At 33.7% G+C, this 70,131-nt stretch overlaps 4 protein-coding genes and 1 long non-coding RNA gene across 13 annotated transcripts in view; 1 reads left to right on the top strand and 4 right to left on the bottom strand.

Annotated features, from left to right (window-relative positions):
- Positions 1-11,654: 11,654 nt before the first annotated feature.
- LOC148193484 (uncharacterized) lies at positions 11,655-14,460 on the bottom strand. Its single transcript, XR_015782321.1, has 2 exons — positions 13,976-14,460; positions 11,655-11,898 (listed from the first exon to the last, which is right to left on the bottom strand). It is a non-coding gene; the product is annotated as an uncharacterized LOC148193484 (long non-coding RNA).
- A 3,301-nt stretch (positions 14,461-17,761) lies between these two features.
- On the bottom strand, positions 17,762-31,197 carry LOC124846041 (uncharacterized). Of its 2 annotated transcripts, XM_088098071.1 has the most exons (6): positions 30,893-31,175; positions 29,822-30,012; positions 29,681-29,726; positions 28,164-28,252; positions 27,957-28,073; positions 17,762-18,019 (listed from the first exon to the last, which is right to left on the bottom strand). In XM_088098071.1, the coding sequence occupies exons 1-6, from the start codon at positions 31,071-31,073 to the stop codon at positions 17,948-17,950; spliced, it is 696 nt and encodes a 231-aa protein (XP_087954197.1). In that variant the 5' UTR covers positions 31,074-31,175; the 3' UTR covers positions 17,762-17,947. The 2 variants fall into 2 exon arrangements, with proteins under 2 accessions (XP_087954197.1, XP_087954196.1); XM_088098070.1 differs by lacking the exon at positions 27,957-28,073 and having other exon boundaries at positions 30,893-31,197.
- Positions 31,198-31,769: 572 nt separating this feature from the next.
- LOC124845915 (pentatricopeptide repeat-containing protein At2g44880-like) lies at positions 31,770-34,942 on the bottom strand. Of its 2 annotated transcripts, none has more exons than XR_015782114.1 (2): positions 33,028-34,942; positions 31,770-32,951 (listed from the first exon to the last, which is right to left on the bottom strand). XR_015782114.1 is itself a non-coding variant. In XM_088098525.1 (2 exons), the coding sequence occupies exon 1, from the start codon at positions 34,902-34,904 to the stop codon at positions 33,096-33,098; it is 1,809 nt and encodes a 602-aa protein (XP_087954651.1). In that variant the 5' UTR covers positions 34,905-34,942; the 3' UTR covers positions 31,770-32,951; positions 33,066-33,095. The 2 variants fall into 2 exon arrangements, 1 of the variants encoding a protein (XP_087954651.1); XM_088098525.1 differs by having other exon boundaries at positions 33,066-34,942.
- Positions 34,943-39,043: 4,101 nt separating this feature from the next.
- LOC124845909 (protein NUCLEAR FUSION DEFECTIVE 4-like) lies at positions 39,044-41,242 on the bottom strand. Its single transcript, XM_047323103.2, has one exon. It carries the CDS (start codon positions 40,961-40,963, stop codon positions 39,212-39,214), a length of 1,752 nt encoding a protein of 583 aa, XP_047179059.1. The 5' UTR covers positions 40,964-41,242; the 3' UTR covers positions 39,044-39,211.
- Positions 41,243-63,533: 22,291 nt separating this feature from the next.
- Positions 63,534-70,131, top strand: part of LOC148193483 (transcriptional corepressor LEUNIG_HOMOLOG-like) — an 8,948-nt gene continuing 2,350 nt past the window's right edge. The window contains exons 1-9 of one of the 7 annotated variants that reach the window (XM_088097987.1): positions 63,534-63,896; positions 64,063-64,123; positions 64,259-64,356; positions 64,573-64,682; positions 64,808-65,088; positions 65,173-65,248; positions 65,337-65,448; positions 66,352-66,401; positions 66,491-66,763. In XM_088097987.1, coding sequence (XP_087954113.1) covers positions 63,881-63,896; positions 64,063-64,123; positions 64,259-64,356; positions 64,573-64,682; positions 64,808-65,088; positions 65,173-65,248; positions 65,337-65,448; positions 66,352-66,401; positions 66,491-66,763 — 1,077 coding nt within the window. In that variant the 5' untranslated portion in view covers positions 63,534-63,880. Of the gene's footprint in view, positions 63,939-64,062; positions 64,124-64,258; positions 64,357-64,572; positions 64,683-64,807; positions 65,089-65,172; positions 65,249-65,333; positions 65,449-66,351; positions 66,402-66,490; positions 66,764-70,131 lie in introns of all 7 variants that reach the window. The other 6 variants (XM_088097985.1, XM_088097991.1, XM_088097986.1 and 3 more) reach the window with 6 other exon arrangements.

Raw genomic sequence — 70,131 nt, 5'->3', positions numbered from 1 at the left:
TACAAAGACTTGAAAGAATCTTTCTGGTGGAGTGGGATGAAAAAGGATGTGGCAAATTTTGTATCTTCTTGTTTGGTATGTCAGAAGGCTAAGATAGAACATCAAAGGCCAGGTGGAATGTTACAACATTTGGATATTCCCCAATGGAAATGGGACAGCATCTCGATGGACTTTGTAACTCACTTACCAAGATCATTGAAGGGTCATGATTCCATTTGGGTGATAGTTGATCGATTGACGAAAAGTGCTCACTTTTTGCCAATCAACCTAAGAATGTCAATGCAGAAATTGGCAGAGTTGTATATTCAGGAAATAGTGAGATTGCATGGTGTACCAAATAGCATTGTCTCAGATCGGGATCCAAGGTTTACGTCAAGGTTCTTGCAGCAATTGCAAGAGGCTTTGGGTTCAAAGTTAAGAATGAGTTCAGCATATCATCCTCAAACAGATGGACAAACTGAAAGGACTATTCAGTCATTGGAAGATCTGCTGAGAACGTGTGTATTGGATCACTTGGGAGGTTGGAGTGAGGTATTGCCTTTGGTGGAATTCACATACAACAACAGCTTTCATGCAAGCATTGGAATGGCACCGTATGAAGCATTGTATGGGAGAAGGTGCAGGACACCTTTGTGCTGGTTTCAGGATGGAGAAACAATTTCAGTAGGTCCCGAGTTATTACAGCAAACGACAGAAAAAGTCAAGTTGATACAAGACCGGATGCGTGCAACACAAAGTCGACAAAAATCTTATGCAGACAAGAGAAGAAGACCTCTTGAATTCAGCGAAGGAGATCATGTGTTTCTACGTGTGACACCGATTACCGGCATAGGTAGGGCTATTAAATCAAGGAAGTTGTCACCAAAGTTTCTTGGTCCTTACGATATTCTTAGGAGGATTGGACCAGTAGCATATGAGGTAGCATTACCACCACAGTTGGCGAACTTGCATAATGTGTTCCACGTGTCGCAGCTGAGGAAGTATGTCTCTGATCCGACTCATGTTTTGGAAACAGATGACATTCAAGTGCGTGAAGATCTTACTATCGAAGTGATGCCAGTAAGAGTGTTAGAAGTTCAAACAAAGAAGTTACGGGGAAAGGAAATTCGTACAGTGAAGGTGCTTTGGAACGAGGAAACCCAGGAGATGACATGGGAGCTAGAGGATTATATGATAAAAGAATACCCTCATTTGTTTGGGTAACATCTTAATTTTCGAGGACGAAAATTTTTGGAGTTGGGGTGAATGTAAGACCCATAGAAAAATCAAAATAATTTTATGAATGTTGTGGTTTTGAATAATTAATTATGGTGTGCATTCATATGTAAGATAAATACTATTATTTGTATTTTGTCCACCATTTTGTTTAGCTTGATTGTCTTGTATTAGTTATTTAAATTTAATGCAAATTGTGTGGTCCATGTTTGATCAAAGGAGGGTCATAAATAAAATAAAATAATAATGTGAAAAGAAGAAGAAGACAAAACTTGAATTATGGAAATTGGCTTTCCGTGAAACATGAGTGCAAGGCTTTCAATCATGGGTGTAAAAATTTCTTACATGGGACCCTTCATTTTCCATTATTTTCTTATGGAATGATTGCTAAGCCAGCTGCCAAAGAGAATTTATTTCTCCTTATATAGCACCTATACGGCCAGAAGAGAGGGCAAGAGAAATAAGATTTAAGTTACAAAATACTTTTACATTTGAGAAGGAGAGCAAGCAAGGGTGGTGGTCTAGGTGTATCAAGAGTGAAGAATTTCTTGCAAGGAGAAGAGGTAGGGGAGCTAATCCTTTCTTGATTATGATCATGAATATGAGTATGAATGTGTTAAAATTTGGTAATGGTAGTTATATATTGACTTGTGTAAAATTTGGTTTTCAAGATTATAATTTCTTATTTTCGAGTTACTGTGGTGAAAAAATTCTATTAATTGTTTTCACCGTTGGATTTAGCTAAAATTTTAGTATGTGAATCCTAAGACCTATGACTAAACTATGACCGTTCGGATTTGAAAATAGAAGTCTGTAATTGGAGAAATAAATCTGCAAGTTTGAGTAAATTAGTTACCCCTGTAGTTCTGTTACTAAGTTGTCTCGGTAAAAATATAGATTTTGACCTATTGACCGTTAGATCAACCTCAAAATTTGATATATGATTCGTAGGACATATTAATACAATTTGACCGATCGGATTTGTAATTGAAGGTCTATGTTTAGAGAAAGAAATTACGAAAGTGTGAAACAATCGGATGAACACTGTATTGCTGTTCTTAAGCTATCATGGTAAATATTTCATATATATTTCATCTACCGTTAGATTGAGCCCAAAATTTAGTAGGTAGTTCATAAGACATATTAGGTGATTTTGACCGTTCAGATTTGGAATTGGATATCTGTGCTTAGAGGAATTAATTCCGCATTTTGAGTTAAACCGAGAACCACTTAAATTTCTGTCGCTGAGTTACCTCGGTAAAACCTCCATATCTACTTATTTAGCCGTTGGATTATCCTGAATTTTTAGTATGTTGTTCCTAAGAGATAGTGGCATACTTCGACCGTTCGAATTTTAGATCGGAGTTACAGATTTAGAGATATTAATTTCGTACCTTCTCAGGGATCTCAATACTGTTTAATTTATGTTTTTGGATCATTTATACAAAATTGATGATTTCCGCCTCATTAACCATTGGATTGGACTGAAAAGCTTACCATATGATCTAAACATGTTGTTGATTAGTTTGATTGGTTCAGATCGTCGATAAATAATATATTGAAAAAGGTAATTTGGTTAATTTGTGCTACTTTGTTAAGTAGGCAGAATTGAAACTGAGATATGTTGATTGGTTATTATGTGCTTGTTGAGCATGATTGGTTTGGGATTAGTGGTTGAGATGGCATGTGATTGGTTATGAATAATATGTTAGGAAAATGTAATTTGGTTAATTTGTACTACATTGGTAAGTATACATAAGGGAATTGAGAAAAGTTCACCGGTTTTCTTATGCTTGTTGAGTATGATTAGTTTTGGATGGGTTGTGGTTGATTATGAATAATTTGTTGAAATAATGTAAATGATGTTGGTTTGCGCTACTTTGGTAAGTAGGCGAGTAGATGTTGGGTCTGCGTTACTTTGGTAAGTAAGCAGGGTGATTTGCACTACTTTGATAAGTAGGCAGGATGAGATGATGAATGAAGAGATAAAAAGAATGATATAAATCGGGCTACTTTGATAAGTAGGCAGATTAACTATACTGTGCTACTTTGGTAAGTAGACAGTATTGTCTTGTTGCGCTACTTTGGTAAGTAGGCAGAAGAATTTGGTTTGTGCTACTTTGGTAAGTAGGCAGAAGATCTTGTTTTGTGCTACTTTGGTAAGTAGGCAGAAGACCTTGTTTTGTGCTACTTTGGTAAGTAGACGATATCACCTTATTGTGCTACTTTGGTAAGTAGACAATATCACCTTGTTGTACTACTTTGGTAAGTAAATAATAAAAATCACCTTGTTAGATTACTTTGGTAAGTAATCAGTATATCATGGTTATACTACTTTGGTAAGTAGACAGAAGGATGGTTGACTGCTGTGCTTTAGTAAGTAGGCAGATTAATAATATGTTGTATTAACTCGAGTAAATCGACTGATGATTTTGACTGGAGAAATATTATAAAGTATCAGTGTAATAGTTGGTTTTTGAGTATGTTTGAGATGCATGTATTTGACTGATTGCCACACTTGTGAGGTTAGTAAGATTGTGGATGATGTATATTTCTTGAATCGGTTAGCTCACCCTACTGTTTGTGTTTGTGCATGTGAATGCGATGATCGTATAATGTGTGATATTATACGAGAGCAGAAACTATATCAGATGAATTAGCAGATGGTTCTGGACTTGCTTAGAAGATGAGAGATCTGTGGGGAAAAGGAGACATGGGGAATTTCTAAAATAAATCTGTGTTTGAATTTCCGAACTGTGAGAAATTTTAAATTTCAGAAGTTTATGAACTGTGTGGACTTTTATTTTCAGAAGACTTGTGCTGTAATAAAGAACTTAATATTTTATGGGTGTTGAACTGTGTGGACTTTTTAGTAGATAATAATATAACTTCTACATGTTGTTTATTAAAAAATAATAATTTACTTGACTTTTATAAAACACAAAAATAGAATACTGTATAATTTTTCACAAAATTTATATTCCACAAAATACATATATAATTTTTCTTTAACAAATTTCAACACCCATAAAATATTAAGTTCTTTATTACAGCACATGTCTTCTGAAAATAAAAGTCCACACAGTTCATAAACTTCTGAAATTTAAAATTTCTCACAGTTCGGAAATTCAAACACAGATTTATTTTAGAAATTCCCCATGTCTCCTTTTCCCCACAGATCTCTCATCTTCTAAGCAAGTCCAGAACCATCTGCTAATTCATCTGATATAGTTTCTGCTCCCGTATAATATCACACATTATACGATCATCGCATTCACATGCACAAACACAAACAGTAGGGTGAGCTAACCGATTCAAGAAATATACATCATCCACAATCTTACTAACATCACAAGTGTGGCAATCAGTCAAATACATGCATCTCAAACATACTCAAAAACCAACTATTACACTGATACTTTATAATATTTCTCCAGTCAAAATCATCAGTCGATTTACTCGAGTTAATACAACATATTATTAATCTGCCTACTTACTAAAGCACAGCAGTCAACCATCCTTCTGTCTACTTACCAAAGTAGTATAACCATCATATACTGATTACTTACCAAAGTAATCTAACAAGGTGATTTTTATTATTTACTTACCAAAGTAGTACAACAAGGTGATATTGTCTACTTACCAAAGTAGCACAATAAGGTGATATCGTCTACTTACCAAAGTAGCACAAAACAAGGTCTTCTGCCTACTTACCAAAGTAGCACAAAACAAGATCTTCTGCCTACTTACCAAAGTAGCACAAACCAAATTCTTCTGCCTACTTACCAAAGTAGCGCAGCAAGACAATACTGTCTACTTACCAAAGTAGCACAGTATAGTTAATCTGCCTACTTATCAAAGTAGCCCGATTTATATCATTCTTTTTATCTCTTCATTCATCATCTCATCCTGCCTACTTATCAAAGTAGCGCAAATCACCCTGCTTACTTACCAAAGTAACGCAAACCCAACATCTACTCGCCTACTTACCAAAGTAGCGCAAACCAACATCATTTACATTATTTCAACAAATTATTCATAATCAACCACAACCCATCCAAAACTAATCATACTCAACAAGCATAAGAAAACCGGTGAACTTTTCTCAATTCCCTTCTGTCTACTTACCAATGTAGTACAAATTAACCAAATTACATTTTCCTAACATATTATTCATAACCAATCACATGCCATCTCAACCACTAATCCCAAACCAATCATGCTTAACAAGTACATAATAACCAATCAACATATCTCAGTTTCAATTCTGCCTACTTAACAAAGTAGCACAAATTAACCAAATTACCTTTTTCAATATATTATTTATCGACGATCTGAACCAATCAAACTAATCAACAACATGTTTAGATCATACGGTAAGCTTTTCAGTCCAATCCAATGGTTAATGAGGCGGAAATCATCAATTTTGTATAAATGATCCAAAAACATAAATTAAACAGTATTGAGATCCCTGAGAAGGTACGAAATTAATATCTCTAAATCTGTAACTCCGATCTAAAATTCGAACGGTCGAAGTATGCCACTATCTCTTAGGAACAACATACTAAAAATTCAGGATAATCCAACGGCTAAATAAGTAGATATGGAGGTTTTACCGAGGTAACTTAGCGACAGAAATTTAAGTGGTTCTCGGTTTAACTCAAAATGCGGAATTAATTCCTCTAAGCACAGATATCCAATTCCAAATCTGAACGGTCAAAATCACCTAATATGTCTTATGAACTACCTACTAAATTTTGGGCTCAATCTAACGGTAGATGAAATATATATGAAATATTTACCATGATAGCTTAAGAACAGCAATACAGTGTTCATCCGATTGTTTCACACTTTCGAAATTTCTTTCTCTAAACATAGACCTTCAATTACAAATCCGATCGGTCAAATTGTATTAATATGTCCTAAGAATCATATATCAAATTTTGAGGTTGATCTAACGGTCCAATAGGTCAGAATCAATATTATACCGAGACAACTCAGTAACAGAACTACAGGGGTAACTAATTTACTCAATCTTGCAGGATTTATTTCTCCAATTACAGACTTCTATTTTCAAATCCGAACGGTCAAAGTTTAGTAATAGATCTTAGGATTCACATACTAAAAGTTTAGCTAAATCCAACGGTGAAAACAATTAATAGAAATTTTTCACCACAGTAACTCGAAAATGAGAAATTATAATCTTGAAAACCAAATTTTACACAAGTCAATATATAACTACCATTACCAAATTTTAACACATTCATACTCATATTCATGATCATAATCAAGAAAGGATTAGCTCCCCTACCTCTTCTCCTTGCAAGAAATTCTTCACTCTTGATACACCTAGACCACCACCCTTGCTTGCTCTCCTTCTCAAATGTAAAAGTATTTTGTAACTTAAATCTTATTTCTCTTGCCCTCTCTTCTGGCCGTATAGGTGCTATATAAGGAGAAATAAATTCTCTTTGGCAGCTGGCTTAGCAATCATTCCATAAGAAAATAATGGAAAATGAAGGGTCCCATGTAAGAAATTTTTACACCCATGATTGAAAGCCTTGAACTCATGTTTCACGGAAAGCCAATTTCCATAATTCAAGTTTTGTCTTCTTCTTCTTTTCACATTATTATTTTATTTTATTTATGACCCTCCTTTGATCAAACATGGACCACACAATTTGCATTAAATTTAAATAACTAATACAAGACAATCAAGCTAAACAAAATGGTGGACAAAATACAAATAATAGTATTTATCTTACATATGAATGCACACCATAATTAATTATTCAAAACCACAACATTCATAAAATTATTTTGATTTTTCTATGGGTCTTACATTCACCCCAACTCCAAAAATTTTCGTTCTCGAAAATTAAGATGTTACCCAAACAAATGAGGGTATTCTTTTACCATATAATCCTCTAGCTCCCATGTCATCTCCTGGGTTTCCTCGTTCTAAAGCACCTTCACTGTACGAATTTCCTTTCCCCGTAACTTCTTTGTTTGAACTTCTAACACTCTTACTGGCATCACTTCGATAGTAAGATCTTCACGCACTTGAATGTCATCTGTTTCCAAAACATGAGTCGGATCAGAGACATACTTCCTCAGCTGCGACACGTGGAACACATTATGCAAGTTCGCCAACTGTGGTGGTAATGCTACCTCATATGCTACTGGTCCAATCCTCCTAAGAATATCGTAAGGACCAAGAAACTTTGGTGACAACTTCCTTGATTTAATAGCCCTACCTATGCCGGTAATCGGTGTCACACGTAGAAACACATGATCTCCTTCGCTGAATTCAAGAGGTCTTCTTCTCTTGTCTGCATAAGATTTTTGTCGACTTTGTGTTGCACGCATCCGGTCTTGTATCAACTTGACTTTTTCTGTCGTTTGCTGTAATAACTCGGGACCTACTGAAATTGTTTCTCTATCCTGAAACCAGCACAAAGGTGTCCTGCACCTTCTCCCATACAATGCTTCATACGGTGCCATTCCAATGCTTGCATGAAAGCTGTTGTTGTATGTGAATTCCACCAAAGGCAATACCTCACTCCAACCTCCCAAGTGATCCAATACACACGTTCTCAGCAGATCTTCCAATGACTGAATAGTCCTTTCAGTTTGTCCATCTGTTTGAGGATGATATGCTGAACTCATTCTTAACTTTGAACCCAAAGCCTCTTGCAATTGCTGCCAGAACCTTGACGTAAACCTTGGATCCCGATCTGAGACAACGCTATTTGGTACACCATGCAATCTCACTATTTCCTGAATATACAACTCTGCCAATTTCTGCATTGACATTCTTAGGTTGATTGGCAAAAAGTGAGCACTTTTCGTCAATCGATCAACTATCACCCAAATGGAATCATGACCCTTCAATGATCTTGGTAAGTGAGTTACAAAGTCCATCGAGATGCTGTCCCATTTCCATTGGGGAATATCCAAATGTTGTAACATTCCACCTGGCCTTTGATGTTCTATCTTAGCCTTCTGACATACCAAACAAGAAGATACAAAATTTGCCACATCCTTTTTCATCCCACTCCACCAGAAAGATTCTTTCAAGTCTTTGTACATCTTAGTCATACCGGGATGTATGCTAAGACGACTCTTGTGTCCTTCTTCTAGAATCATCTTCTTCAACTCATCCTTTGCTGGAATGCAGACTCTATTTTTAAAACGAATAATACCATCTAATCCCAAATTGAAGTCTTTAGCTTGATTCGTTCCCAACAACTCCATTGTATCTTGCAGACATGTGTCTTCCTTTTGTCCCACTTTGATCTTTTCTAAGAAATCATTTGTGATCTTTAAATGATAACACCAAAGGTGTTCTTGGCTCAACTTCAATCCCAAGTTCATATCTCTGAACTTCTCTATTAACTCAAACTCCTTCACCATCAAAGCTGACATATGCATTCGCTTCCTACTCAAAGCATCGGCTACAACATTTGCCTTCCCTGGATGGTAATGTAACTCTAAATTAAAGTCCTTCAAATACTCCATCCATCTTCTCTGCCTCATGTTCAACTCCTTTTGATCGAAGAGATACTTCAAACTCTTGTGATCACTAAAGATTTGAAAATGTGATCCGTACAAATAATGCCTCCAAGTCTTCAAAGCAAAAACCACAGCCGCTAACTCGATGTCGTGCGTCGGATAGTTCCTTTCATGTACCTTCAACTGTCTCGATGCATAAGCTACTGGTCGCTTCTCCTGCATCAATACACAACCGAGCCCATGGTATGAGGCATCACAAAACACTTCAAAATCTTTAGAAGTATCAGGAACTGCTAATACTGGAGCACTTGTCAACCGTTTCTTCATCTCTTCAAAACTTGTTTCACACTTGTCGGTCCATAAGAAAGGTTGTTTTTTACGAGTCAACTGTGTCAAAGGACCCACTATCTTGGAGAAACCTTCGACAAACTTCCTGTAATACCCAGCTAGGCCCACAAAACTTCTTACTTCTGTTACCGTCTTTGGACGTTCCCATTTTAGCACTGCCTCCACCTTCGTTGGATCTACAGAAATTCCTTTGGCAGAAATCACGTGGCCAAGGAATTGTATTTCCTCCAACCAAAATTCACATTTAGATAATTTCCCAAACAATTGATGCTCTCTAAGAGTCTCCAACACAATCCTCAAATGTTCAGCATGTTCTTCACGATCCCTTGAATATATAAGAATATCGTCTATGAACACAACAACGAATTTATCTAGCCACGGTCGAAATATTCGATTCATGTAATCCATGAATATAGCAGGAGCATTGGTCACTCCAAACGGCATCACCACATACTCGTAGTGACCATAACGTGACCTGAAAGCCGTCTTCTGACTATCCTCTGGCTTGACCAAGATCTGATGGTAACCAGACCTCAGGTCAATCTTTGAAAACACACCAGCTCCTCGCAACTGATCCAACAAGTCATCAATTCTTGGCAGTGGGTACTTGTTCTTAATCGTCAACTTGTTCAATTGTCGATAGTCAATACACAACCTTGAACTACCATCTTTCTTCTTTACTAACAAGACTGGAGCTCCCCATGGTGACACACTCGGCCTGATAAACCTCTTCTCCAGTAGTTCCTCAATTTGTCTCTTCAGCTCTGCTAGCTCTGTCGGAGCCATCCTGTACGGAGCCATAGACACTGGTCCAGCTCCTGGTACCAAGTCTATAGAGAACTCCACTTCCCTGCTTGGTGGCAACCCTGGTACTTCATCTGGAAAGACATCCTCGAACTCTTCCACTACTGGGATACCCGTCGTCTGGACCTCAAAACTCTTCTTCTCTTGAGCTACCAGCACAAAACACATGGCCCCATCACTAACATCCTTTAGAACTTCTTTGGTTGAGATCAGTTCTAAACCATCCGAGTCTGGAAAAATCAATCGTTGTTGTCCACAGTCAAGAAGAACGTGATTGGCGGTCAACCAATCCATTCCCAGAATTACATCTAAGCCTTCGAGAGGTAAGGAGATCAAGTTCACTTTGAACTTGCGTCCGTAGACTACAATCGGGCATCCAACACAGATTGAACTGGTTGAAATCTGACCCGATGTTGGTGTCGAAACCACCAATTCATACCTTAGATTACTCACCGGTATACTGAAGTCTTTCAAACAAGTAGAAGAAACAAAGGAGTGCGTAGCTCCGGAATCAAACAATACATGCACACATTTACCAAACAAAAGGCATGTGTCAAGGATGAGATTACCTGACTTTGCAGCCTCTTCACCGGTCAAAGCGAAAACCCTTCCAGCTATCTTGGGCTTCACGCCTGAAGAACTTGGTTGCTGTTGTACAATGGTTATCTTCTTATCAGGACAAACATGAGCGAAATGTCCTGGCTTGTTACACACAAAGCACCTCTTCTCTTCAACCTTCACTCCAGAGAGCTTAGGACAATCCTTCTTGTAGTGTGCACCACCGCATTCAAAACATTTCACAGCTGTTCGCATAAGCGGTTGGGGTCGCTGATATGGCTTCTTCCATGGCTTGTTCTAATAAACTTGTCCTTCTGAGTCTTGTCAACTCGGTTTCGGTTATTTCTAGTAACTCCACCTTTTTTGTCTTCTCGACTAAGGCTGGAAACTTCTTGATTTCAAGAGGTACAATCATTCTCCTCAGGTCATACCTCAGACCCTGCTCAAATCTTTGACACTTCCACCCTTCCGTCATGTGCTGACTATAAAAACGGATAAGATACTCAAACCTGTCGATGTACTCTTGCACTGACATCCCACTTTGACGCAAGGCCAAGAACTCTTGCTCCCTTTCGATCTTGGCGCTAGTCGGGAAGTACTTTTCCAAACCTTGTCCTTGAAACTGTTCCAAGTAATAGCCTCTTCATCAGATTCCATCAGTCGCTTCATACCATCCCACCAGTACTCTGCTTCCTCTTTGAGTATGAAGGTTGCGTAATCTAGTTTTTCCTCATCTGTGCATTTGATCACATGAAAGATCTTCTCAATGTCCTTGATCCAAGCATCCGCTTTATCTGGCGTAGTCCTTCCATTGAACCTTGTTGGGTCGTGCCTCAAAAAGTCATTCAGCCTCGAATGAGTCCTCAGTTCCTGAGTGGTATGTTGCCTTTCCATTGCGTTGATCATCCGATCAACAGCCCGATTAAAATCATCAATTGGGGTGTTTGACCAACATTGTTAGATCGACGTGCCATGTTCTACCATATACGTCAAAAGAAATTAATTTAAACACAAGTTAAAACAATGCATATCTCTACCTTTCAAACCAACGCTCTCCAAAAGAGCTACAAAATCATCATAAAAAATCACAGAGTCACACAACAGAAGTTAACGAGCTCACTTCCCAAAAGCCCCAAAAGATTTTCGAAAACCATTGCTCTGATACCAAACAGTGTAACACCCCGATTTAGGCGTTACAATTTATTTCCACAAAATACATATATAATTTTTCTTTAACAAATTTCAACACCCATAAAATATTAAGTTCTTTATTACAGCACAAGTCTTCTGAAAATAAAAGTCCACACAGTTCATAAACTTCTGAAATTTAAAATTTCTCACAGTTCGGAAATTCAAACACAGATTTATTTTAGAAATTCCCCATGTCTCCTTTTCCCCACAGATCTCTCATCTTCTAAGCAAGTCCAGAACCATCTGCTAATTCATCTGATATAGTTTCTGCTCCCGTATAATATCACACATTATACGATCATCGCATTCACATGCACAAACACAAACAGTAGGGTGAGCTAACCGATTCAAGAAATATACATCATCCACAATCTTACTAACCTCACAAGTGTGGCAATCAGTCAAATACATGCATCTCAAACATACTCAAAAACCAACTATTACACTGATACTTTATAATATTTCTCCAGTCAAAATCATCAGTCGATTTACTCGAGTTAATACAACATATTATTAATCTGCCTACTTACTAAAGCACAGCAGTCAACCATCCTTCTGTCTACTTACCAAAGTAGTATAACCATGATATACTGATTACTTACCAAAGTAATCTAACAAGGTGATTTTTATTATTTACTTACCAAAGTAGTACAACAAGGTGATATTGTCTACTTACCAAAGTAGTACAATAAGGTGATATCGTCTACTTACCAAAGTAGCACAAAACAAGGTCTTCTGCCTACTTACCAAAGTAGCACAAAACAAGATCTTCTGCCTACTTACCAAAGTAGCACAAACCAAATTCTTCTGCCTACTTACCAAAGTAGCGCAACAAGACAATACTGTCTACTTACCAAAGTAGCACAGTATAGTTAATCTGCCTACTTATCAAAGTAGCCCGATTTATATCATTCTTTTTATCTCTTCATTCATCATCTCATCCTGCCTACTTATCAAAGTAGCGCAAATCACCCTGCTTACTTACCAAAGTAACGCAAACCCAACATCTACTCGCCTACTTACCAAAGTAGCGCAAACCAACATCATTTACATTATTTCAACAAATTATTCATAATCAACCACAACCCATCCAAAACTAATCATACTCAACAAGCATAAGAAAACCGGTGAACTTTTCTCAATTCCCTTCTGTCTACTTACCAATGTAGTACAAATTAACCAAATTACATTTTCCTAACATATTATTCATAACCAATCACATGCCATCTCAACCACTAATCCCAAACCAATCATGCTTAACAAGTACATAATAACCAATCAACATATCTCAGTTTCAATTCTGCCTACTTAACAAAGTAGCACAAATTAACCAAATTACCTTTTTCAATATATTATTTATCGACGATCTGAACCAATCAAACTAATCAACAACATGTTTAGATCATACGGTAAGCTTTTCAGTCCAATCCAATGGTTAATGAGGCGGAAATCATCAATTTTGTATAAATGATCCAAAAACATAAATTAAACAGTATTGAGATCCCTGAGAAGGTACGAAATTAATATCTCTAAATCTGTAACTCCGATCTAAAATTCGAACGGTCGAAGTATGCCACTATCTCTTAGGAACAACATACTAAAAATTCAGGATAATCCAACGGCTAAATAAGTAGATATGGAGGTTTTACCGAGGTAACTCAGCGACAGAAATTTAAGTGGTTCTCGGTTTAACTCAAAATGCGGAATTAATTCCTCTAAGCACAGATATCCAATTCCAAATCTGAACGGTCAAAATCACCTAATATGTCTTATGAACTACCTACTAAATTTTGGGCTCAATCTAACGGTAGATGAAATATATATGAAATATTTACCATGATAGCTTAAGAACAGCAATACAGTGTTCATCCGATTGTTTCACACTTTCGAAATTTCTTTCTCTAAACATAGACCTTCAATTACAAATCCGATCGGTCAAATTGTATTAATATGTCCTAAGAATCATATATCAAATTTTGAGGTTGATCTAACGGTCCAATAGGTCAGAATCAATATTATACCGAGACAACTCAGTAACAGAACTACAGGGGTAACTAATTTACTCAATCTTGCAGGATTTATTTCTCCAATTACAGACTTCTATTTTCAAATCCGAACGGTCAAAGTTTAGTAATAGATCTTAGGATTCACATACTAAAAGTTTAGCTAAATCCAACGGTGAAAACAATTAATAGAAATTTTTCACCACAGTAACTCGAAAATGAGAAATTATAATCTTGAAAACCAAATTTTACACAAGTCAATATATAACTACCATTACCAAATTTTAACACATTCATACTCATATTCATGATCATAATCAAGAAAGGATTAGCTCCCCTACCTCTTCTCCTTGCAAGAAATTCTTCACTCTTGATACACCTAGACCACCACCCTTGCTTGCTCTCCTTCTCAAATGTAAAAGTATTTTGTAACTTAAATCTTATTTCTCTTGCCCTCTCTTCTGGCCGTATAGGTGCTATATAAGGAGAAATAAATTCTCTTTGGCAGCTGGCTTAGCAATCATTCCATAAGAAAATAATGGAAAATGAAGGGTCCCATGTAAGAAATTTTTACACCCATGATTGAAAGCCTTGCACTCATGTTTCACGGAAAGCCAATTTCCATAATTCAAGTTTTGTCTTCTTCTTCTTTTCACATTATTATTTTATTTTATTTATGACCCTCCTTTGATCAAACATGGACCACACAATTTGCATTAAATTTAAATAACTAATACAAGACAATCAAGCTAAACAAAATGGTGGACAAAATACAAATAATAGTATTTATCTTACATATGAATGCACACCATAATTAATTATTCAAAACCACAACATTCATAAAATTATTTTTATTTTTCTATGGGTCTTACAGTGGGAGTACATGTTGGCTCCAAAGTCACATTACAGGATAATCACAAATCCATAATGTGTTTATTTTTAAGATAGATTTAAGGGTATGTAATTTGAGGGAGACTAAATAAATAAATTTGAATATATTTGACAATAAATATATCTTGTTATTTTTTTTAAGAATTTAGAGGTGATAGAAAATAAATGTAAAGTTTCTGAAAAATTTGGCTTGACAGATTAGAAAACATGTTTTAATAGATAAAAAATAAAAAAAAAATATTAAGTTGTCATTATAAGTAATATAAAATGGTATTTTTGAATTATATATGTTTTGAAAAAGTTATTTAAAATACTGAAATTAAAAAAAATACTATAAATTTTTACATAAACTTGACACAGACCTAAACTCATAAATTGTAAATTGAAAAACTAAATTAATTATCTTTATTTAACTTATACATTTATTTTAAAATTATTTTTTTGTTTATGACTAGTCGTTTGCAATATATTTGATTCAATCTTATTAGATGCATTAAAACCAAATCATGAATACCAAAATTCTAATACTCAAATAATGTCCATAAGATAAGTTTATACAATCATAATGCCTTTATCGAGCTCAACGACGTCTGAGTTTATCGACGTTTTTGTCGAACTCAATAAATATTGATTGAGTTCGAACAATTGCATTTTTTCATAACGTGTCCATAAGGAGTTTCCGCAACCATTGACACCACCATACCAAGTCGCCGTAACCACATCTAATCAAGATTCATAACGTCTTTGCTGAGCTCAACGACATCTGACCTAGCCTATCAATGTCTTTGTTGAGCTCAATAAACGCTGACCGAACTCAACAAAATAGTTCGAAAACATAATGGTTGACTTCTCATTGTTTCTTTTTTCTTCCTTTCCCTTAAATTGACACTTGAACTTTAATATAGCATTGTTACAATCTACAACACACAAACACAATATCATAATCGGTTATACATGTAGCTCATCCAATTCCAAGCATGTTGGAATCAATTCAAACTCTTTCTTCATATCTATGTCTCAATAAAATTGATTCCAACTCCTTTGCATTCAGTGTGGAATCGGTTCTAGCTTGTACGAAATCGATTTCCTTTTCTAGAATGTTCTTCTAACTTTGATCTTCAACCAAAATTGAAAATCATAACTTCATGACAAAAGATTAAAAAATATATTTTCATGCACGTGTGAACAAACAAAGTTAAAGATAAAAATATAATTTCATACATAATATTCTTAAATCAACGTGGTCGGAAGAGATTCTACCATCATTCTATCCCACAAATGTTCGTCTTCTCTCATTTTAAAATACGAACAAAATTTTACTCTCAAATCCATCTTTGTCATCCCTCATTTCAAAATACGAACAAAATTTTACTCTCAAATTCATCTTTGTCAATATTTACAGAGTTGCTAATCCAAATAAACACATCATAAAATTGATATTATTTATAATTATAAATAATAATAATAGATAATATAATAATAATGTTTTATTTTTATGTATTATTTTCTTAATTATTAAATTTATCACATTATTTATTAAGTTTTTATAAACATTCATCATAAATTTCTTAATTCAAACAATTCATTAATACATTTTTTCTTCTTAAATTCATTCATTTTTCGTTTTTTAAATCTATCATCCAAACCAAACAGTAAGATTTTGTTTGGAAGAGAAAAATGTGTGGCTATTATTAGGTGAAAGAGAGTGAAGAATTATTGTGACAGTGAAAAGAGGTTATTGAAAGATGACAGAAAGGGTAACCCCATGTGAGTCCAATGTTTCAATTCCAAGAACATTATTATGGTCGCAGGTTATGTCTTGTAGCTATTATGACTTTTCTCATACCAATGTGCATGTAAGACAATTTCTCAAATAGTTTATTTTTTTATGATTCATTTGATCTGATTTCAAATATCACTTAAAAATTTTGTAAGAGATTGCTTGGCTCCATTTGATTCCTTTTCTAATGCACACATTTTAAAATAGGATAATGATAATTTGATAATATTTTTTATAATATTTTAATATCACGTGTCATTCTATGATTAGTCTATGTCAGTGTTTATGATTATTATCATTGATTGTGGAGTAATTTTGGACCAATCACAAAATGACACGTAGACAATGTTGTCAAAAAAATGTTGTTAAAGTATCATTATCCTTTAAAATACTAAATATATAACTTTTAAAATTTTAGTCATATCATTAAATTTAAATTGTATGTGTAATAGTTTAATACATAAATAAGTATAAATTAATATATATATATATATATATATATATATATATATATATATTATTGTGTTTGATTATAAATAGAAGAGTATGTTTGATTTTATTTTTAAAAGATTGAATCTATGTTTACAAGGATACTTTAAAATATATATTTACTTTCAAATTTGTTTTTAAATTAAATAATATATCTTAGATTATATAATTAAAAATGTATTTTAAAATTTTGTAATATAGAAATCTGAAAGAACAACATTTTAAACTTTTGTGCAAAACGCAATTTCCTAACAAAGAAAAAGAACGGGGAACGATAAGACATAGTTGTTTAAAATTCATTGGCCAAGCAGTGTCAAATCAAAAGGGCAATCGGAAACAAATAACACAAGCTGGTAGCTTTTCAGTGTATGCCACTCGGAACAAGCTTTTAGAAGCCTTTTAAAAGGTTGCTATTGAGGACATTTAGGATGGTTTTAATTTTTGTGTAAAAAAATATAATGATATTCAGAATCAACAATATAAAATTGTTAAAGTTAATTTCCAATGATACGTTTTAGATGATGCCCAAAAATTTTAAAATTATATTGAGTATTATGTAATTTGAAAGTTTAAATTGTTATTTTATACATGATTCAATGTTGATTGATTTTTACATAAATGAGTTTTAAAATTTAGAATAAAATATTAAATGAAGTTGATATAATGTTTTACACGATGGAATGTTTTATATTATGAGATTTGAGAAAACAAAATATTTATTAGTTAAAAGGACATTGAAGTGAGTAAAATGATATTAATTTATGTAAAACTTGTGATATTTATTAGAAATCTCACCTTGATTAAATATAAGATAATTTTGAAATATATAAAAAAAAAGTACAAATTTCATCTTTCAAGTTTACATTGTAAAATTGAAAAATATTTAAAATTTATTTTTTAATATAATATTAGAGTCATCTTAAATCTATTTTAATCACACACACAATTGAAGTACCCACATCTAAAATTCACGAATCTTTCAAATTCCATTTAATCATATAGATTACGTTACAACCAATACCATCTCCAAACAAACAAAAAAATGTTCACCCAGCTACTAACCAAGAATGCAATAATGCACATGCTACAAGCGATATTTCTAGAACCTATTGACTATACAGCAATTTAAGGGCGCCAGTGGCAACGCATTATTTCAGATTTCACCTGTTCCCAGAGGTTGCCTTGAGGTATCACCAGTGGCCCAAGCTTGATAATCTTTCACAAGCTGCTTAAGAAAAATATATAACAAACTTATCAAATTCATAAATTGTTCAGTATATAAAATATGAACAAGATTATATGTACCATGCAGTTCATTATTGAACCATAAACTATAGCTACTACTACTACTACTTCAGTCAACAAACCAATCTCATTTTATTTGAACCTACATTTATAAAGAACCAACAAACTAGGTTTCTTTAAATCTTAAAAACACAATTTGATTACATAACACTAACACCGTATATAATTAGGATATGCTAATGTATACCAGCTTGCTTTTTAGAACTATTTTATAAGTTATAACTTCAATTTTCTTGAAATATACCCGAGACGTAACTAGCTAAAATATTCTTTTTAAAAAATAAAGACGCTGTATATTCACAAATCCATATAGGATTTACAAACATACACCCAGTCTTTAGGAAAATTTATCAAGTTATAAGACTATATGTTGGAGCCGCCTTAATTTCAGTCACTCCTGGCTCATCTTAGTTGTGGCCTCTTTGAAAGTTGTCTTAATTGTAGCCTCAAAAATGGTAGTTTATCCACCAGTTGAATTATGACATGTCTAAATAGAATACTTAATAAGTTGTAGATCTTGCTAAACAAGTTAATTATGTAAGATTGAGAAAGTTCCAACCTCAAATTCTAAGACTGTTATTTTTAAAATACATTTAAGATATATTGTTAAAATGTTCTTTCTAAAAATCAAATAGGTGTATGATAGTAATCCTTAATTACTTGCCTTGATTTTATATAATTCCTTTGATATTGAAAACAATAAGTCAGTAATTAGAAGGGAAAGTCAAATACAATCAAGAACAAAAGAAAGATGTATCAAATAACCCAGGGAAACTAAAAATTGCAGTAATAGCAAAGTAAAATCTGAAAAATATGAAAATCTGGTCAAAATCTTTCAACTTCAAATGCATGTAGAAACAAATAGCAAGAAGAAAGATAGAAAAAAGTTTGAAAAAGAGGTATGAAATTCCATGCTTTTTGTCATCAACATTAGGTCTTGTTTCAGTACAGCAGGAGTGCACTTGGGAAAGAAAAATAAGAATGTACGATATGATAGTTTGCTAATAGTACCACTTAGAAGACAATTTGTAAAATATTAATTTAGTTTTGTGAGAGTAATATCGATGATAGACAATATATTTCTTCTGCATTTTTAAAATAAACAACCAGATTTTTTATGTTGTTATAACTGGGTGCACAACAGAGAACAGAGAAATAAATGGACAGAGTTAAGCACGGTTCCACCATCAATCCGTGACTTAGGTGATGTGCAGACTATTTGGCAAGACACAGATAGGCCCAAGGTGTGGAAGGTTTACACTAGGAGAAAGGAGAGTAAGGCAAACGAAGAGTCTGTTAGACGTGTAGGATGAGCTCTCAGTTGGTTATATCGATTATTAGTGTTGAATATAGTTAGATTTTGTTAGTTCGAATATCTTATGATAGTTATAGTATTATATATTGGGCTAAGCCCAATTTTCTGTATTATTTTTCATTATAAATGTATTATCCTATGTATATTTTTTACACAAAGGAAATTAATTTTATATCTAATTTTTCACTATTTTCACATGATATTAGAGTCATATATTAGAGCCTATTTTAGTGAAGATGATTGTTTATTGAGTTTATTGTTCCAACCGCTATCAGACCACCTATTAATATCTAGTTTCACACTTGAGATGTACATGTCTCAACATAAGGAGAGTGTTGAAAGTCTCACATAGAATAGAAATAAGACCAATTTACATTACATAAATGGATGCAAACCTCATCTGCCAATTTTGTAGGGTTGAGTTAGACATAAAATTCACTTCTTAAATTGGTATCAGAACATGATTCCAATGCAAAGACTTGTGGGTTATGCTCTTCAAAACCGTGGAACTTGGGACCGTCTAGGAATCCACTGGTTGTTGTAGTGGGTCTTTGCTATCAAAATTGTTCGTGGTAGTACTATTGATCGTCTCAAAGCTAGCCTTATGGCCAAAGATTTCACACAATTTTTTTATTGATTTGGATTATGATGGTACTTTTTCTCTAGTGGCAAAGATGGTTTCTATTTGCTTGTTCGCTTATTTATGTTATGACTACTCTTCAACACCAACTGAATGTCAAAAATGTTTTTTTTAATAGTGATTTGCAAAAGGAAATTTATATAGAACAACCTCTAGGTTTTGTTGCTCAGGATGAGTCTTCCAAATTAGCATGTCATCTTCACAAATCTTTATATGGCCTAAAACAATCTCCTAAGATTCTAGTTTGGTTACATCACAAACATTTTGGGTTGGTCACATGTTGGGTCATCCCAAACTTACAATAGAAGTCTTAAAAAGTATTTAATCCTAACTCAATCTCATAAAATTGGTTTATAAAGTGAGGTTTGCACTTATTATATGTTATAACTTGACCATATCACCTAATAAACCTAACTAGGATTTTAGAACATATTTTTTCTTATATACTATGGAAATATTGAGATTATTTTATCCTAATAATTTTCTATTTACAATGAAGTCACTTTTAAATGTGCTTCATACTAATAATTCAATGCCTTATAAGTTATATCAATGCTTGTTATAAATCCGGAAGTACATTGCAATTTCCTACAAAATTCTGCCAAGTGCAAACTGATAGTCTCATCCATGAAAAGCACATACAAGAAAGACAAAGCAATCTATGTTTTATGAAACATTAGAAACCATGAAAAACAATGAAACAATCAAGAGTGAGCAAAAGGACCTTTTATGGATTGCATCGCGCCAATCTATCCAACTGCCTAAACATCAATGAAAATCACCCTTTTGTGCACACCCTTAAGCCCGACTTGTGACTCACTGTTATAGGAAATTCTAGACCTTGTATGGACGGGTTAACCTTTTTGTAACAATGGTATTAGAGCCTTGCAACGAACCCGATGTTTCGAGTTCGAACCTTGGGGGAACCTACTCAAACCATTGGGGGAGTCCCGAATTTTCCAAGCCGCCAGGTGCCGGCTTCTTAAGGAGGGGCGTTTGTTATAGGAAATTCTAGACCTTGTATGGACGGGTTAACCTTTTTTGTAACACTTACTCTCTTTAGGTTATCTTATTTGGTTTAATACATCATTTGGTCCCTACTTTTAGGGGTTTGGTTCAAAGTGATTGTTAGAATTATTGGTTATTGTGTTTAAGTTGTGTTTAAGTGTATGTAAGCTGTGAGTGTGTATGTGCTGTATCTGAGTGTGTGTGAGGTGTGTTCCATTCACTTAATCCTATAAATATAGGATTAAGGAGAAGGGTGTATCAACCAAGTGATTCAATATAATTTCATTTTCACAGTAATGATTCTACCTTTTAAAAAAGTTCAGTAAGTCCCCATATTTCGTTAAAAAATGTTCAATTTGGTCCTTTTTGCTCACGCCGTTAAAAACATAACGATGCAAATGCCACCATGGCCAAATCTAAGTGAGTTGTGCAGTTTGATGAATATGTGGCTGAAAGAATTAAATACAGAGAGAGAAACGTAAATGGCTGTTTGAAGAATTAAATGCAGAAAGAGAAAAACGTAAATGACTTTTAATGGTTGAAGAGAGAGATATTGATGTATTGATTAGAGAAAGAATATTTCTCTGGACACTACCCAACAATGTACCAGTTTTATACACCCACCTCCAGATTCCACCCTATATCACCCTATATATTATTCCACTCAATAATAACTCAAAAATGATATAATTTTCAAAACCCATAAAACTAGATATTTCACTGTTAGGACGACATCAATATAACTAAAACAAAGAATCCTTGCTTATTAACAACAAAATCGTGCCCATTAGATAACCTCTCCACCTCTCTCATCAATCTTTATATCTTCAAAGAAAACTCCTTTAGCTTGCCTAGACCTATTTTATAGACCCAAAATTTAAAATCTGCACAACGAAAACCTTAGCCTATAACCCTTCACCATTCTTATAATCCACCCATGCAACCCCAGAATATTGTTTGCGTACTTTACCTATCAACAAGGGACATAGCAGCACATGCACAACAACAATTTCATGCACTTGGTATTAACCATATTATGATTTCCCTCCCAAGGTAGGTACCACGAAAACCATTAAATGCCAATATCAAGAACCCCTTCTAACTCTCCGAATTCCAACGTCTACACTATACAGGAAGAAAATATAATATTTCTCTTCATCTTACCATGGCCCCTACATGCATTGAAACTCTTCACTTGCAAAAAGAAAACATGCACTCATACCATTATGTGATGATGACAGTACATTATTCAACATTTATACCACTTCCATACATTTAATACCCATCAAACATTTCATGCAATTACAAAATAATAATTTATACCCATAAACCCATGTTGGTATCTCTATTGAGAACACAACCCATCACCAATGCACTCTATTGTCATATTTCACTCATACAACACGTTAACACTTCCTACTCTTATTTACATTCTTAACCTAGCCAACTCACGGCTACCCTCCAAATATTCACGATATGCACTTATCCCTTACTACAAAACCACATGCACTGTAATCCTTCAACCTGTGCATTCATATTCTGGGAATAACATCCCAAACCATTTTTTTTTCCTTAGCAACCCACAACCTTCCAATTGGGTATACTATCTATCCACACCGTTTCTCAAGATTAACAAGTTTCAAAGGAAACGCATCATGCTCAATCAATACATCAAAAAGTTAACTCCCCTTACCTAGGTTTTCCAGTGAATTCCTTAAAGGCTCCTTGGTTCCTAGAAAATCTCGTGACTACAACAAGGGTCCCTGCACAACTCCTTGGTACTCACAGTCTTCTCTATTACTCACTACGCTCATGGTGGAGGACAAAAAATGGTGGTTTCTCTCTTGTGCACCCTCTCGAGTTGTTCTGGAATGTAGCTTAGGGTTGCTTCTTATTTTGCACACAAGCCGTCGGAGGCCGCGCGTTCTTCCTCCCTTGCGCCCCCGGGTCTCACCGGATTTCCTCCAGTACCCACCGGGATACGTCGGTGCGGTTCCCCACCGATCTTGGTCTGACAGTGGTGGCGACGGCGTGATGAATGCGTTGAGTTATTTGACGAATATTCTCACTTCGAAGGTCTACGACGTAGCAATTGAGTCCTCTCTACAATTGGCGCCAAAGCTTTTTGGGAAACTCGGGGTTAAGGTTTGGCTCAAGAGAGAGGATATGCAACCCGTTTTCTCATTTAAGATTCGTGGAGCTTATAATATGATGGCAAAGCTTCCCAGGGAGTTGTTGGAAAAAAGAGTTATCTGCTCTGCGGTGATTGTTATGTGAAGAGGGTTAATCCAAAGGTGAGGATAATTGGGGTGGAGCCCATCATCATCAGAGAGTGATTTTGGACCAGGTTGGAGGATTTGCAGATGATGTGGCTGTTGGGATTTGCACCTAACTTACATCATTTTAATTTTTTTTAAAATATTTACACAGGGCAACCTCTTCAAACGTGCCACGTATTCATCAAACTGCACAACTCATTTAGGTTTGGCCACGGTGGCATTTGCACCATTATGTTTTTAACGGCGTGAGCGAAAAGAACCGGATTGAACATTTGTTAACAAAATATGGGGTCTTACTGAACTTTTTTAAAAGGTAGAATCACTTTGAACCAAACCCCTAAAAGTAGGGACCAAATGGTGTATTAAACCATCTTATTTTCTTTTTCAAGGAAAAAACGTCTTTCCTAGAATAGATTCTCATATCTTTTCAAATCACATTGTTCGTATCGAGAAGATGGAATGGGTATAACGATTCCACTTGGCTTCTAAAATCAAGTTACGCTTAAGTGGGTTGGGCTATGAATCCCATCTCATTACAAAAGTTGAATTTGTTCCTATAAAACAATCTGACCAATGGATAAGATTGATGCTTAACTATGCAGTTATTATATCTACTATTCATACCTCACTCACCTATTTTTCGTCCCCATGAAACATGTGCATTAGTTTGGACCGAGAGCTGTGGCCTTTATACCAACTGCACACAACATTTGTACGTTTTTCCAAGATCTCTTAACCCTTCTTGCTCCATGATAATTTATGTTGGGCAGCTTCATGTTGCCTTATATATGATTTAGGAAACTCCTTCCACCATTGCAATTGTGAAGAAGGAACTCGAGAACCGCAATATCTTTCAAACTATCATCCCAAAGTTTGGAATGATAGGTTGATCATTCTCTATTTTATCGTCATTCTTCCCAAGGATGTATATTGTATATGTGGAAGACGTTACTATCGCAGGTAGTGACAAGGAGAATACAAACTAAAACAATCTTGCTCAAAAGTTCCAAACAAAATATCTTGGACCCTTGAGATACTTCCTTGGTACATAAGTTGCACAATCGAAGGATGGTTTAGTCATATCTAAGAAAAATATGCCCTTGAAATTTTAGTAGAAACAAAGATGTTAAATGCTAAGCTTGTAGTCACATTAATAGATCCAAGCGTGAAACTTGTACCCGAGCAAAGAAAACCAACGTCTAATCGTGTGAGATGCACAAGGTTAGTTGGTAAGCTTAATTATCTCACTATGACTCATCATACATCACCTTTGTTGTGATAATAAGTCAATGTTTAAACTCTCATTGTCAAAACCATTGAGATGCAATCCTATGGACCTTAAAGTATAACAAGAAAACTCCAGGAAAAGGCCTCATTTTGTGAAAATAAGGGAAATAATCAAATATTCTAAGGCATTCTAACACTGACTGGGCAGGGTCACCAAGTGATAGATGCTTCACTTCAGGGAGTTATGTTCTTCTTGGAGGTAATTTAATATCATGGAAAAGTAAAAAGAAAATATTATGACAAGATGAAGTGAAAAATCATAACACAGGGCAATGACAGTCAATTGTGAGCTCATATGGCTAAAACAACTTCTCAAAGAGCTTAAATTTGAAGAAAGTTTTCAATTGCACCATATATGTGACAATTAGGCAGCATTACACATTGCCTCCAATCCTACCTTTCATGAGGACCAAACATATTGAGGTGAATTATCATTTCATAAGAGAAAAAGTGGAGTCTAGAAAAATCACCACTAGATTTGTCAAGCCTGCACAAGACTTTTTTACCCTGGTGTATACATCTACTACACAATTTGATTTGGAACAAAGATTAGGCATTTCTAGGGGTCTATTTGTCAAGGATTGGGAAGCTCTGTTCAATTGGGATCTATTGTGTTATTTTTCTTCAAATGAATTTCTTCTTTTATCCATAAAGGAAAAACATAGCTGTTAGGGAACTAATTGTATCTAGTAGAAGAAGAAACATTACCCAGCCTAACTGCCTGGCAGTTAGGTAAGTCAGTATAAAAGGGGTGGGTTGGTTGGTGAGAGGGGGGAGCTTTTGGAGTGTTATGGTTTGGCGGGAACTCTTGTAGTTCTTTGGAGGGAGGTTAAGCTCTCGGGTTACGTTGTATCACCATTCTTGTTGATTCTTTTCATTCTTTTCAATAAAAGGAGGCTGTATAATTCAGATAAATTGTCTTTGTGTGTATTCGAGTGGTTGTCCATAGGTTCTTGATCCCAAGAACCTATCATTTGGTCCGACCTGCCGGATCCGATAGGAGGAGAACCAGTGATGGGTAGCGAGACGGAGGGAAGACTGGATAACTTGGAGATCACAGTGGAGGGAATTAAAGAGGAGACCGCGGCAATCAGACGCGATTTGCAACAAATGATGAGGTTGATGAGTGGGGGTGCAAACCATCAAGGGGGTGGTTCTGAGGGAAGCAGCAGTTCAGTGAATGATAATCAGGGGAGAGGCGATACTGGGGGAATATCGCACAACTGGAGGAAGAAAGTGGAATTGCCATCCTTTGAAGGCGGAGACCCATACATCTGGATTAATCGAGCCGAAAGATTTTTCGAAATCCAGAAAGTGGCTGAAGAGGACAAAGTGGAACTCGCTTACATTAGCATGGAGGGGAGCGCGAGTTACTGGTTTAATGTTTGGAAGGAAAAAGCCAAGATTCGTTCTTGGACGGCCCTAAAAATGGCGTTAGTGAATCGGTTTGGAGGGGGATCCAGAGGATCGGTGTTTGAACAGCTTGCGACAATGCGGCAAGAGGGATCAGTGGAGGAGTACGTCCGGAGCTTTGAAATATTAATAGGTCAGACTCGGGGGTTATCGGAGGAGCTGGTGATGGGGTTTTTTCTCGCTGGACTGCGAGAAGACATCAGGGGACAAGTCCGCATTCAAGATCCTCAAGAATTCATGGTTGCGATCAGGATCGCGCGGGACGTAGAAGATGCGATAATGAGGGCGACAGGAGGGGGCTGGAACGGGATGAAAATTAACCCATCGGGGTCGCGCATGGTAGGTTCGGTAGTACGTGGTGAAACCGAACGCCAGTCCACAAACCGGACAGGGAGAACGGAAGACAATGGATCAGCTAGGAGAGAGGGAGCGATGCCGGCGAGCAGTTCGATAGGGAGTGTGACCGGAGGTGCCGATAATCGGGGACGGACGGTGCGAAACTTACCGTATTCGGAATTTCTTAAAAGGAGAGAAGAGGGTCGTTGTTTCCGGTGCGGAGGCCCCTTTGCTCCTGGCCACCGATGCTCGGAGAAGAGTCTGCGAGTTTTGCTGTTGGCGGAGGATGAGGATGACGAAGCGGAAGAAGGGATAGATCAAAATTCAAAACCTATGGAGCTATCGGCGTGTTCCGTCGAAGGGTTAACCCAACCGAAGATGATGAAATTGAGGGGGAAGATTGGGCACAGGGAGGTGCTAGTCCTCATCGACAGCGGGGCCAGCCACAACTTTATTAGTCAGAGACTGGCGGAAGAGCTGAAGTTACCCATAAATGATACGCCCCCTTATCAGGTGAGTTTGGGGGATGGACAGCGGAAAGAGACGAGAGGGTGTTGTGAGCAGGTAGAGATCAGATTGGCGGAGGCCGTGGTTGAGGAAAGGCTCCATTTATTCGAACTGGGCGGAGTAGACATCATATTGGGGGTTGAATGGCTAGCTAAACTGGGGGAGGTGATGATAAATTGGAAGGAAATGACAATGGGGTATATCGTGGAAGGTAAGAAGGTGAAGATACAAGGAGACCCAGCGTTAGCCCGACAGCTGGTGGAACCTCAATCTTTATTAAAATTGACAGATGCTGAGTCATGGGTCATAGCTTGGGATATGGGCCAAGTGGAGAAAGAGGTGGACGGTGAGGGGCAAGTGGATTTGACGGAGGGGCAGAAAGCAGAATTGGAAACCGGGTTGCAGGCGCACTACCACGTTTTTCGGGTTTGGGAAATGTGCGTAGTGGAGCAGGGGACAGGAGGTGACGTGATGGGTGAATTGACTGAAGCTCCCTGCACGGTTGCAGCATGTGGGGAAAGTAGATTTTCATTTACAATTAACCGAGACAGCAAGAATACACTCAATATTTCATGTTCCCCAACTAAAGAAGGCTGTGGGTGAGAAGAGGGTGCCTCCGTTGGAAGATGGGGCGAAAAAAAAAAAAAAAAAAAAAAAAAAAAAAGAAGAAGAGAGTGCAGTTTTTCAACCTTGGGGACAAGGTTGTTGGGGAAGGGGAGTATTGTTAGGGAACTAATTGTATCTAGTAGAAGAAGAAACATTACCCAGCCTAACTGCCTGGCAGTTAGGTAAGTCAGTATAAAAGGGGTGGGTTGGTTGGTGAGAGGGGGGAGCTTTTGGAGTGTTATGGTTTGGCGGGAACTCTTGTAGTTCTTTGGAGGGAGGTTAAGCTCTCGGGTTACGTTGTATCACCATTCTTGTTGATTCTTTTCATTCTTTTCAATAAAAGGAGGCTGTATAATTCAGATAAATTGTCTTTGTGTGTATTCGAGTGGTTGTCCATAGGTTCTTGATCCCAAGAACCTATCAATAGCTTAATAAAATTTGCAGATAATACTAAGCTTTAACAAACCTGTGACATAAATCGGGGAAGCATAAGCCTGAGTATTTGTTCAAGGACTTGAGTCCCAGCTGATTCAATTGCTTGCTTTGGTATTGCTAGGAAAGGAAAAGGAATTTCAATGCTTACCTGCATTCCACATAGCAACCCAAAAGAACACTTTAACTGGAATCCAACAAATATAAAATCGCAAGAAATGAAATAAACATAGAGTACTACCTCAATTATAGTGTCTGATGTGAGTTGCTGCATCAAAGACTTATCATTATCAGCGTTAGTATCACACGATATCCGGTTAACCATTAGAGCTGCATTACCATATTAAAGTATTGAAAAGGTATTCCTGAAAGTAGCATAAACCAAACACCATGACACCCTATATTGCTTTCCTCGAGTACAAAAAAATTGCCTCAGCTGCTGCTATAAATAAGGAAGTAACATATAGTTTTGTAATTATCACAGGTACTGCTTCCAATGAATAGCCAGTAAGCTACAATCAAAAGCAGTACTGAGCAGAATAAGCATTGATCCACTTTCATACCAATTTAGCCACTCACATCGTAGTTGTTTTTTCAAACAATTTGACAAGACCAACACTTTCCAAGAATTCACATACATCTCAGCTCATATAAACAAGTTAAATCTGACATTTCTTAGGCTATGTTTGAATAAACTTCCCCATAAACACGCACAGGAGTAAATGATAAGAAAGAAAAATAAAATAATTGCTTAATAAGCTAAAGTTAGTTTGTAGAAATAAAATCGGCTAATGGAGAAGTAAACAAGAAAAAACTTTCATAAATTAACTTATGCGTAAACTAATATTAACTTGTAAAAAAACTTATATCATTTTCCTTCTTATTTTTTCATCCTGTAGGTGTTTAAAGAGAACTTCATCAAAACAGCTTTAACAATTATGCTTCATCTTCATATCATGCCCTCTGAATACTTTATAAAAAGGCATTAAGTAGAAAAACAAATTCATATCATCCATTCAACACTTTCTTCATTTAGTAAGTATGAAGATGTTGTATATGCAAGGTTGTTGAACTCGAAGTAGACTTGACTCGCATATTTGATTCATAAACTTTGATAAATTAATTATACATACATACATATACATATATATATATATATATATATATATATATATATACATACATATACATATATATATATATATATATATATATATATATATATTCAAAAAGTATGTTCTTAAAGTAAAAACATTTCACAAAGTAGCTAATTTGTTCAACTAGTTTGAACCCTAATAAAATATAGTCATTGTAAGGTTAATAAAGGGCAAAAATTACTAATAATTTCAAACTTCTTGACTCGAGAATTTATGCAAGTTTACACGAGTTTAAAAGTTCATCCATGTTCATTCAGAAAATAGTTTGATTGCGTGTTAAATCATTTTCTCAAGCTAGGATCGTAACTTGTGAGTTTCAGAACCTTATGAGAGTATGAATTCATAATCATTTATTCTTAATGCACTCACAAACGGAAATAAAAATAAATAAATTCTAACAGACATCCTTTATCATATCGATTTAAATTGGGCTCCATGATCACAAGGGAGGCTGCAACATTGCAATTTGTAAGGTCTACACAACCCTTTGCAGCTGCAGTCTGTGCTGTGTTTCCCAAAATTTTTTAATCAAAACACAATCTTAACAACCACACCACAACCTAAAACTATACACATTTGACATGCATTTAACAAAACTCACCATCAAACTTGTCGTTCTGTGCAGCAATCATAGGTGATCCCTCGAGCTGTCACCAATCGTCAAAGCAAATAATCAAAATAACGAAACAAATCAACACAGTAGAAAACTAAATTCAGCAACACATTCAAATAAGTTTGACACCTTGCAAGACAAGAGCTTGATGCAGCATCCATCAGGCTGCTCTTCCACCTTAACCAACAACACTGGACAAATCTCAAAGTTGAAGAACCTGAACCTATAAACGTAACACCGAAACGTGTCGTCATTTACCCGTTCAATCCTCTCCGCGTCCAACACCGAGTACTGACTCGCTGGTAACCGCATGTACTCAACTGCACAGATCACAAAATTCAAACAAATTACCGCTTTTTCAAAATCAAACAAAAATATAGAAAAACTCATCTAGTCTAGTTCTTCTACTCACAATCTTTATCTTTGAAGTCCTTTCACTTTAAAACTAATCTTTTCAATCTTTATGCATACATATAAGATCAATTTGGACAAACTTTTTCCAAAACAACTTTAGGAGCAACTTGTAGGAGAAGAGCAAACAACTATAGGAAAAGAAAAATTAAAATTAGTTTTTCCATAAGTTAATAAAATTAATTTTTTTTCATAATTAATTTATAGAGGCATTGTCATATAACTTTTCTAAATTTACATTTCTAATTTAATCTGTGCATAATTTCTAAATTCTTATTTTTAATTTAATCTGCGAATAATTTCTAAATTCTTATTTTGAATTTAATTTGTGCATAATTTCTAAATTCTTTTTTTTTAATTTAATCCGTTCATAAGCTTAACCTATGGAGAAACTCCTTTAATATTGCTTTCAGTTAAGTATTTACTAAAAACTTGTCTGAACACACCCGTATTTGTTTCACACAATCCAAGGTATATATATACAGATGAGCTTGTCCCTAAACTATTCCAGAGAAGAACAAAATGAAGAAAAAGTGGAATGGATTTCTTTACAACCTAAAATTATGGTAACATCTATAAATAAAAGCAATAATTTAAATAAAATACTTATAAAAAAATTGCAAATTAGCTTAATCTAATTTTAAGTTATCGAGAAGATATTTTCCAGACAAAACACCATCAATACTGTACCTAATCTATTTTCGATTATGGTGTTGAAAACTGCAGATACTATAACAGGTTTATAGATTAATTAGAAGTATTGATTAATTAATATTGCTCTAACATTACTTAGGGGACGCTGCAGTTGGCGAACGGAAACGGACTCTTTACGGCGAGCAACGAACCGAGCCTTTTGTGTTGGAGTGGCGGAAGCACGAAGCGAAGGGCGCAGGGATTTACGAGCGCATTGTTTGGTGGATGGAAATGAAATCGGAATGGAACGAAACAAGGAAGAAGAAGAAGAAGCCATCCACCAAACTGTTGAGTAGAGATGGATAGAGATAGCACTGGGACGCTGCAGCAATTGAGAATAGCGTGGCCACAAAATGGGAGGCGAGAATGCGTTGACACGTGAGCCACGTGACCATTCCTTGCTCGGATTTTAGGTGATTTTGGATGAGGAAAAAGGAAGATTGAGGAATATGTTATGATATAGAAAAAAATATATAAGAAAACTTACTTTATTACCATGTTAAAAATTAAAATATTTTATATTTATTAATAATATAAATATATGATGTAAAAGAGAAAATATCTCAAATATCATCTTTGAATTTATTTTTTTAAAATTTTGGATTTGATTGTTTTTTTATATTGAAATTTTTAAATTTAACCATTTTTAAGATGTTATAATAGTTAGGATAATACTTTTATGGAATAAATTTGCAACAACATAATTCCTTCTTCAATTTGTAACATTTACTCTTTATCTTTATTTTTATTGTTGTCCGTATCATCATCAGGAGAAAAATATGTAATGAAATAAAAATAACCATATTTTCGCTTTTGTTATTTATATCTATAGAAATATATATAATCTTATCGGTTAATTCCCCCTTTAAAATCATTTTAATATTCATTATGAATAATTATTTTAAAGAAATATATAAATATTACTAACGATATAAGCACAAATTCCTTTAAACATGTTTGAACACGAAAAATGTTACACATATAATTCAAAGTGAATTGTTAATTGATTTCAGTAAAATTAAACTGAATGAATTGTTACACATGAATTTGGTTATAAAATACATCAATCCACCAATAGCTTAATTTAACTAGAAACTATAACAAAAAAAAACAGTTAGACCAACAACTAGCCCAACTGTGGAACATTCTTTTGAATTTGTTTTACTGAGCTTTTCCTTTAAAGCTAATGTAGTGACTTTGCCTTATTTATCATCTGCAGCATCCGTTAATCACCTCTGAATATCATGGTTCTCATTCAATCTTACACAGTTCAATCAGGGGTAGTGTCCGATCTGTGAGTATATATGATGCACACCATAACTTGCCTTTTATCAACTATTTATTTTTCCTATCTCAGGACTCTTGCAATAAGATGGCAACATATGGAATGAATTCTATAACCTTGTAAGTATATCTTCTGTTGTTGGTGAAACTTCTTATGGGTATGGAGGATCAACTAAGACTATATTGGTTCTGCAGCTTGGATTCTGTCCAGGGATCAACTTGCACTGGCTTGAAGGATGTTTGTCAGATAGATAGCATATAGTTCTCAACTGTGTATCATAAAGCAGATTCCTATCTGAGAGCAGACGACAACGATGATGACATGTGTCCGATGGATGAAGATGATTTTTTGATTGGTTCACCAGTAAAATCTGAATCTCTATTAGCTTCTGATGATACGAAGGTGTCAAGTTTGTTTTATTCATCCACTGTTTTATATGTTTCTATTTAAGATTAGTAGTTTTTTAACACTGGGCCGATCAATTTGCTGGAATAGAGTTGCAATCCTTCAAGCAAGCCTGCCGATGATCATCCTTGCAATTTTAATGAAACCCAAAATTTTGAGAAAAACAGGCCGCACTTATCACTATCAACCGTTGCAGGAAATTCAACCACCTGAGCTTAATGAATCAAAGGAGACTCTTCATGAATCTGAGCTGGAATCATCTAGTGTAATGTATGTATCTGGTGCTTGATAGTAACTGCAATTTTATGGAGAAAGTACTATAGGTACTGTTTGTATTCTTCTCTATATAGATTTGTAGTTTTACCTCAGGATTCTATCTGAACTGTTGACTGGAATTAACACATGCTATTGTTTGTTACTTTTGGAGTTGCCTCCTGATAATAAAATTCCGGGTGTGTTTCCAACCTGCGCACCATTTACTTGAGTCAGCAGCCTGATTATCAAATGGACAATAAATTATGAAAGGGATACAGAAATACACATGTTGTGACTCTTGCAATTTTCATTTACTTCCTTGACCTTTGCTTTCAGCTTTATGTGTTTCCATTGTCAACAGACTAATTCAACTTTCATGTGCTTGCTTAACTGCCCCATGGTTAACTGAATAGCCTCCAGATGTGAATGCAAGTAATCACCAGCCACAAATTCTCTAAAGCTTCCATCCACCTCAATAACACTGCAAGCAACCTCTTTACTTGTTCCTCTTTTCTTCATCATTTGTTTAACACCCTCCACATCTCTCCACCTTTGCTCCGTAGCATACATGTTTCTCAACATCACATAGTTTCCCGCAACATCCTCATCCATTTTCACCACCTCTTTAAGAACTTTCTCTGCCCTCGATACATCATTGAAGTAAACACAAGCAAAGAGAAAAGAACTCAGTATTATCCCGTTAGCATCATAAGGCATGGCTTGAATTAATTTTTCAGCCTCATCCAGGCATCCAGCTCTTCCTAGAAGGTCAACCACACAACCATAATGCTCAATCTCAGGCACAATTCCAAATCTCTCCATTTCGTTGAACCATCTTCTTCCTTCCTCCACCAAACCACAATGGTTGCAAGCAGATAGTACACTAATCATAGTTACCTCATTTGGTCCAAACCCTTCTTCCATCATCCTTGCAAACACCTCCAATGCTTCCTTGGCACAGCCATTGACTGCAAAACCATTTATCAAAGCATTCCACGAAGCCGTTTCCCTCTCATTCATCTCCTCAAAAACCAATTTCGCTTTCATAATTTCACCACATTTTGCGTACATATCAATCAAAGCAGTGCCAACACGAACAGACCTATCAAACTTTTTCCTTTGGGCAAACCTGTGAATCCAGCCCCCCAAATCCAACGCACCCAAATCAGCCGCAGCGGGAAGAACACACAAAACAGTTACCTCATCTGGCTCCACCAACACCGTCTGCATTTCACGAAACAACTCCAACGCTTCATGAGACCTTCTATTCTGGCAATAGCCTCCAATCATGGCATTCCAAGTAAACAAATTTTTATCCGGCATAACGTCAAACATCAACCTAGCATTTTCAACATCACCATTACCACAATACCCAGAAATCATACTAGTCCAAGAAACCACGTTCCTCTCCTCCATCTCATCAAACAACTCCCTCGCCAAATCCACACATCCCGTCTTTACATACCCATCAATCATTGCGTTGAAAGCAACAACGTCCCGATCCTCCATCTCATCGAAAAGCCTCCTAGCCTCACCCATATTCCCAAACTTCGCATACCCCACAATAACCGCGGTCCACGAAACCATGCTCTTTACAGACATTTCATCAAACACCTTCTTGGCATCATCCAAAATCCGAAACTTCACATACATATCCACCAAAGCAGTTGACACGTACAAATCAAAGCAAAGCCCGTTTCTTAAAACCACCCCGTGAAGCTGCGAACCCTCCCGCCTGGCCACACGAGCCGAGCAACCCTTCACGAGCGAGGTGAAGGTGTACCCATCAGGCGTAAAAGGCGGCGTTTTGCGGCGAAGGTCTCGGAAGAGGGTGAAAGGCTCGGAGAACTGGCGAGCCGCGAAGTGAGTAGCGATCATGGAGTTGCAGAGGAAGGTGTCGCGGATGCGGACGAGGTCGAAGAAGGAGCGCGCGTGTTGTACGAGCGCGTGATGGCGCGTAGGGGAGACGACGACGAGGGAGGCGCAGGTGGTGATGAAAGCGGTGAGGAGGTTGAGGTTGTTGTGGAAAGAATGTCGGAGCATAAAGGCGTGGATTTGAAGAAGGGTGATAACGCTCTTTGTCTTGCATTGGAGAAGGTTTAAGCATCTTCTCTCTGCGTTGCTCCATAGGGTTCTTTGTGGAAGTTGGTATTCATCTCCCATTATTCTTCCTTCTGCTTCTTACTCAACTCTTCCATTTACATCTTAAAAACAAGGATAAAAATAAGGTGAAAACATTTACATTTCACATATATAAAAAAATATTTTTTTATATTTTTCAAAAAATAAGAAAATAAAAAATAATCAAATAAATATAAGAAATGGTGCATTTCTACCGCATCTTGAATCTTCCTATTTAATCCATTGAAGAGTCTAGTCATTATAGTCATAAATGTTTTTTCTACATCGATTTTCATCAAAGTGACTTTCCATTTCTTGGACATATTATTCAATAGTCATATTTTTTAGTAAGTCTTTTTGTAATTCGTTAAAGATCTCCTCTTTATAATAAGGAGACATAATGACACAGAGAAAGATTAAGTCCAAAAATAACTTCAAATTTAAAAAATATAAAAACAAATTATTTATAATTAAAAGAATTACAAATATTTTTAATTGTCTAAACTATTATATAATTATGCTTGAAGTCATGATCTTTATGTTTCTTGAATTTCAATTTTTATGGAGTATCATGAGCCTCGAAAAGATATATTCTTCCAAATGTTTATTTTTTAACTTTGTCATAGGTTATTTGAATTTCAATTGTGTCTTCCTCATGTTCTTCTTCTTTAAAATCAAGATATAGTTCTCTATCACACATGCAAATTTTCCTCTTGCACCCTTTTGGACTTCTAAATTCTCTTCCAACATTCGTTTATTACTTCCACTCATGTAAAGAACAAAAACAACTTTATATATTTCCAAACAACAACACAAAGAAAATAAACTTTTTTTTTTTATTTTAAACAACACAGTAATCACACAATATAAGATGAATTATTTTCTGGTAGGGAAGAAATCAATTTTATAAAATAAATAGTATATTTTGCAATAATTTTTAATAAATAAAATAAATTACAAGTAAATTGAATTCAACATTGTTCAACTTTTTAAAAAATAATAATAATGATTCAATTGAGTAAAAAAAATGGTTTAATACCCTATTTTGTCCCCAGTTTTGCTAGAAAATGTCAAATTAATCCATCCTTTAAAAAGTGCATCAATTAAGTCTTCACTTAATAAAATTTATGTCAATGAAATCCCTTCCATTAAATCTGTACAAACGACGTTAACTATTTTTCTCTCTCTTCTACTTTTCTTCTATTTTTCTGTACAATGCAGGTTTTTGTAGTTTTTTTTTTCTCTTCTACTTTTCTTCTACTTCAAATACTCTCTCCTCCCACTTTTTAAAGGATGAAGCATACGAATTTGGAGTTGCAATCTCAAACAATGTGGCTTTACTATTTCAGTGGCCAGCCTGCTCAATGTTTGCCGATCTTTTGGGCCTCTCTGGCATGCCAAATTCATTACACACTAGTTCTGAAGCCTAGGGGTAGATTTAATGTTAGAAAGTGGTAGTAAATAAAGAAGTCATGTTGCAGAGAATCTCCGATATTTTGAAGAAAGATATAGTTACCTTTCTATCTATACTTTGCCACCATATGATGTTTAATGGTGAGATGGTATTATTGAATCAGAGAATCAAGGTGCTACTGTGCTCTGCCTTAATCTTTATATATATATATATATATATATATATATATATATATATATATATATATATATATATATATATATATATAGATAAATGGATATATACACAAAGGATTAGAAACGGATAACCATTGAACAATTTTGTTCATACTACTTGAAGACAACTTAAGATAAATAATTCCCAAGAGATAAAATAAGTGTACAAGATATACAGAAAGTTGAGATACAGGACTGCGCTACAATCCAGGACAATATTCAAAGTGTTGAAATCTCATGAAAACAGTAGTTTCATTAATTGAAACAAGTTAAAAATTGATTTTCATAAGTGAAGTCATGAATTTGCCAAAAAACAATGAGAAACCACCGTTACTACTCCCACACGACCTAGTTGATGAAGACGACGAGCTCCTTCCTCCACCACTGCTCTCCTCCGTCCACTGCAACACGCCAGAGTTTGACGACGATAGAGTCGCTATTGACGACGCCATAGTGGGTCTCACCAACCTCTTCTTCATCAACTTCTTCTCTGGCCCCACCATTTCAGGCCACACTACGCCACCATCACCTACTTGAAACACAAAAACACCATAGCCATTGTCGTTTTCACTATCAACCACCCAACTCAACACGTCCCAGTAGAACTCTACTTTAACATCGTCGTTTGTATGGATTTAACAGAAGGGATTCCATTGACTTAAATTTTATTAAGTGAGGGATTTTATTGACGTAAATTTTATTAAGTGAGGACTTAATTGACGCGCACTTTTTAAATGATGGACTAATTTGACATTTTCGAGCGAAACTGAGGACAAAATAGGGTATTAAACCAAAATATATATATAAACTGAATTAAATACAATATATTGTTACTTCACATATTTAATGCTAACATTAACACGTGACATATATAATGTTGACATTAACACGTGACATTGACATTAATACTGCAAACTTAAGAAGTAAAAGAAACCAAAAATAAAAATAAAAACAAAAATACCACTAACTTATTTACAAAAACAATGTTAACATTATTTATACAAATATAACATAAATGAATAAATTGAATTCGTTTAATACAAAATGCAACTTGGTTAAAAAAAAAGACCAAACCCAATAAAAACAACAAAAAGTTGAAATTGAAAGTAGTAATTAAACCTTCATCAATCAAAATATAATATATATATATATATATATATATATATATATATATATATATATATATATATATATATATATATATATATGGGGTTTGCTAACGCGTGTACGCTTGTTTTTCAGTTGGTACATTTTAGCAATGTGTATCGGATTTTAGTAGACAAAAATACCCTTATATATCATGGATTCTAAGCTTTAAGGTTAAGGGTATTTTAATAATTTTCATTCTCAAAACTTAAAGAAAAAAAAAGGAAACCCCCCAAAGCCTTACTCACCTCTCTCATTCCTCTCAATCCTTTCTCTTTCATTTCTCTCACTCCAACATTTTCTCTGTCATCCCTACTGTAGTCCCAATTGAAAAAATCAGAAACACTTCCCTTTAAACAATTTGCCTTTGTAAAGAGTTGAGTCATTGACATATTCACCTTCAGGCAAAGGTTCATTCAAGATCTCTTCAATTTCACCATTTTCACTAATCTCTCTAATTTCATCATCTGCATATGTTGAATCATCATCTCTAAAAAAACCTCCAGGCCAATTACCAATTCTTTCGGATGTCATTATGCTTGTGAAAATTAGATAAAATTATATACGACAAAAATTATAAAATGAAAACTCATTATAAAGTAATATTTTTGTAAGAAATTGTTTAACAACGAGTGTTTCTGATTTTTTTTCCAGGCCAATTACCAATTCCTTTGATGTCATTATGCTTGTGAAAATTAGATAAAATTAGATAAGACAAAAATTATAAAATAAAAACTCATTATAAAATCATATGGCAAGTGTTTCTGATTTTTTCAACTGGGGCTACACTAGGGACGACAGAGAAAAGATTGGAGCGAGAAACATGAAAGAGAAAGGGTTGAGAGGAATGTCAGAGGTAGGTAAGGGTTTGGGAGCTTTCTTTTTTTTTTTTTAGTTTTGAGAATGAAAATTATTAAAATACCCTTAACCTTAAAACTTAGAATCCATAATATATAAGGGTATTTTTGTCTACTAAAATCCGGTACACATTGCTAAAATGTACCAACTGAAAAACAGACGTACGCGCGTTAACAAACCGCATATATATATATATATATATATATATATATATATATATATATATATATATATATATATATATATACACGTACACGTACATATATATATATATATATATATATATGTGTACGTGTATATATATATATATATGTATATATATATATATATGTGTGTATATACCGATTGACCATTGATTATGGTTACAAGCTAATATATATTCTACATTTGAGTGATTTATTGAACACAATACATTACCCAGCAATATCCTCCTATATAAACTACAAACTACAAAAGGAAATTTACTGCAGCTGCTATAGAGTTGAATTTTTTTTTATTGTTCTTCTATTGTTATCTTTGAAATACAGTAATTTTGATATACTAAAATATCTTAAAATTTGTTTAATATATTAAAAGTAAAAGTATTTTGAAGATATAAGAGAAGAACGAGTATAAAAACTCAGAAGATCCATATTCTTAAGGTTTATGGTTCTAATTTCCTTTTGGTATCGATTATGCTAATGATAAAGCATTTATGAATTCCTTGGCAAAGATATCTAGCCTTCATTTGCAGGAGGTTGTTGTGCAAACTTGTTCTGAGTCAGACCAATTTCAGCTTCAGCAGTTCCATCTTCTTCTTTGAACTTCTTGTATATGTCACCTTTATAAAACTCTCTAGTCCTTGACACCAAGATGAGAGACACAAGTGCCCCAAACAGGCTCACTGCAGTGATTATAATGAAAGCCTTTTTGTAACACTCACTTCCATAGCAATTCAACTCCTCCCCAGGTTTCCTCTTCACTCCTAATGCTGCCATTTGCCTTCTGGCTTCCTTGTCATACAAATACCCTGCAACCCTTACACTGAACAAGTATGACCCAATTGGACTTGCCACTGACCCAACATTATACAGAGTTGAGTAAAATTTCAGACCAAAAAGTTCTGATATGATGGAAAACAGCAGTGGCCAATTTGCCCCAAAGCAGAATCCAATTATCATTGAGGCTGCATACAGACCATTAGGGACATTGAAAGCAATCAGAAGGTGACCAATACAAGGCATGACAAGAATTGAAGTGAACAAAATAGGCCTAGGAACTTTAAATTTGGCTATGATAATTTCTGATATCACACCCTGCACTATTTTACCCATATAGATCCAAATAGCCATAAGGGACACAAATGTTGTAACACTGTGTGATGAATATCCTAAGGATGCACCGATTTGGCTCAAGTTGTTTACCACAGTGAGTGTGCCACCAAGTCCACAGATTGTTGCTAAGAAAAGAATCACCATGTCAAGGCTAAAAATGGCTTGAAGTATTGTATAATCTTCACCTCTACTTGGTGGGCTGAACATGCTTTTCCAACAGGAAACTTGCTTCTCTGCAGAATTCTCTGGATTTGGCATCTCTGTTGGTATATTCAAAGGCTTAGGAGGGTTTTCACTGTTGCTGTGCTCTTGTTTCCTCTTACAAATCTTTTGTTCTTCAAACATAACAACAACAAGTGGAAGGATGAGCAACAGAAGCATCAGTATAGTAGTGACATAGTACTCACTCTTAGTAAAGTTGAAACTTTTTTGCAGTATGATGACTACCATGAGGAAACCTGCAAGAACTAAAGTGGTGTAGAGGAAATTGTAGAAAGCCTTGGAATCATTTGGCTGTTGGACTCCCTTGTGGTGTCTGATAACTGGCAAGAAAACAAAAGTTACAGCAGTTGGTAGCCATGCCATAAGCAAAATCAGAGACTTGGAGTCATTTCCATAGAAGGCATAGTATATCTGAGTGATGATTGCTGCACTCAAACCAAGGTAGCCACTAAGAAGGCCAATGACAATGCCCCTTGTGCCTGGGAAGTTCTTCACACTGGTCACAATGACTCCAGTGTTAGTGGAACAGTGAGAATTTGCTCCAATGAAGATGTATAAGCACATTTTCCACACCTGGGGCCTGGCAATTTTTCTGGTCACTGCAAGCCAAATTATGAAATAGCCAAAAAAGTTGAGAACTCCACCAATTGTTAACACCACCCAAGGGGGTGTGACCTCATTGATTAGGCCTGAAATGATGCCTATGTTGGACCCCAAATCCTTGAAGAAGCTTAACAGATTCAGGGTGGATTGATCATACCCTAAAACTGATTTGATTTCCCTTGAATATAGACTGAACATGTAGCTTGCTCCTGATACAGACATGATCATGAATGAGGAAAAAGCCATGAACCAACGCCCTGTAAGGACTTGCAGAGTGAAGCCTTTGGTATTGTTCACAGAACTTCCACCATTCTGTTTGAAAGATTCCATCTTCTTCTTCACTCTTAGTTTTCAGCACCACTTTGTGAATGAGCTGAAAACTGAAAGTGAGTGTTTCTCTGGTGAATCAAGCAAAGAAGAAAGAGATGGTTGGATTTTGGAAAATTGTGGTGAATTTATGCAGAGTTTGAAGTTGTAATTTTCCAAATGGCTTGTTCAAGATATTCTGAGGCAAAAAAGTCTACCATCACCGAAAACATGCTCACATTCCTACTCCAAAACTGTGCCATCAACCATTCTTCCTCACTAAAAATAGTAGGGTCAAGCTCAAAATTTTGTGGTGCTACAATGTTGTCGATCATGATAAACATTTACATTCATTTTATACATATTAAAAACATAAAATAATTATAAAAAATATTTTTTTATACTTTTAAAAGATAAAAAATTAAAAAATAATATTAAATGAATGTAAAATATTTATGAGGGTTAAAATATTATTTTTATAATTTCACTCAAAAGACAAAAAGAAATAAATAAACAAAAGCACACTTCATGCTTTTTACCTGTGCAATTTCAGTGCCTTAACCGTCTAAAATCGTTCGACTTGATCCATGTTTATCATTTATGGAATTTATATGTTTCAATAAATTTTTTTGTCTTTGTTATTGTTATAATAAATTAATTTAATCATGACTCGTAGTCATCTGAATTTTTATTTCGATCATTTACACTGATTTATGTTATTATTTTATTGCAATGATTCTCATGCTAAGAAATTAAGTTAAGCACATGTAATAGTTAACTTCAACCTTTTTACTAATTTTATTTTTTTACAATATTTAGTACTGATATTATATTATAAATAATATTAGGTGTTACTTGAAAATATTAATTAATTAACTTGTTCAATAAATAAGCAGTTAGCCAATTTCTAATAATACTAAAAGTTGAAGATACCGATCTTCAATTTTAGCAAGATTGGTAACAGACCAATTTCTTTTTATATAAAAATCAAATCAAAATATATTCCTTTCATAATGGCTAAAATTGTCACACCCCTTAAAAAAACCCACTAAAAATTTCAAGTAGTGGGAGCCATGTGCCAAGGAGAGATAGTGAGCGTTTCAGTTAGTGGAAAACAGGTGACTGGAGAGTGACCGTTCGGTTTTGGGTGACGGCAGTATTTAATGCCAAATTTCAAATGTCGTGTCACTTCTCTGCATGTTTTCCTTCTTCTCCAAACTGCTGAAACCATTTTCTCCTCCTTCTCTCTAAAATCTCCATCTTCTCTCTAAGAAAATCTCACCTTTTCTTCTTCCGATCACCTCTCAGGCACCATTTGAACACTCCCGGCATCAAGAGCTTTCGTTTAAACCGATCGGTTTGTGGTTCTAAGCCGGTGAGTTTCGTTCTCTTTAGCACGTTCGTTTATTCTCACATGCAAACCTCTATTTTTGGTCGTCTGAGTGAATAGTATTATTCTGAGTGTTTCTGGTTTTTTGTTTGGTTTAGTATTCCTAAAACGTGACTGTCAAACGTAAAGTCTTGGGTAGTGGTGAGCTCTATTCTGCATCGTTGAGCGTTCAGTTACGTTTAGAGGTAAGGGAAGCTTATATAATTTGATTAAGATTCTTGTTTTGAACGTTGGTATGTTTGCATGATACGTTGTTTGGCTATTTGATGAGTATGAAATATGCATGTACGGCTTGTTTGGATGTGTGGATGGATGACTGATAAATGGTGTGAACTAAGTTGAGATATGTTTTGATCTTCAAACTGTAGTATTCTGAGTAAATGTTGTAGTATGGTCGAGCGTCATTAGTGATCGTTCGATCCTTCATGGAAGTGCATGATCTTAACTGATTTCTCATGCTTTAGGGATATTGTCTAAGAGTCATTCTGTAATACTCTGTAGGATTAGGTAAACTGTGACCGAGAGTCAATATTAGCCATTCAGTTTTCCTTTGAGCGTCCGTCTATACTAAATTCTTCTTCTGAATAGAATTTCGTTCATAAGATCGTTTTATAATATTAGATACATGTAAATGAGCGTTCAGCTTAAGTGTAGTTCTCCTTTAGGTTTCCTAAACAGTTGAGTTAATGTATTCTATACTACTTAAAGTCGTAGATGATATCGTTATTTTTCATAAGAAAATAAGGGTGGCACAATTGTGTGTGTGTGTGTGTGTATATATATATATATATATATATATATATATATATATATATATATATATATATTCATTCGTTTTACGTAAGTTTATTAGTGCTCGGTCTTGGGCCAAGCGTTCGATCTCAGTAGCGCTCGTTCAATAGTGTTCGGTTTCTACAGGGATCGGTCTTAAACCAAGTGTTGGGTCTCGTTTCAGTAATCTATGATTACCGTTTTTAGAATAAGAGTCTTCAGCCAAACTCAATAGCGTTCGTTACTTCATAGTTTCTTATCAGTATTAGTATTGGGTGTCAAACAATGTGGGTCTTTAAAAAGGTGTTCGGCCTAGAGTCTTAGTACTCGGCCTAGGCTTCGTGGCGTCCGGTTTGAGCTCTTAGGGGTCTGTTTATGGAAGTGGATAGATTCGTAAATAGCGCTCGGTCATGTTAGTTTCTAAGAAGTGTTATTCCAGTATGACTTGTGCTATGATGAATAAGTGTGATCTTATTTCAGTTTAATATATGGATGATAAAGTATGAGAGAATTTGAAATGTGATGTGAATGAAATAGTTTTGTTATGAATGAGTATTCCAGGGAGGAATATCTCATAAAGTGGTTATCAATTTGTAAAGTATGAATGTGGGCAAAGCTTAGCGGGCGTTTATCCTGATATTCCATGATTTACTCATTCTCACGTAGAGAGGAGTAAGTCATGTGTGGGAATGGCAGGAGGTCCTAGTCCATAAGGTTAGCTTGGACGGAATGGATTAACCTCAGGTGGCAGCTGTTGAGGGTATCCCAGTTACTACATCACTCGGGTGCACAAACGTCGTAGGTACACAAGATTCATACAGTCCGGACAGTCAGAGTCAAGTGGTCGGTCTTTGCATGCCATGATGTATGAATTATGATTTGGTTGTTGTTGATTGAATCATGAACGTTGTATGTTGTTATTGAATTAATTAAATTACATAAGCTTACCCTGTTTATCATTGTTGTCTGTGTTGTGCGTTCGGTTGTTTGTCCTGTTGCAATGATCATCCGTGTGGATGTGAGCAGAAGGAGAAGAGTTGCTGGAAGAAGCATTGAAAGAGGCGGAAGTGAAGGTCGAACCTTAGGAACGTTCGGTTTGTTGTTGGATTCATCTTTTGTAAGACCGTTCGGTAATAGTTTATTTTATAAACCGTTCGGTCTAGTTGTACCTAGCGTGCGGTTTTAATTCCCTACTATCATGTAAGGCCGATCGGCCATAATAGTATCTTGTTATGGATAGAATTTATCTATAGTATTATTAATATGTGATTATTCTCCTATATGGTTTTATACTGTGTATTTGTGGATGTTACAAAAATTATTTAAGTATTCGTAAATATACAGTTTATGGATAATTGAATTTAATTATACATCTGACAATGTTGAATTAGGGTTAATGAATTGGATTATTATTTTTCTAAGAGACGAGTCGGTGTGACTGCTTGGATCAACTTTAAATTGACATAACAATTGACACTTTATGAATAATAATTGGACCAAGTGTAGCAATGATAGTTTCGATGTTAGACAGTTTTAGCCATAATTACAGCTGACCATTTGAAAAAATTATCGTGATTGTTCAATTTAAGATAAAAATTAAATGTAAGTTTTTAAAGTTTGGTTTGACTAATCGAATTTTAATTATAAAAGAATATATTAAGAAATTTTGATTTTTTTCATGTGATATTGTTAATTTACCTTTTGTCTATTTTTTGTGTGTGACATATTTATTAATTTATCCTTTTAATTATATTTTTCAAAATTTAATTATAAATTTAAAAATATTAATTTTTTTCCAATATTTAAATCTCTTTTAATATAATATATACTTATTAACAAAAAAAATATACAAACAAACACTGCACGGACTTATTTATAACTAGTTTTATATAAAAGTAAGTTCAGTGTTTTTTTACGTATTAGCTTTTAGTATTTTTTTTTTCTTTCTGAAGTTGCATTTTAAGATTCTATCTCAATTATATACAAGATTAAATTATAGTATATAATTAGGAACAAAATTTTAGTTTACTGAATAATTTTATAAAATTAAATTAGATTTATATTTTATTATTTTAATATCATATTAGAGTAATTTATAATATGATATGTCTCTCAGTTTATTGCAGTAGAGATTTTGAGCGTATCATATGTTGTTAAGCCTCCTTAATTTTCACACTAGACATCCTTAAAAAAACTGTATAGATATCCAACTAAACATAAAGTAAAATCATAGTTTGTATATGGAAGGAAACTCCCACTAGTGCAGAAAGGGCTTTAGACGTCCGTTCTTTTGGCCTTTTGACGTCCGACGTTCGCCCGATGTCTATGTGGGTAACGTTACTCAGACGTCCGTCGTGTCAGGACGGACGTCTATATAGACGTCCGCTGTGTCAGGACGGACATCTATATAGACGTCCGCTGTGTCAGGACGGACGTCTATATAGACGTTCGCCTCCTCCCTCCCCGGACGTCTACCTGGCTGAATTGTTTGTGGTAGGGGCTGGGGGGTGGACGTCTGTTTGTGCACTGCCAGACGTCTATAGACGTCCGACAGTACACTAACGGACGTCTACTGGGCGTTTTTTTTTTAAAATTAATTTATTTTTTCAATAAAACCACACCTGAAAAGCAGAAAAATGTCCCAAAACAATTTTGCAATTATATAAATATGTGTTTCATATAAACAAAGTTCTACTTAATGTGGAGTTCAATCCACTACCAAACCTATCAACATAAAACTTCAACTAAAACTAAACAATGTTCAACAAGAAATAAAACTATTACTAACTCCATCTTTGCAGAAGATAAGCGGTCCACTCCTGCCTTATCTGTTTAATTGTGTCCTCTGGAATAGGCGATGTACTCTTGAAGCGCTGCAAAATTCAAGAAAGATTCATTATGGTTTCATATATGTTGAAGATGAATTTGATTTGTAATGTATTGAAGGTATACATCATTACCTCATTCCAGTCATCTGTAATGACAGCTCGAATGATGGTCTTAATCCAACACATCACATAGAAGCCACATTCCCATGAATCTAGTTGCTGCTTACACTAAAATCACAAACTAAATAGTTAAGAATTTAGATCATTCAATAACATAGAAAATGAATTAGAAACTATAAATGACTTACAACCTTTGGATACAAAATTTGAACCAGTTGAATCGTTGCTCCATTGATCTCATGCTTTGGTTGGGTCTTTCCTCCCACTGAAGATCCATCTGCCTCAGTGTCTCCTGACTCATTGATTGGGGGGTTTTCTGTGTAGGGCCAAAGTAGTCACGAAGACCAATCGCCCCAGGAACTCCACGTACACGTCCTGGGTGCTCGGGCCTTCCAATGGTCGTTGTTAGAATGTCGTCCCTACCTTGGCCAGCAAATGTGCCCTGAGTCTGCTGCTCAATCAACTCATCCTGCACATAAAAAAACCAAGTTACTTAGAAGACATGCTGTGATAGATACACAATCAAATAACTACTTATAATTTGAACTTATAATTCTCTGTTAGATTTCTTTTTAAAACGGGATAAACCACATGTTGGACAATATTTTAACGAAGCAAACTCCTTTGTGTACAAAACACAATCATTAGGACAAGCATGTATCTTTTGATATTCAAGACCCATTGGACATAAAAAAAATTTGGCCTCGTAATTACGAATAGGTAGAGTATTATTTTCTAGAAGCATCTCCTTCAACAACTCCAACAACTCGGTGAAACTTTTATCGATCCATTCATTCCTTGCTTTTAAACTAAACAACTTTAAAGTTGACGACAGACGTGTAAAGTTCGAGCATCCTAGGAAAAACGGTTGCTCTGAATCATTAATAAGAGAATCATACAAATTAGCCCTTCCAAAATTATCTTCACCGACATCACGTATCATGTCCTCTAAATGGTCACTCATCCATTCTTCCACATAATCCGTTCCTCGTGACATGGTAGGCTGCTCCAGTACTTCTCCATGCCAAGTCAAAATGATATAAGTCCTCATTATGCCGTACATGAATAGATGGTCACGCACATTGCCTAAGTCTTGCCGTATTTGATTAAGACAACGGACACAAGGACAAAAATATGTCCCGTTGACAGACTTAGCATTTTGTTCAACGTATTGCAAGAACTTCGAAACACCCTTATCATATTCTTCACTGATGCGACGTTCATTCATCCAGGTTCGATCCATACTATGTTCGTAAAATCATCAGTTCAAGTTTTTTAACTCTCACAAGGTTAGGCCCTACCCATTCAAAAAAATTAATTTTCATAATTTGCTCAGACACGTCCATTGAAGTCTACATCATAAAATTGATAAGATTTTGGCAGCATTTCGCATTGGTCTCCGAAATACACGAAATGAGAGTAGTAACCAATGACCACAATCAAATATGCATCCGGAGAACAACAAAAGTACTGAACCGAAATTTTATCAATCTTATCCGTAAACTCCAATTGACATCTTATTGCAAATTATGAAAATTAATTTTCTCAAACTGTCCAATCGGACAATTCAAAATTTAACACAAACGATTAAAAGATTAATCGTTTATGTTAAATTTCAAACGGGAACTAAGTGTCACTCAATGATTTGATACTTATAATAACACAACTAATACATGCATATTCAAAATCCAATAACACATGCACACTTTAGAGTAAAAAACATGCATACACAAAACTCAATTACATGCATACAAAAATTTATCAACAACAACAAGCTAACCTGAAAAGTAGATTCGAAATGAAAGGGAGGGAAATCGAGGACGGAACGGCCTAAAACCTCGCCCAAAAATAGTCAAAGAAGCCGCCCAAGAACACGCAAGAGACTGCAAAAAAAATGGACCGAAAACGATTTTTAATCGGTTCAAATTAAAGATATTTCATCACAGAATAATGTAATCGGATTGAAAGTCAATTTAAACGGTCCAAAAGAGAGAAAACGCACCTGGAAAATCAATGGCTGATAACGTTCGTGGGGGAAGACGATGAACAGTGAACGTATTGCTCGCGGGTTCGCGTTTCGCATATTAATACTGTGAGACGTCCGTTACTCTGGGGCCGGACGTCTATAATAGTATAGACGTCCTGCCCGTCACTAATACGACGTCTTTGGGAATTTAAAATTGATATTCGCGGAGGGTTTTAGACGTCCGTTGTGGTGGGGGACGGACGTCTACTAGACTGAATAACTGAACGTTTCAACTCCCCATGTCAGCCCCTTAAACGTCCGCCCTGGGAGCGCCCGGACGTCTATAATATTATAGACGTCCGTGGGAGGGGGACGGACGTCTACTAGGCTGAACAACTGAATGTTTCAACTCCTCATGTCAGCCCCTTAAACGTCCGTCCTGGGAAGGGGCGGACGTCTATAATATTATAGACGTCCGCCCCTCCCAGGACGGACGTTTAAGGGGCTGAAGACAATTAATTCTCCAACCACCCTGTCAGCACCCTAAACGTCCGTCCTGGGAGAGCGCGGACATCTATAATATTATAGACGTCCGTCCCCTCCCAGGACGGACGTTTAAGGGGCTGAAGACAATTAATTCTCCAGCCACCCTGTCAGAACCCTAAACGTCCGTCCTGGGAGGGCGCGGACGTCTATAATATTATAGACGTCCGCCCCCTCCCAGGACGGACGTCTAGAGTTTCACTTATTTACGAATATGCCACCGATCAATTATTTACGTTGGGACTTTTGTGAACGGACGTCTATGAAGGGACGTTAAAAGCCAATTCTGCACTAGTTTCTTTAATTATTTTTTATAAAATTCAGTTAAATTTAAATTTATATCTCTCCACCTTAATATATATATATATATATATATATATATATATATATATATATATATATATACCTAAAAATTGGAGGGTATTTAGCTTTTTCCATACCCATACAAAGTGTTTGAATAATTTGTGCTGTAACTTTTTGGTAGGTTTAACCAAAATGAATCACAATTTCTAACGACCTCTCAAATCAAGCTTGAATTGGCAATATGCATAAACCACTCAATACCCTCTTAATTGAATTTTCAACACAAATATGAATATGAATTCCATCCACCACAAACACTCTTTCGAAAAAAAACATCAATTGATGCTAAAGGGCATTTTGAGTTTGCAGAAACAACAGACTTGAAATCTAGCAATACATTTTGGAAGTTAGTAAAAAGTAGGAGAGTATATGCCAAACACGTCTCTCAACTTACATGAGATTATAGTATCTCTACTTTAGCTAGAGATTCCCTTCACGAGATTTTTCTTCTTACATGTAGAAGATAAAACAGGTTAATTTTATTTATTTAAATCCGATTTGTTTATGTTTGTCCTAAACATTAGCCTGAGTAGAATCCTACTGGGTTTGTTAATTGAAAACGAATTCAACTTTAAAATTCAGTTTGATATGCTATTTGTTCTTTTATGATTAAAAGTCTAATATAAACTAGTTAAAATTTATTATCTTTTTACATGAAAATGACCTATTGACGAGCTGTTGAGCTGATTGCATACTAAAAGGGTTATTATCTACTAACTGTTTCAAATTTTGGCTAAGTTGTATTAAATTTTGACTGAATACGTGATTTTGTTAATAAAAAATGTCGTAACACAAATTTTAATTTTTTTTAGTGAAGTTAGACTAACGAATTGGTTCTACTGATCTATCGAACGAGTATTAAACTTGACGAGTCGAATTGGTTTGAATTTTCAAATTGAAAATGTTGTTTCTAACTCGTTTTCTTTGAATAGGTTAACAAATTGGTCTACTGGACTTGACCTTTTTATTATAAGGTGAAATCTATGTAACATTCAAATTTAAAAACTTTAGATGCTATAAAAACTTATGTGTTTAACTTTTAAGTTATACTAATTTTTTTCCTTTTGAAAACAAGTTATACTTTTTGTTTTCCTATAAAAACAATATATATAATTATAAGAACTTGTCACCGATCAAACATTTGACTAACTGAGTGTTTAATAATTGAAAAATGCATGAGATAAAAAAAATTGAGCAAGTATAAAGTTTGATCGTTACACAAGATCTCAGAGACTATCCACGTAAGTAAGTATATATATATATATATATATATATATATATATATATATATATATATATATATATATATATATATATGTATGTATGGTATTTAGGAATGCACTAATCATATTTGATTAAAGCTAAGTTTAACAATAACGTACTATCTCTCAGGTCTAACATGTTTACTTAAAGTGATTTATTCGTTGTACCTATATTATAATATTATAAGAAAAGAATTTAGATATTTATTTATAACATATATCTCGTATTAATGAATTAGTGAAAATGGTATAGATCTTGTCACATCTTGTCTTACTTATGGATAATATGTATTTGATATATTCTTTCAAATAGTTTATTTTCATAAAAAATTAAAATAATTTATAACAAATTACTAATATAGAAAAAACTTTAAGTATTATTTTTTACTTTTTATATTTGTAAAATGTTCGATGTTGTTGCTAGAGTCGTAAATTGACGTCCGAGATAAAACCTATACATAAATTTATGTTTGCAAGTGATATACTATAGTAATTTATTGTTTTTGCCAATATGAACCTAAATATTTTAACTAACATATATAAAAAATTAAAAAAAATATCAATTTGTGTCAACTTAAAAATTGTAGTCGATATAGCTGAACACTAATTAAAAAAGAACTTTCAACATTAATTAAAAATTATAAATAAACTTAAACAAAAAAAAAATAACATTGTACTAAATATTGTTATAGTAAATCTATAAATTTACCTAATGGTTATACTTATTAATTTAAATGACTATTCAGGTTAATTCTCACATTTTGTTCATGTTAGCAATTTGGTTATATATATATATATATATATATATATATATATATATATATATATATATATATATATAATTAGATATATTAAAACTATTATATTTTGTTAGTCAAATTATTAAAGAAATTAATTAAAATAAGTTTATAACTAAGTTCATGAAATATTGACTGTCAACAATGTTTAAATTTGATTTGATGTGGGGATGAAGATATTTTTTTAAGTCATAGCTTTTGGTGTTCTAATAGCCACGTATAACTTTCCAAATCTTTGACTAAACTAATTCAAAGTATAAGATTATTATTATTTGAACTTATTTTGAATTCCGACCTGTAGGTTATTTAAATATAAAAAAGAGTGTTTTCAAATAATTACATTTTAAAACATTACTAATTTAATCGCAGGTAATTATTTTTTAAAATAAATATATTGGAAAAATATACAAAAGGTCAAAATCTAATTAATTATAGAAATACTCATGTTAAACATTACAAAAATTTAGATTTTTAAGGGGATTAATTTTTTTGTTTTCAACGATTTTAACTCTCGGAAAGTATGTTATTAGGGGTTAGAAAAATCCCTCAAAAAGCTGTGGAAAACCACGGAAAAAAGTTGTGTCATTATTAGTGGGGGTTTTGTCAAAACCGTCGGTATTAACAGAATTTTTCAAAAACCGTCGGTATTAACAGGAGTTTTGCCAAAAATCATCGGTATTAACGGGAGTTTTACCAAAACCGTCGAAAATAACTAGGGTTTTACCAAAATCGTCGAAAATGATGAGTCATCGAAGTTAATATCCAGAAGCAAGGGAAAGTTCCTTTGAAGAAAATATTATGTGCACATACTTCATTCAATCATGGTTGTTTGACTTAATAAGTACAGTTGTTGGAATTTAATTATTGCACCTAACACTAAGCAATTCATGGTGCTTTTAATACCACAAATGATCACTCTAAAGTCACTTTTCTTTTTGTCTTGGTTGTTTGCGAGGAAAATAGCAATTGAGATGAATCAATGCTTCTACCCTTGAAAACTTTGCATCGCTCATGCAATGTCACAGCCTGCATAATGGAAATTAATTAAGAATACGAATAAGATAGATAGTGTAGCGATACGCATAATACTAAATTTACACAAAATTTTTGAAGTGTAACAAGATCCGTGAAGAACATCTTCCTCTGCTTCCAAGTGCAGACATGGTTCCAAAAGGCTTTCTCGTTGTCTGTGTTGGAACAGAGCTCAAGAGATTCATCATTCCCACCCCTTGCCTTGCCTCGCCTCACCTCCTCATACTTCACACCCTTCTCATACATTAATATCCTTAGAAAACGCAAGATTAATAAAAAACCTAAAATGTGTTTTTCTACCGTTTCAATTCCAAGAGTAATCATAAGTTCAAACATGTAGAGTGAAAATGAAAGGAAAGAAAAACAAATGAATAAACGAAATGAAAATAAAGTGATCTACCCAGATGCGAGGAATTCCGAGAGCGAACACGACCTATGCAACCACAACGCCTCGACGACGAACACAACGCAGGAAAAAACCAACAAGAAGATGGTGTGGGGCTTGGAGGAGAATGATTATGGGGAACTTTTGGAGGAAAATGTATGAAGGCAGAAATGAATTTAGAGAGAGATAATTAAGGTTCGGGGAAAATTGGGAGCAGAAATGAAGGCGTGATAGATATTTTTGAAAGAAATGTGTCAGTGAAGTATTTTAGGGGAAGAGAACGAGTTGGATAAATATTTTTGAAAAATTATTCTAAGAAAAAAAGATTACGGGCAGTTTCTATTGTGAACCGTCGAGTTTCGAGATTTACAAAACCGCCGAAAAATAACCTCTTCTAAAACTCATTATTTTTGTAGTGAAATGTTTATATAATTTTAGTTCTACAAATACATTTTCTTCTTTTAATCCTTTCAAAAATATTTATTAGATAAGTTCCTTACATCATCGTATAGTTCATTTTGTATCATATCATTAATTATTTTTAGTTAGAAGTGAAAAACATTAATTATTGTATTCAAGATAATAAGCGATAATATTTTAATGCACAATAGTTAATTTTTATAGGTAGATAAATTTAATTAACTAATATACTTATTATTCAATCTAAACAGAATTCATTTTGGTTTTTTTACTTGACAACTTACAATTTGACATTATATTTTTTATTGAAAATAACTATAAATTATTTCTTATATATTAATTTGACATTATAATATAAATGATTATAAAATATCTTTTTTTTTTTCATTTTTAGAATTTTTAACTATAATTCATTTATTCTCTCCAAAGATTACAAAAACTTGGAAAGAGAAGTAAAGCATTTGTCAAAATAGATCGATACTTGAAAAATAAAGTGCTCTTGTGTAGATGATCTTTTTGAGAAAAAAACAACAACAAAGATATGTAAAATGAATGTTGAGCTAAAAAATAAACTTAAGTTTCATTTATCTAAATTCAAAATTTAAGAAAAAGGAAAACGAGTACTATTTTCCTATGTCATCTTCTTACTATTATTCATTAAATATAGACTATTTACTATTAAATGATGAAACTTTAAGAAAAGTCATATATGAGTTTGTCAAAGGTTATAAGAAATTGGATATCTAATATGATAATCTCCAAAGACTTGTATGTTTTATCTCAAACATTAAGTGACATTGTATGTAATTCTTACTTTTCAAGTAAATATAAATAACAAATTTCATTTATTACTATTGTATTTAATATATTATAATATGTTAAAATAACATATTTATTAATCATTAAATATGTTGGACTAATATAAAGGGTTAAATTTATAAGATCATTAAAAGTAAACTTATAATTTTTGCTTAAAGAACATTTATATTAAAGTACAATTGGTGAATGTAACACCTTAAAAAGATATATGAAAAAGATAAATTCAAACTTCATTCTTAAAAAAATAATAAAACCTGTTTAAATATCTTAAATTTCAAGAGATCAAAAAAAAAAATGAAAAAACAACTGCTAACGTAAAAATGACTCATCTTTGAAAAAGATATTATAAATTTTGGATGTATCAGACCAATTTATATATCTTATGAAAAAGAAGTTTTACATCACAAATAGATTGCTCACACACGAAATTCTACAGCTCAATAAATGTCCATAAAAAGGAGCTAAGACTTCTTCTCAGAATTGACTCATGATAGAAGAAGCACGTTGTTTTACTAATTGACTAAATTGTCTCAAATAGCTATCGTCCTGAAAATGAAAAGCATTGAACACTGACCCATTTAAGTTTGAAATATATACTCCGATTGAAAACTAATTTCGATGCTAAAATTCCACGTTCCAATCCAAAACAAATTGTAGAGGAAAATTAAACCCTCACAAAAGCACAAGTTGATGTTCATTCATTTATATATTCTGGAATCGCGTTTGGAATTTGTTATGAGATTTTTAGATCAAGAAGTCTGATAAAATCTACCTAAGCGACACATCTTTGGAATATTCTTAACTTTGTATTATTCTCTTCAAATCACGTTCATCAAAACTAGATGATACAAAACCACTTTTTGACCAGGAAATGATCCACTGTTCAGTTAATTGTTGTGTGTGGAAAATTAGTGATGCGTATAAAATCACTGGAATCGGTTTTGAATAGGTAAAAGCTATAGTTAAAAGAATATTGAATTACAAATTTTTTTTTCTTAAAAAGTAAAAATCTACTTAAGATAGTGGTAATTCTCTTTTTTATTTTCCATTTAAATTTCTCATTGTAAATAATTATTTAGTATATTATTCATTTAAACTTTTCTGGATGTATCTGGATTTCAGGATATAAGTTGAAACATTCAAATAAACTTTCATTTTTACTAAATAAATTTTTAGTTTTCACTTAACATTAGATAATGTACCGCGGACGGACAAAAAACCATCTTGCGGTTAATCCGGCTGGACGGTCAAAGAAGAGACGACAGGCAAGATTTCATAATTGTACTTATGCAAGGTTTAAGATAAGAAGGAATTAGAGTTATTGGATTGGGATTGGGCTGTGATTAAAGTTTTACTAATCTCAGACCCATGGCAAAAACTATAAATACGGGTAAGGTAAGAGGTAGGTGAATCGCATTTACTGTGTATTTATTACTATTGCATTGAGCCACCGAACAGACACTTACTAACTTTAGCATCGGAAAACCTTTGACAGGTACACCTCCAGACGGTAGATCGAAGGGTCACAACCGAAATAGATAATATGTTTTACATTTGTTTTTTTTAAATTTAGTTAGCAATTAAATTCATGGTCAACTTGAGTTGGTTTAAAAACTAAAATGAGTTTTTTTTCTTCTTCAATCTACCTCAAATTTGTTACTAACATTATTATAAAAATGACTTCTTTTTTATGTTTTTTTATTTTTGATAATGTTTTTTTTATTTGTTATTTTTGACAAAGGAAATTCCAACGTCTTGTCAAAGACATCAAATTAATGTTGAGGTTTGAAAATAAACGTTCAGAATGTCATTTATGTGAGAGTCCGACGTCTATGTCATTTTAAATTAAAATTGAAAAATATTTGATGCCTTGTTAATGCATTAACAGAGTTAAATGCTTTTTATTTTTTCAATTTTTGTTTATATTTACAATTTATCCAAACCTGAAAAACATACAATCTTTTAGCATAACTCAATAAATTTACCACCTTTCAATTAGTCCTTCTCCTGTGTTCTTATCCGAACGGATAAAGAATTGTAGGAGTGAAATATTAATATAATTCGAAAAAGGAAGTCCACATATGTATTTCTATCTTTTTAGGATTAAACAAAAGGATTAGCAAATAAAAGTGCTAATGCTACAACCAGCCCGTAAATTGTTAAAGCTTCCATAAAAGCCAGACTAAGTAATAAAGTACCCCGTATTTTTCCCTCTGCCTCTGGTTGTCGTGCAATCCCCTCTACAGCTTGCCCTGCGGCAGTGCCTTGACCAACCCCAGGTCCAATAGAAGCAAGCCCTACGGCCAATCCAGCAGCAATAACAGAAGCGGCAGAAATAATTAACACAAATATATATCAAAATTAAACCTATTAACATAAAATGTAACTATTAACAATGAAACTCTCAAAACTAAAACTATTAAGACAAAGCTAGAACTTTCACAATTAGAATCTTTACAGTTTTCAAGCAATGTCTTAATGCTATTGTGGTTTCTAACTTTATTATTTGAGTAGATATGTTGTTCACTCCTATCTTATTTTCTTCAGTGTCATCTATCATAGGTGATAGATTCTTGAACTACCGAAAAATAACACAACTTCATTATATATGAATATTAATGTTTAAAGTTTGATGTGATTTCTAATATGTGAAATATATACATATATATATACATATATATATATATATATATATATTATTACCTTTGTCCAGTCATCTCTAATTAAAGCTCGAATGACAATTTTATCTAAGACATGATGTAATAGCCATATTTTCATGAATGTTTTTGCTTGTTACACTAAACATGATAGAAAATAATCACATATCAAGGTCATAAATTGACATGCGAAAATTAATAACTTTAAGATAAATGTGTTCAAAACTTTGGATATAATACTTGAATTTATTGTGTTTTGGGCTTACCGACAACTTTAATTAAATTGGAAACATTAGAAACATAGGTTAGTATTAATATATCTAAGTAGATTATATGAAAAAAAGGTAACACTTACAATTGTAACATGAATTTCAAATCAGGTTTCATCTTTGTGTGTAGGGAATAAAACCATACAATTGTGTATTGCGTTGGAATGATGACCATTAGTTGTCAATGGCCTCACCATGAATCACAAATAGTTAGTCGAATAATTAACAATACTTTATAAAATACTACATTCAGTAATACCTACTCATCAATATATGGCCAAGGTACATGTCTCTTTTAAACTCAGACATCCATATTTGCAAATAAGTTTACTTGTGGACAAGTGTGTTTCCAAAAGATTGAATGATGTGAGGTTCAATAAATTCATGCATGGAAATCCGATCTTGGTCCATAATGATTGTGTCCATGTACCTATAATAAGATAATTAAGTATAAACTAAAAAGTAGCAATTCGAAGATTTAAATATGGAATATAATGAAAAATCTTACATGCATCATAGTTGTATAATTGAAAGATTCAACGTCTTGTCTCTCCAAATGATCTATAATGCATCATTTAGATTAATGTACAATGAGACATGACACTAGAGACTAAATACTCTTAACTCTCACTCTAACACTAGTAGTCCTCTATTCAACCTGTTTAATTTCTTCAAGATTTTTCTTAGAGGATCATCTACTTTTGGCATGTCATAATCTTTATAGATAACAGGTTGACGCTTGAATTTCTTGATAGGACAAGAGAACCGAAATAAAGATTTTAAAAGTATGACATGAAGAATAATATATTATAGTACCTATGGTGGACCAAAGTATGACATGATCAATGCATTAAATCAAACTATAAATGTGCCTAAGGCCTCCTCTACGAATTTGATTTTTGAAGTTGAGATAAACACTCGAGTATAGGAATCTCGAACTTCATTTAGCATGACACACACATTCTGGGGCAGTAGTGGAGCACCATGGATAATTTGTCCTCCTTCAAGTTGTCATCATATGACCATTACACATAGAGGATCTCCATAAACCAATAGATCATACTGACTTATTTAGTTAGTATGATTTGCAGCAAAGCATAAGCCTTTTATGCTCACATGATGTCTTGTTGGAGCTTCACTGGGTAACTCCATAAGGTTAGAATACAAAAAATAAAAAAATTATAAATGTGACAATATTAATAAATAAACACCTATTAAGGTAATGTTTTCTCCCATATGCCTTCATTATGATAACTTTGAATGAGATGGGTGTTATTGGGCACGTCATCGACCTTTTCTCGATTGGTTATTGATGAGAAAGACGTTGTCTCAAGTATATTTTGAGAGTCTTCATCATGATTTTTGTGTATGTTTCTTCCTTTCAATATGATTGACTATACTACAAAAATACATGGAATTACCGACATAATTATTTCCGTCAATAAATGATGCATTACCGACGACGATAATAATCCGTCGATAAATATTACCGACAATATTATTATCGACGGATCAAATTCCGTTGGTAAGCCGTCAAAAAAATGACATTACCAACGAATTTTGATTTTGATAGTCGGTAATAATTATTTTTTTTTGTTGTATTAAAATGATTTCTTCTCATATAAACTTTATTAGAAATGCAAAAACCTCTTTAAATCAATTCAAAAATATCATCTCAGATTCTTTCTCAACAGACGAATTTATAAATGATTGATCATATAAAATATCATAAAAGCGTAATTTTATTCATATGATGTGCATCGAATCTAATGATATATCTGTAACATCTAAAAATTCACAACTTTTTATATAATAAAGATATATTTTTTACTAATTTTATAAATATTTTTATTGTCTCATAAAATAAATAAATAAATATATATATATATATATATATATATATATATATATATATATATTATACATGGATAATAAAATTTTTTTTAGAAAGAGAAAAGTTATCCCGAATATATGATGGAAGATAAAGAAGAACAAAAAGTTGAGGGAAGAAAAAGAAAAGGAGAAAAAGAAAAGGAGAAAAAGAAAAGGAGAAAAAGAAAGACACTACAAAATTAATATATTATAGGAAGGTTTTTTTCCACGAATTTGGAGAATTCTAAATATTTTCGAGGGTTTTAGATGAAAATTGCAACTATTTTTTATTTTATTTTATTTAAAAAAATTCCTGATAATTTATAACCAAAACTACAGCTAAGATTTCATTTATTTTATTTCTTTTAATAAATTGCCGAGGGTTTTTTAATGTGGTAAATATCCTCTATAATTATGTAAGGAAAAATACATTTTTAATCTTGTTTATTTTATATATATATTTATATTCTGTAAAGTATTCTTAACTTTATCTTATTTATTTTTTTATATTTATTTTTAGTTAGGCATAAATTTTATTTAGTTATTTATATTAATTTTTAATTACACACTTAACTTCTTTTATTAATTTTTGTCTATGTATTTGTCTTATTTATTTTTTTATATTTATCTTTGGTTACGTAATTGTTTATATTTATTTTTAGTGGTTCTCTTGTTCATTTATATTGTTTAGCTTTAAAGTATATTTGTTTATGGTAAATAAATATGATAAGAATAATTTAAAGTATCATTGTAACTTTGAGGAATTAAAAAGTTACATTTTACTCAAGATAAAATAAATTTTGGTTATTTTCTTAGTCATGATTTATCCCAACTAACATCTACAAAATTAATTTAAATCTTTATAAAGTATAATGAATGAAGTTTGTGGATATAAAACCGTTCTTGTATCTTGTTTTGCGCTATGCTATTATTTTACATGATATGTGTTTCCCTTCTTTATTTTATTGATTGTTTATGAAAAAGAAAATTAAAAAAAAATCTCACTTTAAATAGGTGGAGGTGTTTAATGTCCTAAATCTTTTATTTTTCAATAATCACACCAATCTATTGAGGCATGAATTGGAATATAAATATTGTTAATAATTATGTGACCTTTCAAAGAGTGAATTTCTTAACCACTAGCTTTGTATTAGTTTGTATTAGTTCTGAGATGGTGCAACTTTGTTGCCTAAACTATCTTAAACAAAACAGAACTAACTCTTTTACTAATGTAGCATAAGGATTAAAATAGGTCATTCCAAGGACAAGACTAATAAAATGAGTATATTGAGTGCAAAAGAACATACTTTTAGAGGGGTTTTAGAGCATGAACAAAAGGAAACAACTAAAGCTAAAAGTTAGAAATCAATAAGTGCATTAACATGTAAATAAGAGTTGTATAAAAGAAAGAAAGAAAAGTTGTAAAATGAATACATTAGATGACTTAACTAAGATATCGAACGAATTTGGGTATCAAACGACCTTGGGTATCAGATGACTCTACGTATTACATGATCTTGGAACAAACAAAACAAAATAAATATTCCTAACAAAAATCTAAAAAGGTGTCGAAAAAGTTGCACCATATTTGACAAAAAAGTAGTTTTTATGTGTGAATGAGTGATGCTGCCAATTGAGGTCTTGATTTTGTTATGCATGGTAATGTGACATTAGAGCACAACCTTAGCTCAACTTCATTTGGGTCAGTCCTTGTATAGTTTAATAGTACATCAGATGAAAATGGGATTTGCTCCAAACTTTGCTAATTGCACCAACTTTTCAAGAAGGGTTGAAACTGTCTCTACCCAAGTAACTACCTCTGACTTCCAAATTAAACTACATCTTGTCTATAGCTTTAAAAAATATGTTGTAATACTTAAATTGAAGATTTTTGAGTCTATAATCCAATGCAACAAACTTCAACTCAATTGAGCACATGTGGAGAAATTTATACACAAAATAATCAACAAGGGTCAGAGTTTTCTGATAAAATTTTCAACATTAAGAGTTAACTTTTGCCCCATTTTCAACTTTGGATTTAAAGTCCTAAAAAGTGCATAAACTACACTAATAATGTAAAATAAAAGTAATGAGAATCTTAAAGGAGTGTAATGAGTCTACATATGAGAATGTAGAAATTAAGTTATCAAATGCCCAAGTTATTTTAAAAGAACCAATCATGATCCTACTATACATGTGAGCTCATTCATTAACCTATTTCTGCGAGGTATATGAAGATTAGTAATAGTGTGAGTAAAAGACAAAATAATAAACAACAAAATTCCTTCTCCATCTTTAAATATTAGGAAGATTCGTATTGTAAAATAAAATGTAAACTCAATAATATAGACATGCATCTTTAAGTTTATATCCCTCTTTTGTCATGATTTAAGTATAATTTAATTATCTCTTAAATAATAATTAAGTTAAAAATCACACTATATCACATTTAAGGACGTCGTACTACCAACTCAATATGTAGCCAATTCACAAAGATGAGAAAAACTAAGAGTAGATCTTAGTGTACACCCACAACATACTTCGTCACCCAATCATTGTGTTTCACAATATGTCACAATGCATATTTTGACATAATATTCTCTTGTATTTTGTGATTTTAAACACATGTCTAAACACAAAGAATCTTCTTAAACAAAACTTTAATTGCACTATGTTGCAAAGTTATCATGTTAATCAAAATCAACAAAAAATTAAGTTTCATGTGAAGGTTTAAAGCATAAATTTTAGGCTCAAATTGCAACCCCAACCATACATATCAAAACAATTATGAATACCTTAAAAGTTTTACACTACATAACCCAATTATATAGTTAAAAAAAGGCATACCTACAAGTTGTGTTCCTCAAGTGCACCAACTTAATTCACACCCTAACAAACTTTTCTTTATGTGGAATTAATCATACACCATTAACATATTCAACAAATATAGGCCATGATGAATAAACAACTTCAAATGCAACAACAAAATCCATAAAACTTTCTTAATCATCCACAACATAATCCGACACCTCTCTTGGATGCATTATATTTTAAACTTTGCTTTTACATTTTTTTATGTGAAAGCTAGAAGATTCAAAACTTTTAGGGATATGGTCTTTATTGCATCATTAAAGCAATATTTCTATCACTGTCTAAATACCCTAGGAAGAAAATAAACTCTATAAAACAAACCTTTAAGTCTTTCATGAGTCCACACAAAGATCTTTTGATGTTTACATGCTAAGAAAACAAATATAGCAGAGAAGGTCATCTCAGTGGATGTTACACCAACAATCTTAAGTAAGAACATCATATACCTATTAGTTTTGTATGTACTATCCATCATGAATTTTATGTCCAAAATATATTTGTTACCACATTTATACTCTAATTTAACCTAAACCAATGAAATACATGTCTCACTCAGGTAACATAATTAGTTGTTGCATTTCAATTTTATGACCTCAAATTGATCTATATAACATGTTTACCTTGCATTATACACTTGCCTTATGGTTATCTCAGTTTGTTCATTATATTTCTTGACTTTTAACAAAATATTTATAGGTTTAACTGAATTTTTTCAATATCAACAAAGATAAACTTCTTATTACATGTTAATCTATCAACATGTGGATAACCTAACAACGTATATGTCAAGTTGTGATTATGAAAGACATCCATCATTCACCATCTTTCATTGATTTTCTAATAGCCTAAAAAGACACTCACATCTCCTACTTCTAATTGTATTATTTGTATTTACTATCTTGAACTTAACAATACATGTCTTTCTTACTTATTATCCATTTATTGCATTTAACATTAATATGAAAAATGAAAATCCTAAATTAAAAGAACTCTTTATATCCATTCCAATTAGTCATCACAGATAGTAAGTATATATAAAAACATAGTACAACATTACTAAATGCTTATAAGTTTATTATAAGAAAATAATTATACAATAGTTATATTTACCCAATCCACTATGAACACATCACTATAGTCGCGTCATATAAATTTGTTATACATTGCTCAAAAGTGAAAACATAGTCCATATTAACATCATCTATATCTAGAAGAATGTCAAATTTCATCTTACAATACTCATGTATACATTTTCATCAATAGTAAATATAACAAAATAAAATTTAAAGTGTAAACTACTATCGTATAAGCTTTAAAAAAAGTTAAGTATTGAAGACAACATTTCCTTTCTAAAATACCCCATCCAAAATCTGAAATATGTATTCGAAATGAGTTATAGAATGCCTAATCTGAAATATATATTTCATATATTAATTGTTTTAGAAAACTGAGTTCAATATATCTAAATTAAAATATACACATATCACATTTTGAAAATCATTTATAAAGTATTCTAAAAGATTTAATATGGAGCTGGAGTACTTGTTTCATAGATAATTTAAAAAACATATCATATGTTTTTGAGTTTCAAAGCAATATATGATATATACAAATCTTGTTCCAAAAACTTTCAGTGACCTTACTATTTTGAAATGTTTTATCCAAAAGTCAAAATTCACACTATGGATCATCCCATTCAAAGTGTTTATTTTTCTTTACAAATACATTTTTTATTGTATTTACAAAAAAGTTCATTTTTAAATTGAGTAATTCGAAAGCTGCAAATTAAACAATGAAAAAAAGAACTTTATTAATATTACCCATTCATACCTTTTGTACCTATTATAACAAACTTTGAAATCCTTAGGCTTATATCAATGAAATACAAACTTCGTGATGGAGTTTAAAAAAACACACTCAAAGCCAAAAAATATTGAGAGAGAGAAAACACAGTTGACATAAACTATGAAGAATAGAATATTATCTAAAAATTAAGGAGGTGAATATAGTAATAATGGATGGGTGCAGAAGAAAAAGCGGAATAATACATACCCCCTCTCATGAGATCATGCATAATACATGGTGACAGTTGATACTTCACATTAGATGGGAACCACACCTTCTAACATCAATCGTACACTTGTCCATCAATACTATCAACGGTTGATATGCAGAATCCAAAAGTTTGCGATCTACAATTTCTAAGCTGTATGTTAATCAATACTCCAGTACGGAACCCGAAGCTCTCCTCAGCTTCGTTTTGTTAACGAGCCTCAGCTTCGGAACTTCGTTCATTCAAACTCTTTCATCTTTCACATAACTCACAGTTGAAAAGCTTGGTCGGAACCAGTTCATAGTTGAAACTGGACTAGGCCTGACTGTCACTGCGTTACGAACCCTAATTCCCTTTCTCTTCTCTTCGCTTTCGATCTTTCTCTCCGTGATTTGGTGACACCAATTGCGAAATTCACGTGATTTCTATGACTGGCTCCGTTTCCTTCAATCGGATACGACTGTTCACGGTTCGCGGTTTCCGAAACTGAGCGCAATTCTTCGTCGGTGGTGATCATTGGTGCATGCAGTCTCGGATTGGTAATGTACGAGTTTGATCCATCTATTTTGTTGCGTTTTGAGGTCGGTTTCTAGCGATTTACGTGCATTCTGCTATTCTTTGAGTTTTTGTGATTCAGTTAATTTTGTTTTTCCTTGCTTTGAGACTTTGTTGCAATTGTTTTGTTTGATTTTTTGTAAAATTTAGCAGTTAATTTTGCTTCTGAACGGGGAATCATGGCGCAGAGTAATTGGGAAGCAGATAAGATGTGAGTAGAATAGTTTATGTTTGATAGAGGCACTTTAGTTTATTGATCCGTGTAACTGCTTGCATTTAATTACTATTGTTCTTTACTTTGTGTTCTTACTACTTATATCGTGGTTCTTTCCGTCTATGCTTCTAGGCTTGATGTTTATATTTATGATTATTTGGTGAAGAAGAAGTTGCATAACACTGCTAAAGCATTCATGACAGAAGGGAAGGTTTCTCCTGATCCTGTCGGTAAGAGCTAATTGATGTGGTAATTTAATGCTTTTAATTACTTTTATTCTTTGTTTAGTTATTTTTATTAAATACTTAGTTGCCCCAACCTCTATTTGTGAGTTTTTGGATACCCTGATTCCTACAGTTATGTACAGTGCTCCTTACATCTCCTGGGTGGATGTTTTTGGGGTACTTGTACATCAATTGATTATAGCTAACACTTTGCAATTGCAGCAATTGATGCTCCTGGTGGTTTTCTTTTTGAGTGGTGGTCTGTTTTTTGGGATATTTTTATTGCACGGACAAATGAGAAACATTCAGAGACTGCTGCAGCATATTTGGAGGTACCTCCTTTTCTTCCTTTAGTTCTGAAGATAAAATCATTCATTAGGTTCACCTAATTGATGTTTTATTGATAATATTCATAACATTTAAGAGGAATTGCCTTTCCTTTATTGATGACTTGCAGGCACAACAGAATAAAGTGAAAGAGCAACAGCAACTGCAAATTCAGCATATGCAATTAATTCGTCAAGCTCAACTTCAAAGAAGGGATTCTAATCATCCTCCCCTAGGAGGCCCTGTAAATGCTATCACTACAGAAGGAGTGCTTGGGCAATCTACTGCAAGTGCTTTGGCTGCAAAAATGTATGAGGAGCGGATGAAGCACTCTAACCCCATGGACACAGAGACATCCCAACCACTTTTAGACCCTAGAATGGCCATCTTGAAATCAACAAATCATCCTGGGTAATATTATTGGTAACTTTTATTTAACTTGAAATGTAATTGTCTTGTACATATTTACTGATTTTGTGCATTTTCCCCTAACAGTCAGATGGTTCAAGGAAATTCAGGAAGTGTGACGGCAGCTTTGCAGCAAATCCAGGCTCGAACACAGCAAACCCCTGTTTGTGCTTCTACTGCTCAGTCTTCATCTGAATTCTTTTACTTCTCTATAAAATTACAATGCTGATTTCCATTTTCTTCCTCAGCAGGATATCAAAGGTGAAGTCAACATGGGTGCCATGCAGAGATCCTTGCCTATGGACCCTTCATCAATTTATGGGCAGGGAGGAATGCAGTCAAAGACTGGCATTGCAAACACAGGTGTAAAATCAGTACAAGAGAAATCAATTTAAAGATGGAATGAAATTAAAAAAATTTGAATTTCCACCATTTATAATGTAAAACAGGCAACTAAACTTGGTTACCGTTATTACTAAAGCCTCTAATTAACTTGAAGACTCTTGCACGTTCGTGAGTCTAGGTAGAGAAAATGAGATAACTCATTGTGAACAACCTCTGTTTGGTTAAACACAGGTGAACCTGTTAAACTTATGTAAAATCACATAAACTCTTGAGTCAAGAAGAGAGTTATCAAGTTTGAAATGAAATGTAATTTTTAACCCCAAATGACCCAACAATAACTGGCTTTTAGTTGCTCATGCATGGCTTTTGTACTTAAGTAAGTGTAACATTTTACTATGGTTCAAATGATTTCAAGAAATTAATGATTTTTTCAAAATCTTTTCACATTTTGGGAACTTATGTTTTTATGAATTTATCTATGAGTGGTCATTTATGTAGTTTGAATTATTTGGTACTGATGTACTATCACACCTTATTATTGTGATTTGCTACTGTTCTCTACTTGGAAGTTGAAAAGTTGAATTATTGTTGTGTTAAGAGTATTATGTTATATCTTTGTGTTATTACTAAGTTTTTTAATATTATTTTTTTCCAAGGTTAACTTGTAATCTTGCAAGTTTGTGATTGAGTCTATGGAAGCTTTACGAACTTACCCAAACTTTTATGCTTCTCCAAACCTTTTATGATACTTCAGTTTGTTATGCTTTCCACTATTTGGGGTTTCTTCGCTGGTTCAGTTGTCATAAAGGTTTTGAAGATCAGTTTCTTTACAATGTTTTATGAGGTTTACATAGTTACTATGCTTTTTTTTGGCTAATCATATTACTTGGTTTCAATATTCTCTTTCTTCTCCCATTTCAGGATTAAATGCTGGAGTAGGTAGTCTCACATTGAAAGGATGGCCTTTAACTGTAAGTTCTGCTGAGAATTCAGTTTATTTTTTGTTTACACATCTAGCACTATTTCTGATCCAATTTAAATAAATTGTAATATGATCTAGGGCATTGATCAAATTCGTCCTGGTTTTGGAGCACCAGTTCAGAAGCCTCTCCTTCAGAGTGCAAATCAGTTTCAGCTTTTACCTCAACCACAACAGCAGCAGCTCCTTGCACAGGTACAGGCGCAAGGAAATATTGGCAATTCACCAGTTTATGGAGATATGGATCCTCAAAGATTAAGGGGATTAAATAGGGGAAGTTTGAACGCTAAAGACGGTCAATCAATTGCAAATGATGGATCTATAGGCTCTCCAATGCAATCTACTTCCTCTAAGGTAAAGTCTATTTTACGTTCTTGATATCATGTTTCCTGAATGTGGTAAATCTAGAACAATTTCATCATTTAAATCAAAGAGTTTTCTTTATGCTAGTGTTGTATAGAGCATTGATGTGTTTATGGATGATCTGTAGGATGTGTTAATGTACACAGCTATTTGTGCAACTGATTAGATTATGGTACTTTTTAATGAAAATGTCTTTTCTGCTCTCCCCAAAGAATGATACTTGTTAGTCTTTATGTTATAAGATGCCTGAACATGTTAGGAGACTTCCTAGAAATTAGGAATAAGTTAATTCTTCTTTTATTTATCCAAGAAAAAGGAGAAATAAATTACCTATCTTTTTATTTATCTTTATCAGGAAAAATAGGAATAATTTAGCTATCCTTGTATCTTTGTCTTTTCATTTTTTCTTATCTTTAGGAAAAGAGGTTAATTATAGGATGTTATGGTGAGGCTACACACACTCACACTAGGAATCAAGAACACACTCCTAAGGGTGAGACTACACACACTCACATTAGGAACCTTGCCTACACAAAAAAAGTAATCACAATTCACAAAGAATTACAGAAAAACAAAACCTAGGACACCCCTTGTGCAGATTTTACAAAGAATTCAGGATCTAGACACTTCCTTGATCTTCTCTTTCACTCTTGAAAGCTTGAACCTTTGAATCTTCACAATCTATGTTGGATCCTCTAAGAATGCTCCAAGAATTCTCACAAAGTGTTCTTGTTTCACAAATGATAGTTATGAGAATGTTTCACGTGCTTACAAAAGGAATTATATACATATATATAGCAAAAGATGCAAAACTGATGCATTTAATCGATTAGGTTAATTCCTTAATCGATTAGGCCCAATTCTCTGTTTTAATCGATTATATTAATTCCTTAATCGATTAAAATAGACAACACACAACCCTGTTGTGGCTCTAACTCACTTTAACTGATTCTAAATTAACTTAATCGATTAAGTTAGTAGCACCACACCAGATTTATGCAGTTTTGCTATTCTATTCAACCAAGAATCTATCTTACATGAATTTAATCCTCATCTAACAATCTAATCACCTAAGAAAGAACATTTGACAAGTTCATCATCAAAAACACTCTTTATCAAACTTGAGAGAGCTCCCCCTCTCAACAATCTCCCCCTTTTTTTGATGATGACCAACACTTCCATTTCAATCACATGTTCTTTCTGAACCTGCATCATTAAACATACTCTTTCTCCGTCTTTGGGCATTAGCAAAAAAGTCAGGGCTAGAGAATGATTAACCATAAAGGATAGGCACATTAGCTATGTAATTCCTAGACATATAAGCAGATTAACTAGCATATATATATGTTTAATACATTCATCCAACAAAATTAACCATAATTGTCAAACAATCTATCAAATTTGAAACAAAACAAAGTAACAAAGAAAAAAAAAAACAGAATCAAGACACAGGAATTAAAACACAAAATTTAGTCAGATTCTTCCTCTTCATTTCATTCATTTTCATCAATATTTTGGGCTTTAAGCAGATGCAGTTGATGGTATTAAGTGTATTAATCGATTAGATAAGTGGTCTAATTGATTAAAGCAGAGAACAAATGGTTTTTGACAGCTTAACATATTAATCCATTATGACATCGGTTAAAATATGCAGAGCAAGGGTATTTTCAGTTTTAGGATGCACATTCAACATCTACGATACTTGGTTCATTTCTAATAGTGTAAAACCTATCCTTAGGTAGTGGTTTAGTGAAAATTGTTTGTTTAACTGTGACATGATAAATGAGCTAATCTCCTTTGTCATAATCATGATTCATCATTTCTAGCAAACAAACATACAATAGAATCAAACAATGTGTTTTCAAAATTAGCCTGGAACACAAATTAAGCAGAGGTGGCAAGTACCGAACTAAATTTGGATCCCTTTATGTTAGGGTGTTTCAATGGTTTCTTAGGAACCCATTAAAACTTTCCTTTAGGAACACCAAAATTTTTGTAATAACTTGAATTTGATGCATGGCCTAACTGATTGTAATAAAAACAGACAATTGAAGAGGGTTTGCTTATGTCAATAAACCCTCTTGTTTTTAATCGATTATTTTTACCAGCATACCCTATTCCTTCTCTATTCAACACGCTCCTTTGTGAACCAAGAAGAGCATCAAGATTTGAACTACCTAGTGTAAACTTAGACAAGGTGTTCATAAGATATTTGATTCTTTCCATTTGTCTTGGACAATTTTCACAATTTTGATCACATTTCTTGTTCTCATGCATGGTGTTTTTAGAAATATTTTCTAGAGATTCCAGTTTTGATTTTAGACTTTCATTTTCACTACCTAGAACCTCTTATTTTCCAACCACTTGTTTTCACTTTTATACTTGTTGTTTGAGTGTTGGAGTTTCCTAGCTTCCTCATGCAATTCTTTAAATGAATCAAGTAGTTGATAATTCTTATTTTCAATGCTTTCAAGTTCAAAACTACTCACACTGCTTTCAGATGATGTAGATTTGGCCATCAAGTAGAAATTTGTTTCCTCGTCTCCTTCTTCCTCTTGCTCTCCCTCTTCTTCTGAACTTTCATCATCTTCTTCTTCATCCTCATCATCTGCAACCTCTCCATCCTCTTCAAGATTTTGATTTCCCAACTTCCTTTGAAGAGAAACAATTTCTTTATCCAGCTTGTCAAAACGGGATATGTGTAGAGTGATGGCCAGCCAAGGTTTGCAGCTGCTTGAGCACATGTTTTTCAAAATCATTCTTTAGCCTAACAGAGACATATCCACATTTATATGGTCAACATCCTCTTCTTTAGTGGGCTGTTGTTCATCCTTGAATGCCCATTTAACTTCATATGTGCCTTCATATGTACCAGCAAACAGAGATGGTCTGTTTATGGATTCCCCTTCAGAGAAAGTTTGAGATATATTGGCCATGACGAGATCTTTTAATTGATTAAAATTCGATAACTAGCTCTGGATCCAATTGTTAAAATTGAAGCCCTTATATCTCAATCCCAAGAAGGGGTGAATTTGTTTGAAAACACTTTTTAAAGTTTTTAAAGATTTTCAGGTGTATAAGGTTGTTTTCAAAGGATCTTTACACATCAAAGATTCAACAATATAATAAGCAAGAATAAAGAAAGAAATCAACACAAATATTTATATACTGGTTCAACTTTTCAAGAGTCTACATCCAATCTTCTTCCAACAAACTTAGTTGGAAGGAAATCCACTAATAACAAGTGTCAAGATTATAGAATATAAAATCCTAAGGGTGAGGCTACACACACTCACACTAGGAATCAAGAACACACTCCTAAGGGTGAGGCTACACACTCACACTAGGAACCTTGCCTA

The sequence above is a fragment of the Vigna umbellata genome, chromosome 9, assembly GCF_029865625.1.
Source record: "Vigna umbellata cultivar VRB3 chromosome 9, Vumbellata_1.0, whole genome shotgun sequence".
In the NCBI taxonomy this organism is placed as follows: Eukaryota; Viridiplantae; Streptophyta; class Magnoliopsida; order Fabales; family Fabaceae; genus Vigna; species Vigna umbellata.
This window is presented reverse-complemented; position numbering and strand designations above follow the sequence as displayed.

What these genes read in the sequence shown, in the direction of transcription:
- LOC124846041 (XM_088098071.1), bottom strand. Translation starts at nt 31,073, where the DNA reads ATGGCTTCTTCTTCTTCTTCCTTGTTTCGTTCCATTCCGATTTCATTT. An exon ending in TCAAGCTCTTGTCTTGCAAG is followed by an intron (nt 29,727 to 29,821) that starts GTGTCAAACTTA and finishes GATTGGTGACAG; the next exon opens with CTCGAGGGATCACCTATGAT. An exon ending in ACAGAACGACAAGTTTGATG is followed by an intron (nt 28,253 to 29,680) that starts GTGAGTTTTGTT and finishes ATGGTAATGCAG; the next exon opens with CTCTAATGGTTAACCGGATA.
- LOC124845915 (XM_088098525.1), bottom strand. Translation starts at nt 34,904, where the DNA reads ATGGGAGATGAATACCAACTTCCACAAAGAACCCTATGGAGCAACGCA.
- LOC124845909 (XM_047323103.2), bottom strand. Translation starts at nt 40,963, where the DNA reads ATGGAATCTTTCAAACAGAATGGTGGAAGTTCTGTGAACAATACCAAA.